We start from the raw sequence: 67,514 nt of genomic DNA, 5'->3' as shown, positions 1-67,514 counted from the left end.
ATGCTAAAGTATTTATCAAGGTTCATACCGAATTTAGCAAAAATCACTGCACCCCTCAGACATTTGACAAGAAAGGATGTGGACTTCTTATGGACCGTAGAGCCCTGAAGATTATCAAGACATTATAGTCCAGGCTATGCCTAATCCAATTGGCTTGCTGAAAGGGCAGTTGGAATGGCCAAAGAGTTGATTAGGAAAGTACAGTATGACAATAAGAATTTGAAAATGGTTTTTTTGGAGCTTAGGAACATACCCGTTAAGCATCTGGGATATTCTCCAGCTCAGCTGATGTTTTAACGCAGGTGTAAGACAATGAAAATGGAATTGAAGTACTTTTTATAGATTACGGAAACTCTTCTATTTCAACTGAATTCCGAACCCTACCTCCTGAGCTAGCGGAGAAAAAAGCCTTAGCTAAACATTGTGCCTTGAAACTGCCTGAAGGTTTAGAAGAGTGGATAGAATCGGCACTTGAAAAATTTATGGAAATATCTGCAGAAGGCTGTACTCAGTTTGATTTAAAACTAATAACTGAAGGGGATCCAGCAATTGTTGTCTTACACAGCAATGACAAATGTGTAAATGAAGAGTTAAAACCTTTCTGTGATTCAAATGCTCCTGTGACCGCTAAGACTGAAAGTGCCTCTCCAGACCTGACTGGGTATGACAAAGTTGTGTATATTAGTCATATTAATGGTCCTAATGATTTCTACATTCAAGTAGACAGTGCTGAAAGTAGTCCGGTCAAAAATGATGAAAACAACAAAATCCTGGAAGATCAGTTTGTTAGTGAGGTAGTAGAAGGAAGCAAACATGAAGCTGAAATTCAAGACATGATCATGGAAAGTGTTGATGCGAAAATAGAAAACATGCAACTACAAGAAGACATGCAGCAGATTGTGGAGGATTCGCTTGAAAATGCACTCAGTTCAAATCTTGATGAATCCTCTGTAGTAACAGAACAAGAAGTAGACAGTGCTGAAAGTTGTCCGGTCAAAAATGATGAAAACAAAATCCTGGAAGACCATTCTGTTAGTGAGGTAGTTGAAGAAAGCGAACTTGTAACGTTAGATACGAGTTCTTCAAATGGTGTTGGTAACGTCCAAGAAGATGAGGACAGATCGATGAAGAATCCCGAAACTTCTGATTCCGTGAATGAGGCTGAATCAAAAGGTAAACATTGCTTTTTTCACCACTTTTGCCTACATTTTATCGTATTATTCTACACATATAAAATATTTATGTGGAAATATATGCTCTTATGGCGTCTAATAAAACCCAAACATAGAAACCTTGCCTAAAATGGTACCCATCTTGACAAATTATTTGCACCTGCCTATATAACGAACTTTGGCGCACCGGGTTGGTAACATTATTGAAAATAACATGACACTTTGGCTGTAAAATATGGTAGGCTACAAAGAGAAAATACTATTTAAGCAGCTACTGTCATGACAGAAATGTCATATTCGTTTTTAAACTAGATCACATAATCCTTTATAAGATACGTTGATTAACAATATGTAAACGTCAATATAGACGTAACAGCCAATTTACAGTATTTTTTGCTTTTTAGAAATGCCACATTGCTATGTTATTTACATTATGTGCTGCCAATGAAGCCGCACGACCATATAAACGAGGAGGCCCCAGTTCAAGAATAAAAGCTAACTTCACTTCAAGTATATTCCACTACACCTAACATTCCGTAGAGAGATTATATTGACAACTTTATGTTATTGATAAGGCTGAGACAACTAACTGACATCCCCCATGTCAATGAATTCCAGCTTTAACAGTAACCCCACAATCAATATCAATTTCTGAAAACTCTGCTACTTTGTATGGTCACCATTTAATAAGAAAGTATTAAAGTATTAGATGGTTCATTCATTGGCACAGAAGTACGATATGAACTGACTTGAAACTGACTGGAAAAATCAAACTTACACTGTAACGGGTATAACTCCCTTTGAAGTTAGATTATGTCTTCCCAAAAAAGCATTTTCTTTCAAAATAAATCATATTACACTGATGAAATCACGGAAGTGTTTAGCTACTAAAGGTCTACCAATACGATTTTAATACTATTTAATGTTTCTTTCAAAGGAAGAGATACCATATAACATACTAATAATAACTCCGACGACGTACGGTATGGGGAATATTTTATTCATTGAATGATCAACCAAATTTGGCAACTATAATGCAATTAATATCATTATTGTTTTTACACTTATTACTCTTTAAACAATGCTAAATGCTCAAAATATGTATATTTCACTCAATTTATCGCAGTTAGATGAATTAACGTAAGCCTTAAAAGTAACCGTCGATTTCAACGGGTTTCACCTAGTTGAGCGGAGCGAGCGAAGCGAGCGAAGCTCTTATACTACACTCCTGCTTTTTTATTACAAATACTCCTCCTGAACGGCTGAAGCGATCTTCACGAAATTTAACACAGTCATAGTACCCAACCATGGGAAGGTATAAATCTGAAATGGTACAAATCGGACCATAGGAATATTCCCTACATGAATGCAAACTTTTAGAAATTTAACATGGGCCTTATGGGTTAATTGGTTGCCATGACATTATTTGCGAGTAAACAATAAAAAGTAAACAAGAGCCTCGACATATGTTAGTCAACAAATCTACCACATTATAAATACAGTACAAAAGAAAAAATCTGATGAATACTAAAGAGCATATTAGTTAATTGCATGTAATACGAAGTGATTAACAATCAGTCATATATTGAGTGATTAAAATCATGACGTTTATATTTAATTGTATAATCGTTCTGTTCTTTTTAACAACAATGAATAGTCAACTAATTAGGCCTAGGCCTATGTAGCGTGGAGAAGGAGAAGTTAAAACGAGGGCATTAAAAAACACTATAACATAATTATACCGACAAAAATCACACTGCCCTTGATTTGCAAGTAAATTTGTAAAAAAATGTACCTGTAGCTAAAAATACAAAATAATTTTACGAAATGAAATCACAACCACTTGGTTTAAAGATAAGGTTTACAACTAAATGGTGTAACTTAGACAATAAAATCCCAAAGGATTAACACTAATATTGCTGGTGTGCACTTCGAAAAGAATTAATCATTAATTAAATTAGGACTATATGCTCCTCTGTCAAATTCATGAGAAGATGTAACAACGTCGTTTTAAACCAAATATGCCTATTGTCTACCACCTCGCTTTACTCTGCGATACTAACTTACAAAATAGTTTTAAACATTGCCATGTAGTAGTCTAAAGTTAGGTTGGAAAAAATATATAGGTTCCAGCTACTAGGAATAATAAGGTTTCAAGTTAAGCAAACTGCTTATTTTGATGTCATTATAAATGTTATGTAACGTACCGGTAAACCAATTCCTAAAGTTTTCACTTATTCTTTGTAGTCTACATTATAGTCGTATTGATAAATTGTATTGCACCAAAGGGAAATTTTGAAAGTGGTTGACAATATATTTCTTACTTTTAACTGCTGAAATAAAACTAGACCTAATTATATTATCGATTAGCCTATCTCAATTATTCGCTGTTAGGAAATTATTACAAACAAAAAGTTAATGTATTTATATAAAAAATGCATTCTTATCACAAAATTAAATTATAAATGTCTCAGATAAAAAAACTGATTAGTGAAGTTAAGAGAAAATCATATTTTAACAAAATCAGAAGCAAAACTTTAAGGCCGCCGAGGAGATTCGAACCTGGGATCTCAAATAATGCACGTTATTGCCTTTTAATAATTCAGGTATCGCATAGGTTTACCATAATCCTGTTATTTGTAGTAAACATTAAATAAATCTTATGTTTGTGTAGCAATATTATTCACTTGAAGTAGATGACTTTTTTGATTTGTAGATCAGCTGTTTTGTTTAAAATTATTTAATAATGTCAAAGATTTGTGATTTTAAATACATAAATTATTATATAATAGTAAAGTTGTCTAAAATCATGGTAACATATTCTCAACTAAATTCTACTATTCCCAACATTAAAATAAAGTAGTAAGATCCATTATGGGTAAACTTTAAGGTACACAATCCTTGATTGAAATGTAATATACATTAACAGTCATAATACACAGAAATTATTATGTAGTAGACTTTGACTATTTTCAAGTAACAAACATATGTTTCTGTAAATAAAAATCATCTCCCATGTTATCCTTATGGAGAAATATGAAAATTTAAAGGGCCCCAGAGCCTCACTCTCTAATTATTTCCCTAAAAAGAAAGTTTCCTGCACAACTTCACGTTAAGCTCTTTCCAATGACACCAAAAACATGTCAATCGGTTCAGTAGTTTCGGAGGAGTAATTGTCACAAAAAACCTGCTTGCGTATTAAATAAGTACTAGTGGTCGTCCTGTGGTCGAAACTCGACCAAAAATAATTAATGTACAGACTTCTCTATTTTCTCCCCACACTGTAAATAAAACATGTGATTTGAATTTCTTCCCTTTGTTTTGATTTTCTGTTTACATTTTGTTGTTATTTCGTCACCATCATGGCAACCCATATGGTCCATGTTAATATTTTGAAGTTTTCAAATTCATTTTTTGTGCTTATTTGTTAGCCTATTTTAATTTTTAAAGGCATTCTGCACATCTACAGGAAAATATCTCTCCAACAGTATGCGTAGATTTTCCCTGCGATGCACACGAGCTGAGAAAAAAGGTTTTAAAGAAACATGCTTGCCTATTAATATATAGATAGATAGATAGATATACAGGTGCAGAGATCAGTATTTTACCTGCTAGTTATGTATGGAAAATGAACATTACACACGTAAAACGTAGTTCTTTCTTATGTACTATCAGCCTGGGGAGATGAAAAATTCAAAATCAAACCACTAGGTCTTGTACAATGTAAAATTACAGGTGTAACTGCGGATGTGAATTTTTCTGTAGTGAATGTCGAACATGAACTGCCAATTTTAGGACTGAACGATTGTGTCAATTTAGGACTCATTAAGAGAGTGTCGTCGATATGTTAGAATTTTGAAGATAGTGACGATGTTTTAACCAACTACAACACAGCTTTTGAAGGATTGGGACAGTTTCCAGGCACTCATCATATTCAGCTTAAGGAGGGTGCTGTACCTTACAGTTTGCAGGAAAAACTAAAGGAAAAGTTGGACCAACTTGAGGAGACTGGGGTGATTCGGAAGGTTAACAAACCTACAGCATGAGTCAATCCTCAGGTGATCGTGGAAAAACCCAATAAGTCTTTGAGAATCTGCATAGATCCGATGCCATTGAACAAGGTGGTAATGAGAGAGCACTTTTTTAATGCCACACCCTGATTATATTCTGGTAACATTGAGTGGTTACAAATATTTTACTGTTTTGGATCTTAAGGATGGGTTTTTTCAAATTTTTTTAGACGAGGAGAGCCGTGAACTGTGCACAGTCAGTACCCCATTTGGGAGGTACCAATTTTGTAGATTTCCTTTTGGAATCCGTTCGGGTCCGAAATTTTACGAGAAAATAACTACAAATGCTTTGGAAACCTGAAGGGAGTTAACATAGTACATGATGATATTATTGTAGGAGGAACGACATCGGAAGAGCATGACGAAAATTTAAAGAGAGTTTTGGACACAGCCAAAAAGAGGGCATTAAACCTGATCCAACTCATTAACTCATTTATTATTTTTCTGTGACAGTTTGGATTAAACTTGGAATCAAATTTAATCCAAACAAGATGCAATTTAAGAAGAGCGAAGTTAAGTATCTGGGACACATAGTATCGGCTGCAGGAATCCAACCCGACCCAGATTATGTAAATAGATTATGTAGAAAGGGGTGATGCGGTTATTGGGCATGCTAAAGTATTTATCAAGGTTCATACCGAATTTAGCAAAAATCACTGCACCCCTCAGACATTTGACAAGAAAGGATGTGGACTTCTTATGGACCGTAGAGCCCTGAAGATTATCAAGACATTATAGTCCAGGCTATGCCTAATCCAATTGGCTTGCTGAAAGGGCAGTTGGAATGGCCAAAGAGTTGATTAGGAAAGTACAGTATGACAATAAGAATTTGAAAATGGTTTTTTTGGAGCTTAGGAACATACCCGTTAAGCATCTGGGATATTCTCCAGCTCAGCTGATGTTTTAACGCAGGTGTAAGACAATGAAAATGGAATTGAAGTACTTTTTATAGATTACGGAAACTCTTCTATTTCAACTGAATTCCGAACCCTACCTCCTGAGCTAGCGGAGAAAAAAGCCTTAGCTAAACATTGTGCCTTGAAACTGCCTGAAGGTTTAGAAGAGTGGATAGAATCGGCACTTGAAAAATTTATGGAAATATCTGCAGAAGGCTGTACTCAGTTTGATTTAAAACTAATAACTGAAGGGGATCCAGCAATTGTTGTCTTACACAGCAATGACAAATGTGTAAATGAAGAGTTAAAACCTTTCTGTGATTCAAATGCTCCTGTGACCGCTAAGACTGAAAGTGCCTCTCCAGACCTGACTGGGTATGACAAAGTTGTGTATATTAGTCATATTAATGGTCCTAATGATTTCTACATTCAAGTAGACAGTGCTGAAAGTAGTCCGGTCAAAAATGATGAAAACAACAAAATCCTGGAAGATCAGTTTGTTAGTGAGGTAGTAGAAGGAAGCAAACATGAAGCTGAAATTCAAGACATGATCATGGAAAGTGTTGATGCGAAAATAGAAAACATGCAACTACAAGAAGACATGCAGCAGATTGTGGAGGATTCGCTTGAAAATGCACTCAGTTCAAATCTTGATGAATCCTCTGTAGTAACAGAACAAGAAGTAGACAGTGCTGAAAGTTGTCCGGTCAAAAATGATGAAAACAAAATCCTGGAAGACCATTCTGTTAGTGAGGTAGTTGAAGAAAGCGAACTTGTAACGTTAGATACGAGTTCTTCAAATGGTGTTGGTAACGTCCAAGAAGATGAGGACAGATCGATGAAGAATCCCGAAACTTCTGATTCCGTGAATGAGGCTGAATCAAAAGGTAAACATTGCTTTTTTCACCACTTTTGCCTACATTTTATCGTATTATTCTACACATATAAAATATTTATGTGGAAATATATGCTCTTATGGCGTCTAATAAAACCCAAACATAGAAACCTTGCCTAAAATGGTACCCATCTTGACAAATTATTTGCACCTGCCTATATAACGAACTTTGGCGCACCGGGTTGGTAACATTATTGAAAATAACATGACACTTTGGCTGTAAAATATGGTAGGCTACAAAGAGAAAATACTATTTAAGCAGCTACTGTCATGACAGAAATGTCATATTCGTTTTTAAACTAGATCACATAATCCTTTATAAGATACGTTGATTAACAATATGTAAACGTCAATATAGACGTAACAGCCAATTTACAGTATTTTTTGCTTTTTAGAAATGCCACATTGCTATGTTATTTACATTATGTGCTGCCAATGAAGCCGCACGACCATATAAACGAGGAGGCCCCAGTTCAAGAATAAAAGCTAACTTCACTTCAAGTATATTCCACTACACCTAACATTCCGTAGAGAGATTATATTGACAACTTTATGTTATTGATAAGGCTGAGACAACTAACTGACATCCCCCATGTCAATGAATTCCAGCTTTAACAGTAACCCCACAATCAATATCAATTTCTGAAAACTCTGCTACTTTGTATGGTCACCATTTAATAAGAAAGTATTAAAGTATTAGATGGTTCATTCATTGGCACAGAAGTACGATATGAACTGACTTGAAACTGACTGGAAAAATCAAACTTACACTGTAACGGGTATAACTCCCTTTGAAGTTAGATTATGTCTTCCCAAAAAAGCATTTTCTTTCAAAATAAATCATATTACACTGATGAAATCACGGAAGTGTTTAGCTACTAAAGGTCTACCAATACGATTTTAATACTATTTAATGTTTCTTTCAAAGGAAGAGATACCATATAACATACTAATAATAACTCCGACGACGTACGGTATGGGGAATATTTTATTCATTGAATGATCAACCAAATTTGGCAACTATAATGCAATTAATATCATTATTGTTTTTACACTTATTACTCTTTAAACAATGCTAAATGCTCAAAATATGTATATTTCACTCAATTTATCGCAGTTAGATGAATTAACGTAAGCCTTAAAAGTAACCGTCGATTTCAACGGGTTTCACCTAGTTGAGCGGAGCGAGCGAAGCGAGCGAAGCTCTTATACTACACTCCTGCTTTTTTATTACAAATACTCCTCCTGAACGGCTGAAGCGATCTTCACGAAATTTAACACAGTCATAGTACCCAACCATGGGAAGGTATAAATCTGAAATGGTACAAATCGGACCATAGGAATATTCCCTACATGAATGCAAACTTTTAGAAATTTAACATGGGCCTTATGGGTTAATTGGTTGCCATGACATTATTTGCGAGTAAACAATAAAAAGTAAACAAGAGCCTCGACATATGTTAGTCAACAAATCTACCACATTATAAATACAGTACAAAAGAAAAAATCTGATGAATACTAAAGAGCATATTAGTTAATTGCATGTAATACGAAGTGATTAACAATCAGTCATATATTGAGTGATTAAAATCATGACGTTTATATTTAATTGTATAATCGTTCTGTTCTTTTTAACAACAATGAATAGTCAACTAATTAGGCCTAGGCCTATGTAGCGTGGAGAAGGAGAAGTTAAAACGAGGGCATTAAAAAACACTATAACATAATTATACCGACAAAAATCACACTGCCCTTGATTTGCAAGTAAATTTGTAAAAAAATGTACCTGTAGCTAAAAATACAAAATAATTTTACGAAATGAAATCACAACCACTTGGTTTAAAGATAAGGTTTACAACTAAATGGTGTAACTTAGACAATAAAATCCCAAAGGATTAACACTAATATTGCTGTGTGCACTTCGAAAAGAATTAATCATTAATTAAATTAGGACTATATGCTCCTCTGTCAAATTCATGAGAAGATGTAACAACGTCGTTTTAAACCAAATATGCCTATTGTCTACCACCTCGCTTTACTCTGCGATACTAACTTACAAAATAGTTTTAAACATTGCCATGTAGTAGTCTAAAGTTAGGTTGGAAAAAATATATAGGTTCCAGCTACTAGGAATAATAAGGTTTCAAGTTAAGCAAACTGCTTATTTTGATGTCATTATAAATGTTATGTAACGTACCGGTAAACCAATTCCTAAAGTTTTCACTTATTCTTTGTAGTCTACATTATAGTCGTATTGATAAATTGTATTGCACCAAAGGGAAATTTTGAAAGTGGTTGACAATATATTTCTTACTTTTAACTGCTGAAATAAAACTAGACCTAATTATATTATCGATTAGCCTATCTCAATTATTCGCTGTTAGGAAATTATTACAAACAAAAAGTTAATGTATTTATATAAAAAATGCATTCTTATCACAAAATTAAATTATAAATGTCTCAGATAAAAAAACTGATTAGTGAAGTTAAGAGAAAATCATATTTTAACAAAATCAGAAGCAAAACTTTAAGGCCGCCGAGGAGATTCGAACCTGGGATCTCAAATAATGCACGTTATTGCCTTTTAATAATTCAGGTATCGCATAGGTTTACCATAATCCTGTTATTTGTAGTAAACATTAAATAAATCTTATGTTTGTGTAGCAATATTATTCACTTGAAGTAGATGACTTTTTTGATTTGTAGATCAGCTGTTTTGTTTAAAATTATTTAATAATGTCAAAGATTTGTGATTTTAAATACATAAATTATTATATAATAGTAAAGTTGTCTAAAATCATGGTAACATATTCTCAACTAAATTCTACTATTCCCAACATTAAAATAAAGTAGTAAGATCCATTATGGGTAAACTTTAAGGTACACAATCCTTGATTGAAATGTAATATACATTAACAGTCATAATACACAGAAATTATTATGTAGTAGACTTTGACTATTTTCAAGTAACAAACATATGTTTCTGTAAATAAAAATCATCTCCCATGTTATCCTTATGGAGAAATATGAAAATTTAAAGGGCCCCAGAGCCTCACTCTCTAATTATTTCCCTAAAAAGAAAGTTTCCTGCACAACTTCACGTTAAGCTCTTTCCAATGACACCAAAAACATGTCAATCGGTTCAGTAGTTTCGGAGGAGTAATTGTCACAAAAAACCTGCTTGCGTATTAAATAAGTACTAGTGGTCGTCCTGTGGTCGAAACTCGACCAAAAATAATTAATGTACAGACTTCTCTATTTTCTCCCCACACTGTAAATAAAACATGTGATTTGAATTTCTTCCCTTTGTTTTGATTTTCTGTTTACATTTTGTTGTTATTTCGTCACCATCATGGCAACCCATATGGTCCATGTTAATATTTTGAAGTTTTCAAATTCATTTTTTGTGCTTATTTGTTAGCCTATTTTAATTTTTAAAGGCATTCTGCACATCTACAGGAAAATATCTCTCCAACAGTATGCGTAGATTTTCCCTGCGATGCACACGAGCTGAGAAAAAAGGTTTTAAAGAAACATGCTTGCCTATTAATATATAGATAGATAGATAGATATACAGGTGCAGAGATCAGTATTTTACCTGCTAGTTATGTATGGAAAATGAACATTACACACGTAAAACGTAGTTCTTTCTTATGTACTATCAGCCTGGGGAGATGAAAAATTCAAAATCAAACCACTAGGTCTTGTACAATGTAAAATTACAGGTGTAACTGCGGATGTGAATTTTTCTGTAGTGAATGTCGAACATGAACTGCCAATTTTAGGACTGAACGATTGTGTCAATTTAGGACTCATTAAGAGAGTGTCGTCGATATGTTAGAATTTTGAAGATAGTGACGATGTTTTAACCAACTACAACACAGCTTTTGAAGGATTGGGACAGTTTCCAGGCACTCATCATATTCAGCTTAAGGAGGGTGCTGTACCTTACAGTTTGCAGGAAAAACTAAAGGAAAAGTTGGACCAACTTGAGGAGACTGGGGTGATTCGGAAGGTTAACAAACCTACAGCATGAGTCAATCCTCAGGTGATCGTGGAAAAACCCAATAAGTCTTTGAGAATCTGCATAGATCCGATGCCATTGAACAAGGTGGTAATGAGAGAGCACTTTTTTAATGCCACACCCTGATTATATTCTGGTAACATTGAGTGGTTACAAATATTTTACTGTTTTGGATCTTAAGGATGGGTTTTTTCAAATTTTTTTAGACGAGGAGAGCCGTGAACTGTGCACAGTCAGTACCCCATTTGGGAGGTACCAATTTTGTAGATTTCCTTTTGGAATCCGTTCGGGTCCGAAATTTTACGAGAAAATAACTACAAATGCTTTGGAAACCTGAAGGGAGTTAACATAGTACATGATGATATTATTGTAGGAGGAACGACATCGGAAGAGCATGACGAAAATTTAAAGAGAGTTTTGGACACAGCCAAAAAGAGGGCATTAAACCTGATCCAACTCATTAACTCATTTATTATTTTTCTGTGACAGTTTGGATTAAACTTGGAATCAAATTTAATCCAAACAAGATGCAATTTAAGAAGAGCGAAGTTAAGTATCTGGGACACATAGTATCGGCTGCAGGAATCCAACCCGACCCAGATTATGTAAATAGATTATGTAGAAAGGGGTGATGCGGTTATTGGGCATGCTAAAGTATTTATCAAGGTTCATACCGAATTTAGCAAAAATCACTGCACCCCTCAGACATTTGACAAGAAAGGATGTGGACTTCTTATGGACCGTAGAGCCCTGAAGATTATCAAGACATTATAGTCCAGGCTATGCCTAATCCAATTGGCTTGCTGAAAGGGCAGTTGGAATGGCCAAAGAGTTGATTAGGAAAGTACAGTATGACAATAAGAATTTGAAAATGGTTTTTTTGGAGCTTAGGAACATACCCGTTAAGCATCTGGGATATTCTCCAGCTCAGCTGATGTTTTAACGCAGGTGTAAGACAATGAAAATGGAATTGAAGTACTTTTTATAGATTACGGAAACTCTTCTATTTCAACTGAATTCCGAACCCTACCTCCTGAGCTAGCGGAGAAAAAAGCCTTAGCTAAACATTGTGCCTTGAAACTGCCTGAAGGTTTAGAAGAGTGGATAGAATCGGCACTTGAAAAATTTATGGAAATATCTGCAGAAGGCTGTACTCAGTTTGATTTAAAACTAATAACTGAAGGGGATCCAGCAATTGTTGTCTTACACAGCAATGACAAATGTGTAAATGAAGAGTTAAAACCTTTCTGTGATTCAAATGCTCCTGTGACCGCTAAGACTGAAAGTGCCTCTCCAGACCTGACTGGGTATGACAAAGTTGTGTATATTAGTCATATTAATGGTCCTAATGATTTCTACATTCAAGTAGACAGTGCTGAAAGTAGTCCGGTCAAAAATGATGAAAACAACAAAATCCTGGAAGATCAGTTTGTTAGTGAGGTAGTAGAAGGAAGCAAACATGAAGCTGAAATTCAAGACATGATCATGGAAAGTGTTGATGCGAAAATAGAAAACATGCAACTACAAGAAGACATGCAGCAGATTGTGGAGGATTCGCTTGAAAATGCACTCAGTTCAAATCTTGATGAATCCTCTGTAGTAACAGAACAAGAAGTAGACAGTGCTGAAAGTTGTCCGGTCAAAAATGATGAAAACAAAATCCTGGAAGACCATTCTGTTAGTGAGGTAGTTGAAGAAAGCGAACTTGTAACGTTAGATACGAGTTCTTCAAATGGTGTTGGTAACGTCCAAGAAGATGAGGACAGATCGATGAAGAATCCCGAAACTTCTGATTCCGTGAATGAGGCTGAATCAAAAGGTAAACATTGCTTTTTTCACCACTTTTGCCTACATTTTATCGTATTATTCTACACATATAAAATATTTATGTGGAAATATATGCTCTTATGGCGTCTAATAAAACCCAAACATAGAAACCTTGCCTAAAATGGTACCCATCTTGACAAATTATTTGCACCTGCCTATATAACGAACTTTGGCGCACCGGGTTGGTAACATTATTGAAAATAACATGACACTTTGGCTGTAAAATATGGTAGGCTACAAAGAGAAAATACTATTTAAGCAGCTACTGTCATGACAGAAATGTCATATTCGTTTTTAAACTAGATCACATAATCCTTTATAAGATACGTTGATTAACAATATGTAAACGTCAATATAGACGTAACAGCCAATTTACAGTATTTTTTGCTTTTTAGAAATGCCACATTGCTATGTTATTTACATTATGTGCTGCCAATGAAGCCGCACGACCATATAAACGAGGAGGCCCCAGTTCAAGAATAAAAGCTAACTTCACTTCAAGTATATTCCACTACACCTAACATTCCGTAGAGAGATTATATTGACAACTTTATGTTATTGATAAGGCTGAGACAACTAACTGACATCCCCCATGTCAATGAATTCCAGCTTTAACAGTAACCCCACAATCAATATCAATTTCTGAAAACTCTGCTACTTTGTATGGTCACCATTTAATAAGAAAGTATTAAAGTATTAGATGGTTCATTCATTGGCACAGAAGTACGATATGAACTGACTTGAAACTGACTGGAAAAATCAAACTTACACTGTAACGGGTATAACTCCCTTTGAAGTTAGATTATGTCTTCCCAAAAAAGCATTTTCTTTCAAAATAAATCATATTACACTGATGAAATCACGGAAGTGTTTAGCTACTAAAGGTCTACCAATACGATTTTAATACTATTTAATGTTTCTTTCAAAGGAAGAGATACCATATAACATACTAATAATAACTCCGACGACGTACGGTATGGGGAATATTTTATTCATTGAATGATCAACCAAATTTGGCAACTATAATGCAATTAATATCATTATTGTTTTTACACTTATTACTCTTTAAACAATGCTAAATGCTCAAAATATGTATATTTCACTCAATTTATCGCAGTTAGATGAATTAACGTAAGCCTTAAAAGTAACCGTCGATTTCAACGGGTTTCACCTAGTTGAGCGGAGCGAGCGAAGCGAGCGAAGCTCTTATACTACACTCCTGCTTTTTTATTACAAATACTCCTCCTGAACGGCTGAAGCGATCTTCACGAAATTTAACACAGTCATAGTACCCAACCATGGGAAGGTATAAATCTGAAATGGTACAAATCGGACCATAGGAATATTCCCTACATGAATGCAAACTTTTAGAAATTTAACATGGGCCTTATGGGTTAATTGGTTGCCATGACATTATTTGCGAGTAAACAATAAAAAGTAAACAAGAGCCTCGACATATGTTAGTCAACAAATCTACCACATTATAAATACAGTACAAAAGAAAAAATCTGATGAATACTAAAGAGCATATTAGTTAATTGCATGTAATACGAAGTGATTAACAATCAGTCATATATTGAGTGATTAAAATCATGACGTTTATATTTAATTGTATAATCGTTCTGTTCTTTTTAACAACAATGAATAGTCAACTAATTAGGCCTAGGCCTATGTAGCGTGGAGAAGGAGAAGTTAAAACGAGGGCATTAAAAAACACTATAACATAATTATACCGACAAAAATCACACTGCCCTTGATTTGCAAGTAAATTTGTAAAAAAATGTACCTGTAGCTAAAAATACAAAATAATTTTACGAAATGAAATCACAACCACTTGGTTTAAAGATAAGGTTTACAACTAAATGGTGTAACTTAGACAATAAAATCCCAAAGGATTAACACTAATATTGCTGTGTGCACTTCGAAAAGAATTAATCATTAATTAAATTAGGACTATATGCTCCTCTGTCAAATTCATGAGAAGATGTAACAACGTCGTTTTAAACCAAATATGCCTATTGTCTACCACCTCGCTTTACTCTGCGATACTAACTTACAAAATAGTTTTAAACATTGCCATGTAGTAGTCTAAAGTTAGGTTGGAAAAAATATATAGGTTCCAGCTACTAGGAATAATAAGGTTTCAAGTTAAGCAAACTGCTTATTTTGATGTCATTATAAATGTTATGTAACGTACCGGTAAACCAATTCCTAAAGTTTTCACTTATTCTTTGTAGTCTACATTATAGTCGTATTGATAAATTGTATTGCACCAAAGGGAAATTTTGAAAGTGGTTGACAATATATTTCTTACTTTTAACTGCTGAAATAAAACTAGACCTAATTATATTATCGATTAGCCTATCTCAATTATTCGCTGTTAGGAAATTATTACAAACAAAAAGTTAATGTATTTATATAAAAAATGCATTCTTATCACAAAATTAAATTATAAATGTCTCAGATAAAAAAACTGATTAGTGAAGTTAAGAGAAAATCATATTTTAACAAAATCAGAAGCAAAACTTTAAGGCCGCCGAGGAGATTCGAACCTGGGATCTCAAATAATGCACGTTATTGCCTTTTAATAATTCAGGTATCGCATAGGTTTACCACAATCCTGTTATTTGTAGTAAACATTAAATAAATCTTATGTTTGTGTAGCAATATTATTCACTTGAAGTAGATGACTTTTTTGATTTGTAGATCAGCTGTTTTGTTTAAAATTATTTAATAATGTCAAAGATTTGTGATTTTAAATACATAAATTATTATATAATAGTAAAGTTGTCTAAAATCATGGTAACATATTCTCAACTAAATTCTACTATTCCCAACATTAAAATAAAGTAGTAAGATCCATTATGGGTAAACTTTAAGGTACACAATCCTTGATTGAAATGTAATATACATTAACAGTCATAATACACAGAAATTATTATGTAGTAGACTTTGACTATTTTCAAGTAACAAACATATGTTTCTGTAAATAAAAATCATCTCCCATGTTATCCTTATGGAGAAATATGAAAATTTAAAGGGCCCCAGAGCCTCACTCTCTAATTATTTCCCTAAAAAGAAAGTTTCCTGCACAACTTCACGTTAAGCTCTTTCCAATGACACCAAAAACATGTCAATCGGTTCAGTAGTTTCGGAGGAGTAATTGTCACAAAAAACCTGCTTGCGTATTAAATAAGTACTAGTGGTCGTCCTGTGGTCGAAACTCGACCAAAAATAATTAATGTACAGACTTCTCTATTTTCTCCCCACACTGTAAATAAAACATGTGATTTGAATTTCTTCCCTTTGTTTTGATTTTCTGTTTACATTTTGTTGTTATTTCGTCACCATCATGGCAACCCATATGGTCCATGTTAATATTTTGAAGTTTTCAAATTCATTTTTTGTGCTTATTTGTTAGCCTATTTTAATTTTTAAAGGCATTCTGCACATCTACAGGAAAATATCTCTCCAACAGTATGCGTAGATTTTCCCTGCGATGCACACGAGCTGAGAAAAAAGGTTTTAAAGAAACATGCTTGCCTATTAATATATAGATAGATAGATAGATATACAGGTGCAGAGATCAGTATTTTACCTGCTAGTTATGTATGGAAAATGAACATTACACACGTAAAACGTAGTTCTTTCTTATGTACTATCAGCCTGGGGAGATGAAAAATTCAAAATCAAACCACTAGGTCTTGTACAATGTAAAATTACAGGTGTAACTGCGGATGTGAATTTTTCTGTAGTGAATGTCGAACATGAACTGCCAATTTTAGGACTGAACGATTGTGTCAATTTAGGACTCATTAAGAGAGTGTCGTCGATATGTTAGAATTTTGAAGATAGTGACGATGTTTTAACCAACTACAACACAGCTTTTGAAGGATTGGGACAGTTTCCAGGCACTCATCATATTCAGCTTAAGGAGGGTGCTGTACCTTACAGTTTGCAGGAAAAACTAAAGGAAAAGTTGGACCAACTTGAGGAGACTGGGGTGATTCGGAAGGTTAACAAACCTACAGCATGAGTCAATCCTCAGGTGATCGTGGAAAAACCCAATAAGTCTTTGAGAATCTGCATAGATCCGATGCCATTGAACAAGGTGGTAATGAGAGAGCACTTTTTTAATGCCACACCCTGATTATATTCTGGTAACATTGAGTGGTTACAAATATTTTACTGTTTTGGATCTTAAGGATGGGTTTTTTCAAATTTTTTTAGACGAGGAGAGCCGTGAACTGTGCACAGTCAGTACCCCATTTGGGAGGTACCAATTTTGTAGATTTCCTTTTGGAATCCGTTCGGGTCCGAAATTTTACGAGAAAATAACTACAAATGCTTTGGAAACCTGAAGGGAGTTAACATAGTACATGATGATATTATTGTAGGAGGAACGACATCGGAAGAGCATGACGAAAATTTAAAGAGAGTTTTGGACACAGCCAAAAAGAGGGCATTAAACCTGATCCAACTCATTAACTCATTTATTATTTTTCTGTGACAGTTTGGATTAAACTTGGAATCAAATTTAATCCAAACAAGATGCAATTTAAGAAGAGCGAAGTTAAGTATCTGGGACACATAGTATCGGCTGCAGGAATCCAACCCGACCCAGATTATGTAAATAGATTATGTAGAAAGGGGTGATGCGGTTATTGGGCATGCTAAAGTATTTATCAAGGTTCATACCGAATTTAGCAAAAATCACTGCACCCCTCAGACATTTGACAAGAAAGGATGTGGACTTCTTATGGACCGTAGAGCCCTGAAGATTATCAAGACATTATAGTCCAGGCTATGCCTAATCCAATTGGCTTGCTGAAAGGGCAGTTGGAATGGCCAAAGAGTTGATTAGGAAAGTACAGTATGACAATAAGAATTTGAAAATGGTTTTTTTGGAGCTTAGGAACATACCCGTTAAGCATCTGGGATATTCTCCAGCTCAGCTGATGTTTTAACGCAGGTGTAAGACAATGAAAATGGAATTGAAGTACTTTTTATAGATTACGGAAACTCTTCTATTTCAACTGAATTCCGAACCCTACCTCCTGAGCTAGCGGAGAAAAAAGCCTTAGCTAAACATTGTGCCTTGAAACTGCCTGAAGGTTTAGAAGAGTGGATAGAATCGGCACTTGAAAAATTTATGGAAATATCTGCAGAAGGCTGTACTCAGTTTGATTTAAAACTAATAACTGAAGGGGATCCAGCAATTGTTGTCTTACACAGCAATGACAAATGTGTAAATGAAGAGTTAAAACCTTTCTGTGATTCAAATGCTCCTGTGACCGCTAAGACTGAAAGTGCCTCTCCAGACCTGACTGGGTATGACAAAGTTGTGTATATTAGTCATATTAATGGTCCTAATGATTTCTACATTCAAGTAGACAGTGCTGAAAGTAGTCCGGTCAAAAATGATGAAAACAACAAAATCCTGGAAGATCAGTTTGTTAGTGAGGTAGTAGAAGGAAGCAAACATGAAGCTGAAATTCAAGACATGATCATGGAAAGTGTTGATGCGAAAATAGAAAACATGCAACTACAAGAAGACATGCAGCAGATTGTGGAGGATTCGCTTGAAAATGCACTCAGTTCAAATCTTGATGAATCCTCTGTAGTAACAGAACAAGAAGTAGACAGTGCTGAAAGTTGTCCGGTCAAAAATGATGAAAACAAAATCCTGGAAGACCATTCTGTTAGTGAGGTAGTTGAAGAAAGCGAACTTGTAACGTTAGATACGAGTTCTTCAAATGGTGTTGGTAACGTCCAAGAAGATGAGGACAGATCGATGAAGAATCCCGAAACTTCTGATTCCGTGAATGAGGCTGAATCAAAAGGTAAACATTGCTTTTTTCACCACTTTTGCCTACATTTTATCGTATTATTCTACACATATAAAATATTTATGTGGAAATATATGCTCTTATGGCGTCTAATAAAACCCAAACATAGAAACCTTGCCTAAAATGGTACCCATCTTGACAAATTATTTGCACCTGCCTATATAACGAACTTTGGCGCACCGGGTTGGTAACATTATTGAAAATAACATGACACTTTGGCTGTAAAATATGGTAGGCTACAAAGAGAAAATACTATTTAAGCAGCTACTGTCATGACAGAAATGTCATATTCGTTTTTAAACTAGATCACATAATCCTTTATAAGATACGTTGATTAACAATATGTAAACGTCAATATAGACGTAACAGCCAATTTACAGTATTTTTTGCTTTTTAGAAATGCCACATTGCTATGTTATTTACATTATGTGCTGCCAATGAAGCCGCACGACCATATAAACGAGGAGGCCCCAGTTCAAGAATAAAAGCTAACTTCACTTCAAGTATATTCCACTACACCTAACATTCCGTAGAGAGATTATATTGACAACTTTATGTTATTGATAAGGCTGAGACAACTAACTGACATCCCCCATGTCAATGAATTCCAGCTTTAACAGTAACCCCACAATCAATATCAATTTCTGAAAACTCTGCTACTTTGTATGGTCACCATTTAATAAGAAAGTATTAAAGTATTAGATGGTTCATTCATTGGCACAGAAGTACGATATGAACTGACTTGAAACTGACTGGAAAAATCAAACTTACACTGTAACGGGTATAACTCCCTTTGAAGTTAGATTATGTCTTCCCAAAAAAGCATTTTCTTTCAAAATAAATCATATTACACTGATGAAATCACGGAAGTGTTTAGCTACTAAAGGTCTACCAATACGATTTTAATACTATTTAATGTTTCTTTCAAAGGAAGAGATACCATATAACATACTAATAATAACTCCGACGACGTACGGTATGGGGAATATTTTATTCATTGAATGATCAACCAAATTTGGCAACTATAATGCAATTAATATCATTATTGTTTTTACACTTATTACTCTTTAAACAATGCTAAATGCTCAAAATATGTATATTTCACTCAATTTATCGCAGTTAGATGAATTAACGTAAGCCTTAAAAGTAACCGTCGATTTCAACGGGTTTCACCTAGTTGAGCGGAGCGAGCGAAGCGAGCGAAGCTCTTATACTACACTCCTGCTTTTTTATTACAAATACTCCTCCTGAACGGCTGAAGCGATCTTCACGAAATTTAACACAGTCATAGTACCCAACCATGGGAAGGTATAAATCTGAAATGGTACAAATCGGACCATAGGAATATTCCCTACATGAATGCAAACTTTTAGAAATTTAACATGGGCCTTATGGGTTAATTGGTTGCCATGACATTATTTGCGAGTAAACAATAAAAAGTAAACAAGAGCCTCGACATATGTTAGTCAACAAATCTACCACATTATAAATACAGTACAAAAGAAAAAATCTGATGAATACTAAAGAGCATATTAGTTAATTGCATGTAATACGAAGTGATTAACAATCAGTCATATATTGAGTGATTAAAATCATGACGTTTATATTTAATTGTATAATCGTTCTGTTCTTTTTAACAACAATGAATAGTCAACTAATTAGGCCTAGGCCTATGTAGCGTGGAGAAGGAGAAGTTAAAACGAGGGCATTAAAAAACACTATAACATAATTATACCGACAAAAATCACACTGCCCTTGATTTGCAAGTAAATTTGTAAAAAAATGTACCTGTAGCTAAAAATACAAAATAATTTTACGAAATGAAATCACAACCACTTGGTTTAAAGATAAGGTTTACAACTAAATGGTGTAACTTAGACAATAAAATCCCAAAGGATTAACACTAATATTGCTGTGTGCACTTCGAAAAGAATTAATCATTAATTAAATTAGGACTATATGCTCCTCTGTCAAATTCATGAGAAGATGTAACAACGTCGTTTTAAACCAAATATGCCTACTGGTAGGCCTATTGTCTACCACCTCGCTTTACTCTGCGATACTAACTTACAAAATAGTTTTAAACATTGCCATGTAGTAGTCTAAAGTTAGGTTGGAAAAAATATATAGGTTCCAGCTACTAGGAATAATAAGGTTTCAAGTTAAGCAAACTGCTTATTTTGATGTCATTATAAATGTTATGTAACGTACCGGTAAACCAATTCCTAAAGTTTTCACTTATTCTTTGTAGTCTACATTATAGTCGTATTGATAAATTGTATTGCACCAAAGGGAAATTTTGAAAGTGGTTGACAATATATTTCTTACTTTTAACTGCTGAAATAAAACTAGACCTAATTATATTATCGATTAGCCTATCTCAATTATTCGCTGTTAGGAAATTATTACAAACAAAAAGTTAATGTATTTATATAAAAAATGCATTCTTATCACAAAATTAAATTATAAATGTCTCAGATAAAAAAACTGATTAGTGAAGTTAAGAGAAAATCATATTTTAACAAAATCAGAAGCAAAACTTTAAGGCCGCCGAGGAGATTCGAACCTGGGATCTCAAATAATGCACGTTATTGCCTTTTAATAATTCAGGTATCGCATAGGTTTACCATAATCCTGTTATTTGTAGTAAACATTAAATAAATCTTAGTTTTTGTTGTAATTTTCCTGGATTTCCTCTAAATTTTTATGTTCTGAAAGCATTGTTTGAAACCGAAATCTCATAAAATCAAAAGACATATAGTTTACAATGTAATATTGAATTTCAATTTGATTTAGATGGACGAAGTTATCATAATATAGCCATTTTAGGAACAAAATAAATATGTTTTGCATCAAAATCTCAGGAACACAATATTATGCTCACTGTTGTGTTTCAACTGAAAAATATAATCTAAATAATCTGTGACTAACTAGTGCTGCTACCTAGTAACACATTGAACAACCATCTGTAGCGCTATCTGTTCGCAATCGGTGGCGTCAGCTTAAATACCGGTGTTTGACTCCTCAGTCTTCAAGCACAGATAGCCGAGAAAGCTAGGGCGTGTGTCACTTGGCCAGTGGCATTCGTCTGCTCGGGTTCGATCCCCGTCCTGTGTGGCAAATAATTGGTGACCTGTGTGTTTGTAGCGATATACTACAACCACTGGGGCATAGTGAGGTGTTCATAATCCTTGGTTTAGACATACACCTCGAAATCATCGGATTGGGCGAATCTTTTAGCTAAGTGGTTGATAGTGTATCCTATGAACATGCAGGTCACCAATGGCCGTTTTGCTTCTTTTTGTTAAAATAACCTTCTTCTCTATATCCCTTAGAGATTTTGTAAATAGATTTGAATCACCTCAACAATATACAACTAATAACTAAACTAGACCATGACGACCTGGTAAAATCCTCTCAAGATCTCCAATCTTTCTCCCGAAATGTTTCTCTCATCCTCTCGTCTGTTCATTCTACCTTGGACTCTTTCAAAAACACCCTACGTTCAGAATCTACCAACCAGGAAGCCCTCTATAATAACATCCTATCAATAGTAACCCAATTATACACCCATCTCAACCGCTCTACCTACAACTTAAACCTTTCCGACATGTCTTCCTCTTGCAGACAAAACCTACTGCCTTCTACTGTTGTTCCCCATCTACCCTTCTTAAAGACCTTTCCGAACTTAGTATGAAACTCATTCCCTTACACTATACCATTGCTATTCCTATCTCTGAAATTCACACCTATTACAATATCCCGATAGTTAGCTGTATATCCTCTCCGTCTAAAAACGTCATCACCATTAAAATCCCCCTTATGTCTATTAACATATCCTGGAGCCTTTACAAATACCTCCCCACACCCCTATCCTGGAAAATCAAACCTGCCACCTCCAACATGAAAACCTCCTTTTGGCTAAATCAAATAAGAACTGAAAACAATCTGACGCCATTGTATTTCTTAAAGAAATCACAAATAAAGAAAATTGTCTATTGTCTATTGTCTATTGTCTAGAACCATTTCCTTTCCCTCCCCCAGTCTGACTCCTGCAATCCGTCTGGCTTATGCTTCCTTCCACGGCAGCGAGGCGCCTCATCTTTGACCCAGACCTGTGCTGAACTGCTATTCCAGGCTGCTCACCTTGAGATCCTTATGGCCCACTGTGATTTCACCTGTACTCCAAAACCTTCCCATACGATAATCACCACAATTGCTCCTACTTCGTTTATCCTAACGCATCCAACCACCTTTCTAGTTCTGTCCTGCACCAATGTCACTCCCTCAGATATCCCAACCATTCCCACCAATGTCCCTGGTGCCCTACAACTAACAATACCTTGCCACTGTCAGTTGAAAGAAAATTCCTCCCTTCTCATTTCTCGCAGTTTTCCATGTGATTCTCAGTCCCTTCCTACCCTAAATCACCTCATTCCGTCTACATGGACAAACCTTCACACTCTGCACATCAGCCCTTCTTCAACCAACCACATTGAATTCATAACCTAGACACCATCCTCAATCCAAATTGGACCCTCCACAAAACCCCTCCTACACAGTTCACACCACAATTGCAGACGCTTTAGAACCTGTTTCCTTACCAGAGTCATGGATAGACATATCACACCAATCAATCCAAAAATATTTTCTCATAACAATAGCAGTTTGGAATGTAATTTTAACATTGTTTCTTACCTATCTCTACTGGAAAAGATACATAGCTAACACGATTCTAAAAAGCCAGGTAGATTCAATACAGTTAGAACTGCGTTAAACATTGTGATACAATATTTCATTTTATTGCAGCATGAACTCTCACTTAATCGACTATTACTTCTAAAAATATTGTATATTTTATTTATTCTTTACCGATGTAAAACCATCATTTGCAGTTTTTACTTATAATATGAAAATTGTCTTATACGCAGGTTCCTTTTAATGGACATGGGGACCATGTCTAACTAGGCGGGGGTAATGTGACGGGTAGTCACCAAAAATTATTTTCTAAATTTTGGGATTATATTTCAAAAGTAAAAGACCTGGTAAATGGATTTCACAATTCATATACCAGTGTCAGAACATTGGCATTTAGTAGACAGAATTCTTGATGACACGTACCTTGCTCAATCGACCGACCCAAAAAAACCGTAGACTTAGCAATTGTACTTTGGAGAGACTGAGGTTGGAGTTGACCGAAAGGAAGACACTTGGCCCCAGTCATGTCACGGGGACACTTCGCCGGTCTCCGGGTTTTTGGTAAGGCGATTACTTTATTAATATTTCATCTTTATAATTTTTGTGATTGTCCAGGCTAACTTAACCTTTTAAAGTCAGTGATTGATTGATGTTAATCGTAATCATTTTTATAATAATTGATTTCATTTATAATTTGTGTGAATAAATATAGTGACTATTAAATTCCTGTTTGAATATAATAACGTGTCAAAAAGAATTATAATTATTAGAGTTTTATATAAATTTCATTTGCTTAGGCCTACTTAAATAAAAGCAAAAGGAGCCTGTAATTATTTTATCATCCATTTTTAGCGAATTTCCCATATAGGGAATAAGCTATTACCGTAGTACTCATGGTAAGACCTGGACCCCTGACCGATTTGTTTTTTCGTTTTGAGGTCCCTAGAGGCCAAAAACACCATCCGTTCAAATTCATATATATATATATATTTATATATATATATATTTATATATATATATATTTATATATGTGTCCGTTAGCGCGATAACTCGAGCAAAAACGATCCGATTTTGATGAAATTCGGTACAAACGTGTAAACCTACGTTTATTCGAACGAGTTCGCGAACCAGCATGATCGGACCGTGGGATCGGGGGTTTATGGGGGGTTTTATGGGGTAAAAATGGGTTTTTCCCATTTTTGACTCAAAATACATAAAATTTTGCAATTTCTTTCTAAACTATTTTGTAGAGCTTAAAAAAACAAATAATTTAGTATATTGAAGCGTTATAATGCACCTAATCGTTACGGAGAAAATTCCAAAAAATTGTAAATTTAAAATTCCCATGTTATTCTTATGGAGAATAAGTAAACTGTTGTAGTTTGCTTGTTTATTAACATATTTTGCCCAAATTTGGAAAATGTTTTTATTTCTTACTAACTATTAACATTTTACATAAAAAAACACTTTTACCCTCCCTGTTGCAGCAAACCTAAGTATGTGTTAAACTGATTCTATTTAAATAAGGAATGTGATATTTTTAAGGAGACGTTTTAGTGTAAATCCAATCAGGCAAATGGAAATTCGCTTAGTCTGCAGGTTTGCTGCGGCGGGGGTATTTATTATTGTCTTTATTATTATTTTTATTATATTGTCCATCCACTTTATTTGAATAATGATTTAACATTCTTTTACCTCTCACTAAAGAATTCTTATTATTTAAATCGATCCCGGTTACGCCCCCGGTCACAATTCTAATCGTGGCAATACATTTACACTTTTGTTGTATGTTTAGTACATTTGTCGTAACTTTGCAAAAACCTATATTTTAAAACATTTTTGTGTTATTTTTGTTGATAACGTTTTATTGATACAATATATCAGAAATAACTTAAAGAGAAGATTGTAGCACGTTAAAAGGGCTTTACAAAAATATAAAATTCGATATGCTTTACTAAAAGGACCACGACAAGAAACTAGAAAAACCGTACAAAACAACCTAATTTGGCGCAAAAACACATATAAATCCGACACCGATAGCTGTGTACGAGTCATATATAGACAGTTTGACCATTCAATGTTGATGTATGTGTCTAAAGAAGTGTTTTTAACTCGGGTGTCACGACTGGACCCACTGTAGTTTCCGGTTATGATGTCTTTAAAATTGCTACATGTTACTATTTCACCAACTATGTTACTTAAAATAAGACCACTACCCCCTTTTATGCAAATAAAAGCACAACAAATCAATGTAATTAGTCCATAGGAATGTTCCCACTATATAAATACCCCCGGTGCAGCAATCTATTTCTATTTGCCTGGATTGATTTTCAACGGGTCGGTTTGTCCCGTATTCAATGTGGCCGGCCTATCGTAAATGTATTTGTAACTTTTATTTTTGTAAAACGTGTAAATTTTATGTGTCGTCAACCTGCATGTATACATTGATGAAGACTTACGTCAGATATTTGACCACATTCAATATGATGTTTTAAATAAGGATTTGATAATGGGACTTTGTTCCCGAAACTAGTCATCCATTGACTAAGTTAAGACTGAAGACGGAACAAGGTACGTAACCTATTATATACACAATTGTTGTTTTGTTATAGCTCTCAATAAATACTTTAAAATATCAATATGTCATAACCATAAACAAAGTGAAAAAAGCATGAATGTTGATAATACTAATGAATTTGTCTTATTAGTGTTAAACAATTTTATTTAGGTGTTTAACTCAGATTTTTTTAAACAATAATCCCTTTGTGATTAGAGAAAATAATAATATAAGCTGTAATAATAATAATAATAATATAAATACATATTTAACGTAAAAGCAATTTCCCACCGTTCACTTTCCATTCATATTTCAGCCCAATTTTTTCCATAAAAAATATTAAGGTCATATTATAAATCTCAAGTGATAAAAAATCTGTTAAATTTATATATTAATAAATGATCTGTTGGGTCCAGAAAACAAGGCATTCACGTTTCAAGATAATTTATTACTATGTAAATAAATTACAAATAATTTCCATAAAATAAATAAATACTATTTCCATTATTGTAGGCCTACTTCCTCTTCTTCATCTTCTTCTTCAACTTCACCTCCTCCGCCTGCTTCAGAAGATCTATAACAAATTGTACAATCACATTAGAAACTGTGAAAATTAATAGTATTAAAAGGGAACGTATCATATAAAGAATACACCCCTCATAACCTCGTTAAGAGGAGGCTTAAGGAATAAAGTGTCAGCCTGGTGATAGGACGAGAAATTAACCCTGCTTTTTAATAACAGTTTAAAACTGATAAATAATTTCATTTTTGAGTTGTTGCCTTGAGATTAAGGAAAGTAAATAAAAGAAACGTCTTTTAATACTTACGGTAGGGGATATACAAAAAACATGGTAAGTGGTGATCGATTTTGATTGGACACTCCAATCATCCTCAGACCCAATAGGCAAATGACCCTTATACCCTATTGGCTACGGGGAGCACCGGCCAATACATTTTAATTGACAAAGAAATTTAATTTAGGCTTTCAAGCTACATATTACTGACCTCATCTAGGCATAAGATCAATTACATTCAACCAAAATATTTTCTTTGGCACCTAAAATGGTGAACATTCTTGGAATGCATATAAATCAAGATGACAGTGGTGAATGATAATTTTTCCCTGTAAACTAAATTCCCTTGACTCGAAAAGGAAGTTTTGGAATCAACGTCACTGTAGTTCGTCATGTAACAAGTGTTCCTTACTGTTTAAACACATTTAATAAGTATGGTTGGCCCTATTGAAAAAGTTATTTACGTACTCGGAAAATAAAGTCTGAAAACATGTTAACGTACAACACACTTTATGATATACAGACAACTTCAATTTATTGGAGTGTACTCAATGTCAATCATATGCTGATTTCAATAAAGGTGAAAGTTGTTCGAGAATTCGTTTGAATACATCAAAACTAAAAATATATTAACGTCATCCACAATGTTATAAGGTAGAGAATTAACTTACTTTCGATCTAGTCTGGATTTAGCTTGTTGCAGCCACTTTCCCATCCAGGTCTTCACCACTTCCTCAGTTGCCACTGGATTTACTTTTTTTACAGCTTCTGTAATCAAACATCCTTTTAAATAAGTATTAACATAGTTTATAAAACTTCCATCATTAATTGCAAGATTTATAATAACACAGTCCAAACTCTGATTGAAGGCATTACTATAATCAAGGCCTACATCTATAAACACCGGTCTGAGCTTGTTTAACTCGGAGAAAATTAACCTTTCATCGGGCGCATCACTGAAGTTACCTCCGGGTCACAACATTTTTCATTATAAAAACCATAGTTTGTGTTTGGCAGGGCTGTTGCCTGCCGTACCTCAAACACCTCTTTTGCAGGATTGGTGTCGGCTACTCTTACGCCTTTCCCAGTTGTCAAACAACATTGGGAAGTGGTTTGCGTCACTCAAGGTAGCTTCCGTGTGCGCCCTTTTGTTTGACGTTATTTATCGATATTATAAAATGGATGAAGCAGAACAAATAGCGAGATTGTTGGCTAGTGTTAAAAGGGAGGACAGGGAAGAAGATTTAGTAGAAAGGCCCACTGGTGCCACTGGCGAGTTTGTTCGGGTATTATTTTTTTAAAGAAAGAGATCTTTGACAAAATGAGTATAGTCCTTCTAACAAATGATTTTTTTCATCTGACAATAGGTGGTTTATTTCATTTGAAATTTTTTTAAGAGCTTTGAAAAAATAAGTTGTCTTTATAAAAAGGATTTTTCATAAGGACCATACAAATGTTTTTTTTTGTCATACACTGATGCAATTTTTATCTAAGAGCTTTGATTAAATGAGTTGTCCTTGTAACAAATCAATATTTTCATTATACCATACGTGTTTTTATGTAATACAATATTGAAAATTGTATATAATAGTACTGTATATGTACAAAAAGTAAGTTTTTTTTTATCCACAACACTTAAGTATTTGTATTGTTTAATAAACACTTACTATTTTATAAAGAACTTAATCGTGTAAAAACTCATTAAAATTTGTTTCTTACAGTTTTATTGCTATTAGACGGGTTTTACTCAACATATGTATAGTTTTCGTATTCCCAGAGGTAACTTCCGTGAGCGCCCTTTGGTTTTTGAAAATCAATGCGCCCGACAGAAGGTTAAATACAAGCTCAATGTATAGGATTGTCAATTAACACTAAAGAAATTGTGATAAAAAATAAAAAGCTTCTTACCGAGTGCGATTTTGCAAGCATTCGTTTTCGAAAATGCAATTTTCTTCGTCTTTTGTTTGTTTTTTGCAGCGTGACCGCTGTAAGAGAATGATACCGCGACCTCGTAGGACATCAACCGTCGTAGACAGTTGTATGTCATTGATCTTACATCCTTCCCCCCGACAGAGGTTAGAACCTTAAACTGAAAAAAAATATATATTATTTGATTGTTTAATTAAGTGGACATAATATGAAGATAACTGTTAAAAATAGTTAATGAAAGTATAAGTGCTGTGTTAATTTGTACAATTCACACATTTAATGACAACCTGCAAACCTGCAGACTTAGCGAATTTCCATCTGCCTGATTGGATTTAAACTAAAATGTCTCATTAAAAATATCAAATTTTTCCCTATTTAAACAGAATTAGTTTAATGAGTACTTAGGTTTGCTGCAACAGGGAGGGTAAAAAAGTTTTTTTTATGTAAAATATTAAAAGGTACTGTGGTTTAGTAAGAAATTAATGTATTTTCCAAATTAGATTAAAATATGTTCATAAACAAGCTAACTACAACAGTTGACTTATTCTCCATAAGAATAACATGGGAATTTTAAAATTACAATTTTTTGAATTTTCTCCTTAACAATTAGGCGCATAATAACGCTTCAATATACTAAATTATTTGTTTTTTTAAGCTCTACAAAATGGTTTAAAAAGAAATTGTGAAATTTTGTGTTTTTAGGGTAAAATATGAGAAAAACCTATTTTTACCCCATAAAACCCCCCATAAACCCCCGTTCCCATAGTCCGATCATGCTGGTTCGCGAACTCATTCAAGTTTATCCCGCCTTACACCTTCAAACCAAATTTTATCAAAATCGGACAAAAATTACTCAAGTTATCGTGCGGATGGACACACACACACACACATATATATATATATATATATATATATATATATCTCTATATATAGATATATAAAAATTTGAACGAATGGTGTTTTTGGCCTCTGGGGACATCAAAATGAAAAAGTAAATCGGTCCCGGGCTTAGGTCTTACCATGAGACCTACGGTAACAGGTTTGCTACTTCCGTATAGGGAAATTCGCTAATAGTTAATGAAAGTATAAGTGCTGTGTTAATTTGTACAATTCACACATTTAATGACAGTCAAATTTTTTACGAACATAACTTAATGTGTTTTCTTTATACACAATTTAAAACAAGAAAACCCCAAAGTCTGTTAGGCCCCGGCCACACGAGGCGGTTTAACCGCGCGAAGTTAAGGGGCTCGACAACACATTGAATCAAATGAGAGTGGCCACACGAGGCGACGTTTAGCCGCATGTGCGGTTGAGCCGCGACATGTCGTCCCCCGACCGCGCGAAGTTAAGCCGCGTTGGGGGGATGACACACGTAGTCTTATGAGAGTGGCCACACGATACGGTTCGACCGCGCGGCAGCCGCGCTTATTGGAGATATTCTTCGGACACTTCCAGTGCTTTTTTAGTTTGTTTTGTGTAATTGTTAACGGTTGTGTGGTGTTCAAAAAATGTTTGATGTTATTGTCAGACGTTCCTCAGCACTAATTGAACTTCTCATGAGTGTATCTTCTTTAGCTACATGTGGTTGGCGCAATTCAAGTAACTTGTCGAACGATGCAGTAACACTAAACACATATATACGGTAATAACCAAAATAACTCCGAACTATGGTTTCGCATGTGCTCGTAAAAAGTTTGGAACACAATGTTAATTATATATAAATACTAGCAGAGTACCCGTCCTTCGTACGGGGTTGGAATATAAGTATAAAATGCTTATTGCAGTTATACTTAAGCTTTGCAATTGCAATGGGTGGAGGACACAGTTTGATAAAATTTGCTTTTTTAAATTTACAGTATTCTATAGTATTACACATCTACCATAGCCATAATGTTCTACCATTTCACCAAACAATAGAGAAAAATAAATTATCAATTCGCAAAATATCACAATTTATTCATGAAATGAAAAACATAAACATAACTGTAAACAATCCTACTTTGACAGTTCTCATTGCGAATCACAGTTTTTTGTTGCTGCTTAGTTCAAATTAGCTGTTTTCGTAAATGCAAAAAAAATATAGTGCTGCACCCTGTTGGTAAATCTTATAACTTTTTAATGCTTTTCCATATCATAGAACCAACTTTTTTAGTTGAAACAGCTGACTAAATTCTTTAATTCCCTTTAAATATGAATACTTATAAGGTTAACATGGGGAATTACAGAGCCACTGGGGCGGAGCCCGAAAGGATTTTTGAGATAAGAATATGCCTATATGTTAATCGGGAATGTAAGCTATCATCATGCCAAATTTCAGCCCAATCCGTCCAGTGGTTTATGCGTGATTGAACTTCAAACAAACAAACAAACAAACAAACAAACAAACAAACACACAAACTTTCACATTTATAATATTAGTAAGATATCATTTGAACAGATGGTGTTTTTGGCCTCTGGGGGCCACAAAACGAAAAAGTAAATCAGTCCAGGGTCTAAGGTGTCACCATGAGACATACGGTAATAGTTTCTTCCCTATGGGAAATTCTCTAAAAGGGTACTTGGAGCTGTTTTTACTATTTATATATATTTATTCGTAAATAAATGGATTGTTTAAAGACAAAATAAAGTATAATTTAAACATAGCTTTAAGCTTGGGTTTTGACTTGTTAAGGTTTGTAATTACACATCGGGCATGTGACCTAGACAGTTTTCTGCACAGAAACGTCAAAGTCAGACAGTGAAAATCCTGACCAAGAAGTGTGTCAGACCTTGTTACGATCCCTTTTAAGCATCAATATGTTTTATGGTCAGCCTATAATTTCAGATTTTAAGGGTTTGTACAATATTGATATAAAAACATCCTGAAAAAGTCCCAAAAAGGCTACAGCTTTGAGTTTACTTTGTGATACCTATGGTTTCCACATTCATTACTTTTTCAACGTTCCTGCACCACAATATTAATGACCACATAACTTATTAATACAAAATTGCGTACTTTGCTGTGGTTGGAAAACTACTGACGGCTATGAATCTCAGAGCATAGATCGATCAGTGTTCAAAATACTGAATAGGATAAGTTACTAGGTAAGAATTTTTTTTTGCAATGAAAAATAGACAAACTTACCAACTGCCTATTAAATTCAGAGGTTTCTAATTTCTTCTCTAAGTCTTCCATCTCATTTAAATTCTTAACTGGTATTATCCTTCCTATTATTTCGTTTTCAAATTTTACATTTTCCTGTTCTTTGTTGTACATAGCAAGGTTATCAACTTTTTTGCTTAATTTTTTAACAGTGTCTGCGAGGACAATTACTTCTTCCTGAAGCTTATGAACCATGACAAAAAGTCTATTACTATCTGAAAATATAATTTAACACCAATCACAAATCAACATTAAACATAAAATACAATGTAACTAGTGGCTTGTAGGGGCAATAGCCCCTATATATATTCTAATAATTATTTTGTACAAATTATTAGCCTCATGGGCTACATTGAATTATTGTTTAACGTTTTTGTGTATTATAATATGTATAATAGTTATTACATACCTGCATAATGCATTTTGATGTATGTTCTGTTTAAAATAAACATTCCAAAGGACATGTGGTGTGTTTATAACATAAACTTTCTAATCATAATACAACCAAAGAACATTTTCTAATAGTAATAATCTTCATTACTACTGGGCTTTAATTACATTTATTTAGATTTCTTTAATTATAGACAAATTTACTTAGAAAAACACATAGAGATAATGGCATCATCCAAATTGTAAAATGGTAATTCTATAACAAAATCTCCCTGAAAACAACATTTGTTGTATAGTATCCATTTTGGTCGATTCCTTGGTCTTTATTTGGTTCTAGTACTATTTTAACATCATCTGGCCGCTTTACCTGGCTGAACGCAACATAAAGTTGACCATGATGACACTGGGGAGTGGGAAAGTCATTGGATTTTTCAAATACAGTAAATGCCAACATTAGTGTGTGCGCAATGCACCACAATGAATGCACCCACCGTTCATTGTTCCTACGCTGTGTAATGCAATCTCATTTAAAAGTGGTAATCTATACACAGGAATAACTTCATGTTCATCTGATGCCTATTTATTCTTCTTCCATTAATATTGTGCCAAATCTGGCGCTTTGTTGTTCTCATTTTGAGGAACAATACCTCTGCGTGGCTGCCTACCTCTGCTTGGTAGTCTTCCGACATTATACATTATTACTGTGCAAAAGAACAATCCATTGAAAAAAGTATCAAATTGTTCGTTCAAAAGAGTTTATCTAGTTTTCACTTTGTGTTGTTGTTTACTACTCCACTAACAATTTTACAATAACAAAATAATGCACATTCAGGTGTGGTTATAATTTTTCAATCATTGGCTAACAAAATTTTACTGTATATAAAGTTATGATCAAACCAATTTGGACATACGGAATTCAACTTTGGGGGACCTCGAGCAAATCCAACATCGAAATTCTTGAACGATTTCAGGCTAAGGCACTGAGAAGAATTATTGGCGCACCCGGGTTCGTATCCAACACTACAATTAGGAATGACTTCAAAATTAAATCAGTGAAAGAAGAAATTACAGACCTTAGCAAAAGTTATCAAGAAAAATTAGAATATCATCCGAACAGTCTTGCTGTTAATCTGCTGGACAATAGTCAGTGCATTACCAGGTTAAAAAGTGTTGTGCATGTGCTGGACCTAAGCTACAGATTTCTGTAAATGTTTAAATGACTGATCCAATTTTTGGCAAGACTTGTTGATGAACAGGTGCTTGCTTCCTGACATTGCTTTGATATATGTTTTACTTATTGTTCTCATATTTGAAGTTTGAACAGATTGTAAAATAAATTCTGATAAAAAAAAATTATATAATCACAGCTGTGTTAACACTAAATAAAAATACATAAAATTAGATTCCCGTGCTATTTAAATGTGAATTATTTTATTCTGTAACAACCTTTTGGTGCATAATTCAGAAAAATGAATAATTTTCCCCAAAATTTCATGCCCACACCTTTATAATGAGACCTCTCCCAGCTTTCTACGGCCTCACGTTCGCTCACAATTCCATTGTAAAATTTTGGGCTTACGGAATTAGATATATAGATGCAACAATAGAAGATAGAACAATAAAACAACAACAATAGAACAATAGACCAATAGTCTAGAAAGATATACAGGGTGAGTTTTAAATGAGTTCCCCCCCTACTTTTTTCTACATTTCTTAAGATATCAACTCCGAACCACGTCAGATCAAGGTAGAGTAGTAAGTATTTCATTTTGACTGGGTTTAAATTTTTGGCCGCCATCTTGGATCCGCCATATTGGATACAAAGTAGTTTTTTTTTCAAATGTAAAGGTAGGGTTGTGACCCACCATTTCAAACTAGATTTTTACGCTGATTACGATGCTGCAATCTGTTTTTAAAAATATTGATCCATTCTAAAGTTATGAGAACTTTTTATAACTTTATTTTTACCCCATTATAACATTGTGCATTTACAAACTAAGGCCATAATCTCAAAATAGTGATAGATAAAGATAAGTGGACACCACCATTCATTGTTGACATATTTTCACTTGGTTATGATGGATGTATTTTTTTCAGCCGCCCTCTTGGATCAGCCATTTTGAAACGTATTAAATTATTTTAAATATGAAGGTGGTGTTGTGACCCATAATTTTAAACTACTTTTTTATGCTGAACTTAATGCCGCAATCCGTTTTTTGTTATCAAGCTCATTTAAAACTCACCCTGTATAATACGGTAAGGGCAGTAAATAGACCTATGGGATATACAGTTATTACTAAAAATAATGAAATGTGCTTAATCAGAAAAATGTTATAGGCAATGTTAAACGTGGGGTAAATGTATGCCCGGAACAAATTAACTCCCGGCTAAGTACAAATTTGAAAATTAACCAAAAGGTTTAAACACAGCCAAATGTATTTCAAACTATGCTCTTTTAAATAATCAATAAATAATTATCTTGTTACTATTTCTATAAGTTTAAACGTGTTTAAAATCTCTCCCGTTTATACTCAAAACCGCTTGGAAAATTTAAAAAAATACTAAAATCTGAAATGTAAATATATTTATACTTGTGCACGTATATTTATATGTATAGGCCTACCCATAGATAAAACATTCCAACTGCCAAAGAATGAGCACATTAAATTTGACACATGACAAAAAATCAACCAACTAGTTTATGCAATTATAGTTTTAGGGTGATAAACCGGTGACGACCTATGTTTATGGGTCATATTAATTAATTAAAACAAGTGTGTAATTAGTAACACAAGTTTATTAATAAAACCACATTGTAATCACAACAGATACACAGGGTCACATGTTGAGGAGTTGACGGAAGAGTGTGTGAAGTTGGAATGAAACTGGAGGGTGGAACGGAAGGGGAATGGAGATACATAGAGGAATGGAAACATAGAATATATAATTATACAATACTGTATCAACATCTCCCTTATCAACAAATAACAAAATTTTAACTTTTACTGTTAAGAGTATGTGAAAGAACTAAACAAACATTTTCAGCCTACTCATATCTAGTTAGGTTACAATGAAGTACTAGTTAGCATCAAATGTAAGTCTCCTAGGATTTCTGATTGTTCTACCTCTTTTAGTCACATAACCCTCCATGTTTTGGATAACATTATTTTCATCATGACCACTGGGAGTGGGAGGAATCAAAGGACTGGGCTGAATTAGACATTTTTGTTGGTTGGGAGTGGGACTTTGGTTTTTATGATTAGGATCCTTAGAATTGGTGCTAGGATGAGATGGATTTACATTTTCATCGGGATTGTCAGTTGGAGATAAAATAAAAAACTTTCTGTTGCGATTATAAAATCTACCATTATCATCCTTTACCACATAAGAACGGGGTGCATTTCCTAAAGCTGTTATCTTACCAGGGGACCAAGGACCATCTAGGTTCTTTTTAAAAAGAACTTTGTCATTTACATTCAACTCTGATAAAGGTTTAACATGTTTGTCATAATATTTTTGTACAGACTGTTTTCTTTTATTTACAAGATTGGGGTTTGGTTTTGTGACCTTTGGCTCTAGGAACTTTGCTGAACATGGTAATAATGAATTTAAGTTTCTCGAAAACAATAATTGTGCGGGTGAAGGTAAATTACCTTTAGGAGTGTTCCTGTAATTGAGTAAACCGATGTAGGGGTCTGTGTTTGAATGTTCACATTTTTTCAGTATACCTTTGGCTATTTTTACTCCTGACTCAATCTGTCCGTTGGACTGGGAGTGCTTTGGTGACGATAAGACATGACTAAATTCATAGCTATTTACAAATATTTGAAACTCATGACTAGTGAACTGAGTACCTGGATCAGTTACTAGTATTTGGGGAATTCCATGTCTTGCAAACATTGACTTTAATTTGTTAATAACACCTTTTGAGCTAATATCATTTAGAGACACTAATTCAATGTATTTAGAGTAATAATCCATTACAACTAAGTAGTGCACAGATTTTAATTCAAAGAGGTCTGCTGAAACTTTAGACCATGGCAGGGATGGTATTTCATGAAACAGGATTGGTTCTTTACAGTTATTGGGGGAATGTAAAGCACATGTCATACAATTATTTACAAACTCCTGTATGTCTGACTTTATACTAGGCCAATACAAAATATTTTTTGCTCTCTTTTCACATGTACTTACACCAACATGACCTTCGTGCAGTTTTGTTAACATATCTTTTTGCAAACTGCGAGGAACTATTAATCTATCATTTTTAAACACAAGTTTGTCAATTACATGGAGACTATCCCTCAAGTTCCAAAACGGTTTTACAGAATTGTCAAGATTATTTTTGTTTTCAGGCCACCCAGATTTAACAAATTCTCTTACTTGAACTAAAGTACTGTCCTCATCTGTCTTAGAAACAAACAAGCTAAATTTTTCTCGAGAAATAGGTAAACTATTTTTGAACAAATTAACTTGGCATATTATATCATCATCTGTATGATCAATTTCCTCTTTAGTTTGAAAGGGTAAGGATGACCTTGATAAGGTGTCTGCAATATACAGAAGTTTACCAGGCTTATAGATCACGTCAAGATCATATCTTTGCACTTTTAACAACATAGTTTGCAGTCTCAAAGGGGCTTGTGACAAAGGCTTTTTGAATAAGCTAACTAGGGGCTTATGGTCTGTCTCTACAGTTATTTTCTTAGAAAATATGTACTGATGAAATCTAGTACAACCAAATGCTATGGCTAGCATTTCTTTCTCAATTTGACTATAATTTACCTGGCTCGGAGTCAATGACCTTGAAGCATAGGCCACTGGGTTACTATCACACAATAACACCGCTCCTAGACCTGTTGAGCTACTATCAACAGACAATGTCACAGCTTTTTTAGGATCAAAATAACACAAGACTGGGGGGCTGACCAAAATCTCTTTTAATTTCCGGAACGCGATATCTTGTGGCTGATCCCAACGAAAAACAACATCCTTTCGTAACAACTCTCTTAAAGGTGTTGTTATTGTTGAATAGTTAGGGATGAATTTAGATAGATAATTAGTCACGCAAGAAACCTTTCCAGCTCTTTGCGATCAGCTGGGACCTGCATATGCTGTATCGCAAGAACCTTCGAGGAGTCTGGAGAAACGCTACACTCTGAGTACTCAAACCCGACAAATTTAACTTTAGGCACACGGAACTTGCATTTGGACATGTTAAACTTGATGCCGTTAGCCTTTGCGATTTCTAAGACTTTACGAAGTCGCTCGTCGTGAGATTTTTGATCAGCCGCACTAATACAAATATCATCAAAATAGCACACTACGCCCTCAATATTACCAAATAACTCTGTCATTTTAGATTGAAAATAGTCAGGGGCACAACTGATTCCATAGGGCATACGTAGAAATCTGTATCTTGCAAATGGTGTATTAAAGGTACATAACCTACTTGAATTTTCATCAAGCTTAAACATCCAAAAGGCAGAACTAGCGTCAAGAACAGAATATATTTTAGAATTTGTTAGCTTACTACTAATCTCTTCTGCATTGGGAATTTGACAATGGGGACGCTTTAAATACTTATTTAGATTTCTGGGGTCTAGTACAACTCTAAGACCAGAGCCTTTTTTATTAATTAAAACCATACCATGTACCCATTCAGTAGGTTCGTCTATTTTAACTATTATGCCCAATTTCTCCATTCTGTTTAGCTCATTTTTTAAAGGCTCCAACAAAGCAAAAGGGACTCTTCTTGGAGGCTCAACTTTAGCCTCATAATTACTACACAATTCTAATTTAATCTCACCAGGGATTGTACCTAAGTTACCATCAAACATGGTTTGATAATCTTTGAATACAAAGTCATCAGCGTTTTCAACTGTTACAGAATTCACTGTTCTACTTATGAGACCTAAGCTACAGCAGGTTTCTAGGCCTAACAATGGTGTACATTTTATATCTACTATTACAAAAGAGATTAAGTGTGTTTTGTTCTTAACCTTGCAAATTATATCAACTTTACCAATGACATTTACTTGTTGACCCGTGAAAGATGAAACAGTAACGTTACATTTGTAGATTATGTTCTGATCTAGACCTAACTCTTTGAAAAGTGAAAACGAAATTAGGTTAGTTTGAGCTCCACTGTCAAGTTTAAATTTGACAACTTTACTGTTAATTCCTACGTTTTCAAACCAATCAGCAGAAGTTTGAGTATGATTCACACATTCAATAGTGAAATTCTCAAGGTGTAGGTTATTTTCATCTAGGTTTTCACTAGGTTGAGTCTCATTTAGTTCATCAAAATTTACTTCATTTACTTTTTTGAAGGACTTTGTAGGCCTATTTTGGCTTTTGATTTGATTATTAGTTGGTTTTGACTTAGATTGACAGTAATTTGCAAAATGGTTCTTATGCTTACAAGAAAAACATTCAATACCATACGCGGGACATTGATTCACTAAATGATTTCTACCACAATTTCTACAACTATTAATGAATTTCTTATGATTAGGCCTAAACTTAGACTGGCTATTTGACTGATGAGCGCTGGGTGTCACTTTAGGCTTGGCGAATTTGCTTGAGGCACTAACTTGGGCAATTTGGGCTCCTTCTATTTCTTTAATTTGAATTGACGACAGTTCAGCAGCTTTGCATATGGCAACAGCTTTGTTTAGGGTGAGGTCCGATTCCCGTAAAAGTCTTTCCTTCATATGCTGATTTTCGAGGCCACATATCATTACATCACGCACTAGGTCTTCGCGAAGTTCTTTGAATTCACAGTTTAAGCTTTTATTAACCAAATCTGTGAAGAACGAGTCAAAACTTTCACCGGGATTTTGCTTTCTGGTGAGGAATTTGTGTCTTTCTACAGTCAAGTTCTTCTTTGGGGAAAAGTAGGCCTGGAACTTATCTACCACAGTGTTGTAGTTGGTTAATGAATTAGAGTCTAGATTAAAGGAATTGAAAATTTCGAAACACTTTGCACCTAAATTATGCAAAAGGATTGCAATTTTCCGTTCATCTTCCTCTTTATCAAGGTTTGAGGCAGTTAGGAATATCTTGAAACGTTGATACCAAAACGTCCAATTCTGGGCTAGGTTTCCTTCTAAACTTATGGGGCCTATATTTGAATCGATACTGGCATTTGTATTTGGGCTAGATGATGAGGAAGCCATTTTACTACGGTAATTTGACAGTTCTTACTGAAATTTATTCTTCAATGAAGATTATCCACACTGAGTAATAGGTTATGCTAGGTACTTACGGCAATTCTCGCGTAACCTAACCTAAAACTAATCCACTTTAATCTGCTGACTAGCACTGAATTTAGGTATTTACTCAGGGGAGGTATAGAAGAGGCTACGATGACTGCTGAGGGCTTCTTATTAGCTGAGGGAACGCCATTACCGTAACAAAACGATCGCTAGCCATCGGCCTCGGTGGTCTAATGGTTACGTGCCGGGCTGATATACTGTAGTTCCCGGGTTCGAATCCCGCCGGTGGCATTAACTTTTTGTCCAAGATTTTTTTTATTTTCTGCAAGTTTGGTTGGTTTGGTTTGGTTATTACGGTTTAATTTTATTATTAAGTCATTATAAAATTTTAATTGATCAATTTATAGTTTTATTTTATAAAGAGAATTATTTTTCCGCTTACTATAAACTTTTGTTATATTATTTCTTTATCAGCAAGTTTGGTTAATTCGGTTAGGTTATGATAGTTTAATTTTATAATTAAAAATTAATAAAATTGAATTTTAGGCATTTATAATTTTATATTATGAACAGAACTATTTTTGCGATTAGTAAACCTTCATTGCCAAAGTGCTTTTTACTACAGCGCTGTTCACGGAGGAATTTTGAACTAAATGCCTCTTTGTACGTCCCCTAAGTCAGACCCCTGAATTTACTGTTCACACAAGTGAAAACTAACAACATAACCTGACGCCATGTTTATGGGTCATATTAATTAATTAAAACAAGTGTGTAATTAGTAACACAAGTTTATTAATAAAACCACATTGTAATCACAACAGATACACAGGGTCACATGTTGAGGAGTTGACGGAAGAGTGTGTGTGTGAAGTTGGAATGAAACTGGAGGGTGGAACGGAAGGGGAATGGAGATACATAGAGGAATGGAAACATAGAATATATAATTATACAATACTGTATCAACAACCTATTGCTGAACAGTGTGATGCAGAAAAGACATTGGTTTATTTTGCCGCACACTGTATTTAAAATAGACCATCAAAGCACTAATCAGGATTACCCCTACTTTAAATGTAATAAAATTATACCCACTCTCATTATTGCATCCACTTTTTGTTGGTAACAACTGTCGATGAGGAGTGTGCTGCTGCATAGGTGGCTTAGAAGGAAGTTCTGGTTCTGAAAAATGAACTGAGGTAGAGGGATTTTATCAATACTTTGCATCTCAAGTTCATCTGACAAGTCTTATGCTAACTCATGACTAATTGAACTTAAGCTCAACTTATGCTAAATAGAAGGATTAAGACCAAAATCCCTTGTGTAGACAGCCAACTTAAGCCTAAGAATTTTGATGTAATGTTAAGGCAAAACTAACAGCTAAGCGTAGTAACTGTAAGTCATGGTACGATAAAACTTCTAAAACCATTGCCTAACTTAGAGCCAAATGAATCAGTTTTAGTTCAGAATGGTAAAGCATGGGAACCGGGACGGATAGTAAAATCATATATTACACCCAGGTCATTCATAGTAAAACAGAATGATGGGAGAGAAGTCAGGAGAAACAGGATACATTTAAGGAAGTCCCTAAATCAAAACCCAATGTTTGTTAATCCAGAACTCCTACATAATCCAATCAAACAACCAGAGACTCAAACCCTACATAGACCTACTCCTGAAACTCAAGTTCACACCTAAAACCAATCTGACTTCAGCCCCAACCATGCTCCATCCTTTGGTACCATCCTACCTACACCTATCTCACTCCCAACCTCTAGGTATGGTAGACTGATCAAAAAACCTCAAAGATTAGACTTGTAAACAGGCTATAAGAAACAACTGTTAGATCTTGAGTTAACATAATAAAAGCCATTCTCGTAAAAAAAAGAAAGGAGATGTTTGATATCATATAAGTATTTAATATTATATAGGCTAAGTATTTCTTGCAATTAGTTTTAGTACTCTTTGTATCCATGCTTTAGAGGCCTATGAGGACGATTCCGTTGAGACTCCAGAACTGAATATAGCAACCCATGTTGTATTAAGATGTTAATCCAATTAAATATGATTATTAAACTGACTTAGTGTTTTATTTATGTCGCCTGCACACTAAACAAAAACAGAATGATCTATGTACACAAGTTAAATTTATACTAGTGAACCTGTGCGGCTCAATGCCCCGCAAAATAACATATGAATTTAGAAAACAAATTCAAAAACAAAACAAATATTTTTTTTATTATTTTTAATGATATATTATATATTTATATATTTTAATAAATATATACATATATATATGAATTTGAACGGATGGTGTTTTTGACCTCTGGGGACCTCACAACGAAAAAGTAAATCGGTCCCGGGTCCAGGTCTTACCATGAGACCTACGGTAATAGCTTATTCGCTTATTCGGTATATGGGAAATTCGCTAAAAGAATCAAGTTATATGTAAAAAAAACTATGTTTGTGTAGCAATATTATTCACTTGAAGTAGATGACTTTTTTGATTTGTAGATCAGCTGTTTTGTTTAAAATTATTTAATAATGTCAAAGATTTGTGATTTTAAATACATAAATTATTATATAATAGTAAAGTTGTCTAAAATCATGGTAACATATTCTCAACTAAATTCTACTATTCCCAACATTAAAATAAAGTAGTAAGATCCATTATGGGTAAACTTTAAGGTACACAATCCTTGATTGAAATGTAATATACATTAACAGTCATAATACACAGAAATTATTATGTAGTAGACTTTGACTATTTTCAAGTAACAAACATATGTTTCTGTAAATAAAAATCATCTCCCATGTTATCCTTATGGAGAAATATGAAAATTTAAAGGGCCCCAGAGCCTCACTCTCTAATTATTTCCCTAAAAAGAAAGTTTCCTGCACAACTTCACGTTAAGCTCTTTCCAATGACACCAAAAACATGTCAATCGGTTCAGTAGTTTCGGAGGAGTAATTGTCACAAAAAACCTGCTTGCGTATTAAATAAGTACTAGTGGTCGTCCTGTGGTCGAAACTCGACCAAAAATAATTAATGTACAGACTTCTCTATTTTCTCCCCACACTGTAAATAAAACATGTGATTTGAATTTCTTCCCTTTGTTTTGATTTTCTGTTTACATTTTGTTGTTATTTCGTCACCATCATGGCAACCCATATGGTCCATGTTAATATTTTGAAGTTTTCAAATTCATTTTTTGTGCTTATTTGTTAGCCTATTTTAATTTTTAAAGGCATTCTGCACATCTACAGGAAAATATCTCTCCAACAGTATGCGTAGATTTTCCCTGCGATGCACACGAGCTGAGAAAAAAGGTTTTAAAGAAACATGCTTGCCTATTAATATATAGATAGATAGATAGATATACAGGTGCAGAGATCAGTATTTTACCTGCTAGTTATGTATGGAAAATGAACATTACACACGTAAAACGTAGTTCTTTCTTATGTACTATCAGCCTGGGGAGATGAAAAATTCAAAATCAAACCACTAGGTCTTGTACAATGTAAAATTACAGGTGTAACTGCGGATGTGAATTTTTCTGTAGTGAATGTCGAACATGAACTGCCAATTTTAGGACTGAACGATTGTGTCAATTTAGGACTCATTAAGAGAGTGTCGTCGATATGTTAGAATTTTGAAGATAGTGACGATGTTTTAACCAACTACAACACAGCTTTTGAAGGATTGGGACAGTTTCCAGGCACTCATCATATTCAGCTTAAGGAGGGTGCTGTACCTTACAGTTTGCAGGAAAAACTAAAGGAAAAGTTGGACCAACTTGAGGAGACTGGGGTGATTCGGAAGGTTAACAAACCTACAGCATGAGTCAATCCTCAGGTGATCGTGGAAAAACCCAATAAGTCTTTGAGAATCTGCATAGATCCGATGCCATTGAACAAGGTGGTAATGAGAGAGCACTTTTTTAATGCCACACCCTGATTATATTCTGGTAACATTGAGTGGTTACAAATATTTTACTGTTTTGGATCTTAAGGATGGGTTTTTTCAAATTTTTTTAGACGAGGAGAGCCGTGAACTGTGCACAGTCAGTACCCCATTTGGGAGGTACCAATTTTGTAGATTTCCTTTTGGAATCCGTTCGGGTCCGAAATTTTACGAGAAAATAACTACAAATGCTTTGGAAACCTGAAGGGAGTTAACATAGTACATGATGATATTATTGTAGGAGGAACGACATCGGAAGAGCATGACGAAAATTTAAAGAGAGTTTTGGACACAGCCAAAAAGAGGGCATTAAACCTGATCCAACTCATTAACTCATTTATTATTTTTCTGTGACAGTTTGGATTAAACTTGGAATCAAATTTAATCCAAACAAGATGCAATTTAAGAAGAGCGAAGTTAAGTATCTGGGACACATAGTATCGGCTGCAGGAATCCAACCCGACCCAGATTATGTAAATAGATTATGTAGAAAGGGGTGATGCGGTTATTGGGCATGCTAAAGTATTTATCAAGGTTCATACCGAATTTAGCAAAAATCACTGCACCCCTCAGACATTTGACAAGAAAGGATGTGGACTTCTTATGGACCGTAGAGCCCTGAAGATTATCAAGACATTATAGTCCAGGCTATGCCTAATCCAATTGGCTTGCTGAAAGGGCAGTTGGAATGGCCAAAGAGTTGATTAGGAAAGTACAGTATGACAATAAGAATTTGAAAATGGTTTTTTTGGAGCTTAGGAACATACCCGTTAAGCATCTGGGATATTCTCCAGCTCAGCTGATGTTTTAACGCAGGTGTAAGACAATGAAAATGGAATTGAAGTACTTTTTATAGATTACGGAAACTCTTCTATTTCAACTGAATTCCGAACCCTACCTCCTGAGCTAGCGGAGAAAAAAGCCTTAGCTAAACATTGTGCCTTGAAACTGCCTGAAGGTTTAGAAGAGTGGATAGAATCGGCACTTGAAAAATTTATGGAAATATCTGCAGAAGGCTGTACTCAGTTTGATTTAAAACTAATAACTGAAGGGGATCCAGCAATTGTTGTCTTACACAGCAATGACAAATGTGTAAATGAAGAGTTAAAACCTTTCTGTGATTCAAATGCTCCTGTGACCGCTAAGACTGAAAGTGCCTCTCCAGACCTGACTGGGTATGACAAAGTTGTGTATATTAGTCATATTAATGGTCCTAATGATTTCTACATTCAAGTAGACAGTGCTGAAAGTAGTCCGGTCAAAAATGATGAAAACAACAAAATCCTGGAAGATCAGTTTGTTAGTGAGGTAGTAGAAGGAAGCAAACATGAAGCTGAAATTCAAGACATGATCATGGAAAGTGTTGATGCGAAAATAGAAAACATGCAACTACAAGAAGACATGCAGCAGATTGTGGAGGATTCGCTTGAAAATGCACTCAGTTCAAATCTTGATGAATCCTCTGTAGTAACAGAACAAGAAGTAGACAGTGCTGAAAGTTGTCCGGTCAAAAATGATGAAAACAAAATCCTGGAAGACCATTCTGTTAGTGAGGTAGTTGAAGAAAGCGAACTTGTAACGTTAGATACGAGTTCTTCAAATGGTGTTGGTAACGTCCAAGAAGATGAGGACAGATCGATGAAGAATCCCGAAACTTCTGATTCCGTGAATGAGGCTGAATCAAAAGGTAAACATTGCTTTTTTCACCACTTTTGCCTACATTTTATCGTATTATTCTACACATATAAAATATTTATGTGGAAATATATGCTCTTATGGCGTCTAATAAAACCCAAACATAGAAACCTTGCCTAAAATGGTACCCATCTTGACAAATTATTTGCACCTGCCTATATAACGAACTTTGGCGCACCGGGTTGGTAACATTATTGAAAATAACATGACACTTTGGCTGTAAAATATGGTAGGCTACAAAGAGAAAATACTATTTAAGCAGCTACTGTCATGACAGAAATGTCATATTCGTTTTTAAACTAGATCACATAATCCTTTATAAGATACGTTGATTAACAATATGTAAACGTCAATATAGACGTAACAGCCAATTTACAGTATTTTTTGCTTTTTAGAAATGCCACATTGCTATGTTATTTACATTATGTGCTGCCAATGAAGCCGCACGACCATATAAACGAGGAGGCCCCAGTTCAAGAATAAAAGCTAACTTCACTTCAAGTATATTCCACTACACCTAACATTCCGTAGAGAGATTATATTGACAACTTTATGTTATTGATAAGGCTGAGACAACTAACTGACATCCCCCATGTCAATGAATTCCAGCTTTAACAGTAACCCCACAATCAATATCAATTTCTGAAAACTCTGCTACTTTGTATGGTCACCATTTAATAAGAAAGTATTAAAGTATTAGATGGTTCATTCATTGGCACAGAAGTACGATATGAACTGACTTGAAACTGACTGGAAAAATCAAACTTACACTGTAACGGGTATAACTCCCTTTGAAGTTAGATTATGTCTTCCCAAAAAAGCATTTTCTTTCAAAATAAATCATATTACACTGATGAAATCACGGAAGTGTTTAGCTACTAAAGGTCTACCAATACGATTTTAATACTATTTAATGTTTCTTTCAAAGGAAGAGATACCATATAACATACTAATAATAACTCCGACGACGTACGGTATGGGGAATATTTTATTCATTGAATGATCAACCAAATTTGGCAACTATAATGCAATTAATATCATTATTGTTTTTACACTTATTACTCTTTAAACAATGCTAAATGCTCAAAATATGTATATTTCACTCAATTTATCGCAGTTAGATGAATTAACGTAAGCCTTAAAAGTAACCGTCGATTTCAACGGGTTTCACCTAGTTGAGCGGAGCGAGCGAAGCGAGCGAAGCTCTTATACTACACTCCTGCTTTTTTATTACAAATACTCCTCCTGAACGGCTGAAGCGATCTTCACGAAATTTAACACAGTCATAGTACCCAACCATGGGAAGGTATAAATCTGAAATGGTACAAATCGGACCATAGGAATATTCCCTACATGAATGCAAACTTTTAGAAATTTAACATGGGCCTTATGGGTTAATTGGTTGCCATGACATTATTTGCGAGTAAACAATAAAAAGTAAACAAGAGCCTCGACATATGTTAGTCAACAAATCTACCACATTATAAATACAGTACAAAAGAAAAAATCTGATGAATACTAAAGAGCATATTAGTTAATTGCATGTAATACGAAGTGATTAACAATCAGTCATATATTGAGTGATTAAAATCATGACGTTTATATTTAATTGTATAATCGTTCTGTTCTTTTTAACAACAATGAATAGTCAACTAATTAGGCCTAGGCCTATGTAGCGTGGAGAAGGAGAAGTTAAAACGAGGGCATTAAAAAACACTATAACATAATTATACCGACAAAAATCACACTGCCCTTGATTTGCAAGTAAATTTGTAAAAAAATGTACCTGTAGCTAAAAATACAAAATAATTTTACGAAATGAAATCACAACCACTTGGTTTAAAGATAAGGTTTACAACTAAATGGTGTAACTTAGACAATAAAATCCCAAAGGATTAACACTAATATTGCTGTGTGCACTTCGAAAAGAATTAATCATTAATTAAATTAGGACTATATGCTCCTCTGTCAAATTCATGAGAAGATGTAACAACGTCGTTTTAAACCAAATATGCCTACTGGTAGGCCTATTGTCTACCACCTCGCTTTACTCTGCGATACTAACTTACAAAATAGTTTTAAACATTGCCATGTAGTAGTCTAAAGTTAGGTTGGAAAAAATATATAGGTTCCAGCTACTAGGAATAATAAGGTTTCAAGTTAAGCAAACTGCTTATTTTGATGTCATTATAAATGTTATGTAACGTACCGGTAAACCAATTCCTAAAGTTTTCACTTATTCTTTGTAGTCTACATTATAGTCGTATTGATAAATTGTATTGCACCAAAGGGAAATTTTGAAAGTGGTTGACAATATATTTCTTACTTTTAACTGCTGAAATAAAACTAGACCTAATTATATTATCGATTAGCCTATCTCAATTATTCGCTGTTAGGAAATTATTACAAACAAAAAGTTAATGTATTTATATAAAAAATGCATTCTTATCACAAAATTAAATTATAAATGTCTCAGATAAAAAAACTGATTAGTGAAGTTAAGAGAAAATCATATTTTAACAAAATCAGAAGCAAAACTTTAAGGCCGCCGAGGAGATTCGAACCTGGGATCTCAAATAATGCACGTTATTGCCTTTTAATAATTCAGGTATCGCATAGGTTTACCATAATCCTGTTATTTGTAGTAAACATTAAATAAATCTTAGTTTTTGTTGTAATTTTCCTGGATTTCCTCTAAATTTTTATGTTCTGAAAGCATTGTTTGAAACCGAAATCTCATAAAATCAAAAGACATATAGTTTACAATGTAATATTGAATTTCAATTTGATTTAGATGGACGAAGTTATCATAATATAGCCATTTTAGGAACAAATATGTTTTGCATCAAAATCTCAGGAACACAATATTATGCTCACTGTTGTGTTTCAACTGAAAAATATAATCTAAATAATCTGTGACTAACTAGTGCTGCTACCTAGTAACACATTGAACAACCATCTGTAGCGCTATCTGTTCGCAATCGGTGGCGTCAGCTTAAATACCGGTGTTTGACTCCTCAGTCTTCAAGCACAGATAGCCGAGAAAGCTAGGGCGTGTGTCACTTGGCCAGTGGCATTCGTCTGCTCGGGTTCGATCCCCGTCCTGTGTGGCAAATAATTGGTGACCTGTGTGTTTGTAGCGATATACTACAACCACTGGGGCATAGTGAGGTGTTCATAATCCTTGGTTTAGACATACACCTCGAAATCATCGGATTGGGCGAATCTTTTAGCTAAGTGGTTGATAGTGTATCCTATGAACATGCAGGTCACCAATGGCCGTTTTGCTTCTTTTTGTTAAAATAACCTTCTTCTCTATATCCCTTAGAGATTTTGTAAATAGATTTGCAATTAAGTTGAATTGAAAAACCACTGGGGCATAGTGAGGTGTTCATAATCCTTGGTTTAGACATACACCTCGAAATCATCGGATTGGGCGAATCTTTTAGCTATAGTGAGGTGTTCATAATCCTTGGTTTAGACATACACCTCGAAATCATCGGATTGGGCGAATCTTTTAGCTAAGTGGTTGATAGTGTATCCTATGAACATGCAGGTCACCAATGGCCGTTTTGCTTCTTTTTGTTAAAATAACCTTCTTCTCTATATCCCTTAGAGATTTTGTAAATAGATTTGCAATTGAGTTGAATTGAATTGAATTGAATTGAATTGATTTGCAATTGAATATCACATAATCCTTGTGTGTTCATAATCCTTGGTTTAGACATACACCTCGAAATCATCGGATTGGGCGAATCTTTTAGCTAATATAAAAACTACAATATAAACAACCAACCCATATCCCAGATAGCACATTAGGCTTACCGTAAGGTTAACTCAACCTTGTCGCTGAAAGGGTACAAGGTTGTCGTAAAGGTTGTTTTGACAATGGCGTAAGGTTTTGCCAAGGTTACGAAAAGGTTTTGCTAAGGGTAAAAGTTTACGCACAAAAGGGTGTGTTTAAGCTTACATTATAAGGTTAGCGTAACCTTTAGATAAGGTTGCTGTAAATGGTTGTCGTAAGGTTTTATATTTTAAGGTTGTCGTCAATGGTTCGCTGACAATGCTGTAAGCATTTGCTAAGGTTACGAATAGGTTTTGCCAATGGTAAAAGTTTACGCACAAAAGAATGTTTTTAACCTTACATTTACAAGGTTTGCGTAACCTTTTGCTAAGGTTTACTGTTAAGGTTGTCGTCAATAATTCGCTAATGCAGATTAGACATATCATTTGGGTCAACTAGAAATAAATTGATGTTTGAGTCAACTAGATTTAGCAAACTTTGTATTTTAATCGGCTGGAGAAAATGTTTCAGTCTAGTTGATTTAACCCCTTCAGTGCTAGGCCAATAATTCGTATTTCATAAGACTTTTTTGTTTGCCTTTCAATTCTATTACCTGTTGTTGAATTTTAACTGTAATGTTGTCCCTATTTTATTAATTAGGCTAATGTTAAATAATAAGACAATACGAAAATGTATAGCAAAGATAAATCCTGTTATTTGTAGTAAACATTAAATAAATCTTAGTTTTTGTTGTAATTTTCCTGGATTTCCTCTAAATTTTTATGTTCTGAAAGCATTGTTTGAAACCGAAATCTCATAAAATCAAAAGACATATAGTTTACAATGTAATATTGAATTTCAATTTGATTTAGATGGACGAAGTTATCATAATATAGCCATTTTAGGAACAAATATGTTTTGCATCAAAATCTCAGGAACACAATATTATGCTCACTGTTGTGTTTCAACTGAAAAATATAATCTAAATAATCTGTGACTAACTAGTGCTGCTACCTAGTAACACATTGAACAACCATCTGTAGCGCTATCTGTTCGCAATCGGTGGCGTCAGCTTAAATACCGGTGTTTGACTCCTCAGTCTTCAAGCACAGATAGCCGAGAAAGCTAGGGCGTGTGTCACTTGGCCAGTGGCATTCGTCTGCTCGGGTTCGATCCCCGTCCTGTGTGGCAAATAATTGGTGACCTGTGTGTTTGTAGCGATATACTACAACCACTGGGGCATAGTGAGGTGTTCATAATCCTTGGTTTAGACATACACCTCGAAATCATCGGATTGGGCGAATCTTTTAGCTAAGTGGTTGATAGTGTATCCTATGAACATGCAGGTCACCAATGGCCGTTTTGCTTCTTTTTGTTAAAATAACCTTCTTCTCTATATCCCTTAGAGATTTTGTAAATAGATTTGCAATTAAGTTGAATAACATAAACAACCAACCCATATCCCAGATAGCACATTAGGCTAACCGTAAGGTTAACTCAACCTTGTCGCTGAAAGGGTACAAGGTTGAGTTAACATGCTGTAAGCATTTAATAAGGTTACGAAAAGGTTTTGCCAATGGTAAAAGTTTACGCACAAAAGGGTGTTTTTAAGCTTAAATTTACTGTTAAGCTTAAGGTTTACTGTTAAGGTTGTCGTCAATGTTTCGCTGACAATGCTGTAAGGATTTGCCAAGGTTATATTATAATTACCTCGTCCAACTAAATCAAATTTAAATTCAAAATTACATTGTAAACTATATGTCTTTTGATTTTATGAGATTTTGGTTTCAAACTAATATAATATACTATATTAGTACTAATATAATATAATATACTAATATAAAAACTACCTGTATATTAAGACATACACCTCGAAATCATCGGATTGGGCGAATCTTTTAGCTAAGTGGTTGATAGTGTATCCTATGAACATGCAGGTCACCAATGGCCGTTTTGCTTCTTTTTGTTAAAATAGCCTTCTTCTCTATATCCCTTAGAGATTTTGTAAATAGATTTGCAATTGAGTTGAATTGAATTGAATTGAATTGATTTGCAATTGAATATCACATAATCCTTGTGTGTTCATAATCCTTGGTTTAGACATACACCTCGAAATCATCGGATTGGGCGAATCTTTTAGCTAATATAAAAACTACAATATAAACAACCAACCCATATCCCAGATAACACATTAGGCTTACCGTAAGGTTAACTCAACCTTGTCGCTGAAAGGGTACAAGGTTGTCGTAAAGGTTGTTTTGACAATGGCGTAAGGTTTTGCCAAGGTTACGAAAAGGTTTTGCTAAGGGTAAAAGTTTACGCACAAAAGGGTGTGTTTAAGCTTACATTATAAGGTTAGCGTAACCTTTAGATAAGGTTGCTGTAAATGGTTGTCGTAAGGTTTTATATTTTAAGGTTGTCGTCAATGTTTCGCTGACAATGCTGTAAGCATTTGCTAAGGTTACGAATAGGTTTTGCCAATGGTAAAAGTTTACGCACAAAAGGGTGTTTTTAACCTTACATTTACAAGGTTTGCGTAACCTTTTGCTAAGGTTTACTGAAAAGGTTGTCGTCAATGTTTCGCTGACAATGCTGTAAGGATTTGCCAAGGTTATATTATAATAACCTCGTCCAACTAAATCAAATTTAAATTCAATATTACATTGTAAACTATATGTCTTTTGATTTTATGAGATTTTGGTTTCAAACAATGCTATCAGAACATAAAAATTTAAAGGAAATCCAGGAAAATTACAACAAAAACTAAGTGTTATTTAATGTTTACTACAAATACCAGGATTTATCTTTGCTATACATTTTCGTATTGTCTTATTATTTAACATTAGCCTAATTAATAAAATAGTGACAACATTACAGTTAAAATTCAACAACAGGTAATAGAATTGAATGGCAAACAAAAAAGTCTTATAAAATACAAATTATTGGCCTAGCACTGAAAGGGTTAAATCAACTAGACTAAAACATTTTCTTCAGCCGATTAAAATACAAAGTTGATTGAACTAAATCAAATTTAAATTCAATATTACATTGTAAACTATATGTCTTTTGATTTTATGAGATTTTGGTTTCAAACAATGCTATCAGAACATAAAAATTTAAAGGAAATCCAGGAAAATTACAACAAAAACTAAGTTTTATTTAATGTTTACTACAAATACCAGGATTTATCTTTGCTATACATTTTCGTATTGTCTTATTATTTAACATTAGCCTAATTAATAAAATAGTGACAACATTACAGTTAAAATTCAACAACAGGTAATAGAATTGAATGGCAAACAAAAAAGTCTTATAAAATACGAATTATTGGCCTAGCACTGAAAGGGTTAAATCAACTAGACTGAAACATTTTCTTCAGCCGATTAAAATACAAAGTTTGCTAAATCTAGTTGACTCAAACATCAATTTATTCCTAGTTGACTCAAATGATATGTCTAATCTGCATTATTTACTGTATTATCAATGAGATACATATTTTGCAGTATTCAAAGTCAATACTCAATCTCGTTCACATAGATGTATTTACTTGCAGTATCTAAAGTCAATGGTCCATCTGGTTCAAGTAAATGGGGATCACTGGAATTTTACCCCTCAGAGCAGAGCTAACGTCACTACATTATATAGTAACCTGATGAGTGCTCTCAAGCTCAAGTTAGTCCACGGGCGGAATTTTAGCCCCGCGAATTGTGGAGATACAAATACTCCTGCCACAGCAAACCTTCAGACTTAGCAGATTTGATCAAAATATAAACAACCAACCCATATCCCAGATAGCACATTAGGCTAACCGTAAGGTTAACTCAACCTTGTCGCTGAAAGGGTACAAGGTTGAGTTAACATGCTGTAAGCATTTAATAAGGTTACGAAAAGGTTTTGCCAATGGTAAAAGTTTACGCACAAAAGGGTGTTTTTAAGCTTAAATTTACAAGGTTTGCGTAACCTTTTGCTAAGGTTTACTGTTAAGGTTGTCGTCAATAATTCGCTAATGCAGATTAGACATATCATTTGGGTCAACTAGAAATAAATTGATGTTTGAGTCAACTAGATTTAGCAAACTTTGTATTTTAATCGGCTGGAGAAAATGTTTCAGTCTAGTTGATTTAACCCCTTCAGTGCTAGGCCAATAATTCGTATTTCATAAGACTTTTTTGTTTGCCTTTCAATTCTATTACCTGTTGTTGAATTTTAACTGTAATGTTGTCCCTATTTTATTAATTAGGCTAATGTTAAATAATAAGACAATACGAAAATGTATAGCAAAGATAAATCCTGTTATTTGTAGTAAACATTAAATAAATCTTAGTTTTTGTTGTAATTTTCCTGGATTTCCTCTAAATTTTTATGTTCTGAAAGCATTGTTTGAAACCGAAATCTCATAAAATCAAAAGACATATAGTTTACAATGTAATATTGAATTTCAATTTGATTTAGATGGACGAAGTTATCATAATATAGCCATTTTAGGAACAAATATGTTTTGTATCAAAATCTCAGGAACACAATATTATGCTCACTGTTGTGTTTCAACTGAAAAATATAATCTAAATAATCTGTGACTAACTAGTGCTGCTACCTAGTAACCTTGTACCCTTTCAGCGACAAGGTTGAGTTAACCTTACGGTTAGCCTAATGTGCTATCTGGGATATGAGTTGGTTGTTTATATTTTGATCAAATCTGCTAAGTCTGAAGGTTTGCTGTGGCAGGAGTATTTGTATCTCCACAATTCGCGGGGCTAAAAGTCCGCCCGTGGACTAACTTGAGCTTGAGAGCACTCATCAGGTTACTATATAATGTAGTGACGTTAGCTCTGCTCTGAGGGGTAAAATTCCAGTGATCCCCATTTACTTGAACCAGATGGACCATTGACTTTAGATACTGCAAGTAAATACATCTATGTGAACGAGATTGAGTATTGACTTTGAATACTGCAAAATATGTATCTCATTGATAATACAGTAAATAATGCAGATTAGACATATCATTTGAGTCAACTAGGAATAAATTGATGTTTGAGTCAACTAGATTTAGCAAACTTTGTATTTTAATCGGCTGAAGAAAATGTTTCAGTCTAGTTGATTTAACCCTTTCAGTGCTAGGCCAATAATTCGTATTTTATAAGACTTTTTTGGGTACTTTCCTGTTAAAGGGAACATTCATTATTATCGATGATTTTTTCTCGATATATCGATATTTTTGTTTTCACATCCATTACAAATTGACAACAAGAAATGAAACTGTTCTAAGCTAACCTAAAATAACCAACCATACTTGCTGTACCATTTAAAAAATTCCCTTTGGGTTTGAATATAAAAGGCAAGTTTTAACGCGGAATTTTTAAATGTTACAGCAAGTTTGGTTAGTTATGTTAGGTTATTTATTTTAGAACAATTTCATTTCATTAATGTTTGTTGATACTGAACAATATTTTTCGTCATTGTCAGCTGATATGTTTCAATTTGTTAATATCGATATATCGAGAAAAAATCATCGATAATAATGAATGTTCCCTTTAACAGGAAAGTACCCTTTTTTGTTTGCCATTCAATTCTATTACCTGTTGTTGAATTTTAACTGTAATGTTGTCACTATTTTATTAATTAGGCTAATGTTAAATAATAAGACAATACGAAAATGTATAGCAAAGATAAATCCTGGTATTTGTAGTAAACATTAAATAAAACTTAGTTTTTGTTGTAATTTTCCTGGATTTCCTTTAAATTTTTATGTTCTGATAGCATTGTTTGAAACCAAAATCTCATAAAATCAAAAGACATATAGTTTACAATGTAATATTGAATTTAAATTTGATTTAGTTGGACGAGGTTATTATAATATAACCTTGGCAAATCCTTACAGCATTGTCAGCGAAACATTGACGACAACCTTTTCAGTAAACCTTAGCAAAAGGTTACGCAAACCTTGTAAATGTAAGGTTAAAAACACCCTTTTGTGCGTAAACTTTTACCATTGGCAAAACCTATTCGTAACCTTAGCAAATGCTTACAGCATTGTCAGCGAAACATTGACGACAACCTTAAAATATAAAACCTTACGACAACCATTTACAGCAACCTTATCTAAAGGTTACGCTAACCTTATAATGTAAGCTTAAACACACCCTTTTGTGCGTAAACTTTTACCCTTAGCAAAACCTTTTCGTAACCTTGGCAAAACCTTACGCCATTGTCAAAACAACCTTTACGACAACCTTGTACCCTTTCAGCGACAAGGTTGAGTTAACCTTACGGTAAGCCTAATGTGCTATCTGGGATATGGGTTGGTTGTTTATATTGTAGTTTTTATATTAGCTAAAAGATTCGCCCAATCCGATGATTTCGAGGTGTATGTCTAAACCAAGGATTATGAACACACAAGGATTATGTGATATTCAATTGCAAATCAATTCAATTCAATTCAATTCAACTCAATTGCAAATCTATTTACAAAATCTCTAAGGGATATAGAGAAGAAGGCTATTTTAACAAAAAGAAGCAAAACCATTTACAGCAACCTTATCTAAAGGTTACGCTAACCTTATAATGTAAGCTTAAACACACCCTTTTGTGCGTAAACTTTTACCCTTAGCAAAACCTTTTCGTAACCTTGGCAAAACCTTACGCCATTGTCAAAACAACCTTTACGACAACCTTGTACCCTTTCAGCGACAAGGTTGAGTTAACCTTACGGTAAGCCTAATGTGCTATCTGGGATATGGGTTGGTTGTTTATATTGTAGTTTTTATATTAGCTAAAAGATTCGCCCAATCCGATGATTTCGAGGTGTATGTCTAAACCAAGGATTATGAACACACAAGGATTATGTGATATTCAATTGCAAATCAATTCAATTCAATTCAATTCAATTCAACTCAATTGCAAATCTATTTACAAAATCTCTAAGGGATATAGAGAAGAAGGTTATTTTAACAAAAAGAAGCAAAACGGCCATTGGTGACCTGCATGTTCATAGGATACACTATCAACCACTTAGCTAAAAGATTCGCCCAATCCGATGATTTCGAGGTGTATGTCTAAACCAAGGATTATGAACACCTCACTATAGCTAAAAGATTCGCCCAATCCGATGATTTCGAGGTGTATGTCTAAACCAAGGATTATGAACACCTCACTATGCCCCAGTGGTTTTTCAATTCAACTTAATTGCAAATCTATTTACAAAATCTCTAAGGGATATAGAGAAGAAGGTTATTTTAACAAAAAGAAGCAAAACGGCCATTGGTGACCTGCATGTTCATAGGATACACTATCAACCACTTAGCTAAAAGATTCGCCCAATCCGATGATTTCGAGGTGTATGTCTAAACCAAGGATTATGAACACCTCACTATGCCCCAGTGGTTGTAGTATATCGCTACAAACACACAGGTCACCAATTATTTGCCACACAGGACGGGGATCGAACCCGAGCAGACGAATGCCACTGGCCAAGTGACACACGCCCTAGCTTTCTCGGCTATCTGTGCTTGAAGACTGAGGAGTCAAACACCGGTATTTAAGCTGACGCCACCGATTGCGAACAGATAGCGCTACAGATGGTTGTTCAATGTGTTACTAGGTAGCAGCACTAGTTAGTCACAGATTATTTAGATTATATTTTTCAGTTGAAACACAACAGTGAGCATAATATTGTGTTCCTGAGATTTTGATGCAAAACATATTTGTTCCTAAAATGGCTATATTATGATAACTTCGTCCATCTAAATCAAATTGAAATTCAATATTACATTGTAAACTATATGTCTTTTGATTTTATGAGATTTCGGTTTCAAACAATGCTTTCAGAACATAAAAATTTAGAGGAAATCCAGGAAAATTACAACAAAAACTAAGATTTATTTAATGTTTACTACAAATAACAGGATTTATCTTTGCTATACATTTTCGTATTGTCTTATTATTTAACATTAGCCTAATTAATAAAATAGGGACAACATTACAGTTAAAATTCAACAACAGGTAATAGAATTGAAAGGCAAACAAAAAAGAGTAGTGGTGACCTGGTGGAAACGCGCGTAACAGCTGTCGGGCAGATGTTAGCAGATGTTACAAAGTTAATTAGTTTAAAGGGCATAAGGCGGAAATGACGTAAAAATCCGGAAATGGCGTTCGATTTGAGCTGACGTCACGATGGATGATCATATGATGTTCAAGGTCATTTGTTTGTGTTTTAAAAAAGGAAGCTACCCTACAACACTTATAGTGTAGGATAGCTTCCTTGTTTTGTTTATTGTTTATTTGTATAAAACATGAGGAATGACAATAACTTACATACTATTACAATTAATAAGGAAAACATGTGCGAACGTACGTATCTAGAGTGAGCGTCTGCTAAAGTGTAAAACGAATGAGTTTATTGGTGGCCTTTATAAAGGCCGTTTTGTGTAGCTCGGCGACGCTTGTGTATTTGGATGTTTACTTCTTCAACTCCTCTATTGTATTATGGAGCTCTTTCCATCTTGCCATGTCTGCATTGTGCTCGGCCCATTCGATGTCGTCTCGAGGCTGAGCGCACCAAACACGATCAAATTTGCGTCGAATCTCTTTCTCCTCCTCTAGCAGTTGAAGTAGTTTTTCTTCCTTTCGTTTTCGCTCCTGCTCTTCTGCCTCGATGCATGCTTGGTGTAGGTCAGAGTCTTCAATATCGCTTTTCCACTGTTGTTGTTGTCGTTGTTGTTGGTTGGCCATCTTGTGCAAAGTAAACGAGAGAGGTTGAGTTGACTGGTGAAGAGCTGGATGCGAAGTGACTGTTGCGAGTAAAGAAGTGCAGGTCCCTGACGAAGTGGGCGGAGCTAAAGCAGTAGGGGTGGGGGAAAGTAGTAGAGGTGGGGGAGAGCAACATGAGGGCATCATTCCATCCGTTTTAAAAGTATTTTGATTCTACGTCCCTTGTCTTGTGAGTGATGTTTCAGTTTTTCTTGATACGTTTTACAATTACATTGACAATAGGAGAAAGATTCACATTTTTTACAAGCCATTCCATCTACTTGACATTCAGGTGTTTTGAAACACTTAAGATTACAACAATAGTATTTTAAATCGTATTCCGATTTGTGATCAAAAGATGAATTGGAATTACACTGTGACATGTTGCTCGACTGAATTCTAAAACAAGAATGAGAAGCAATGTGTTGTGAGCTTCTATTTATAGTGCAAGAGTCAGCAGCTCTCACAAGTTAGTCTACATTTTTCCATAGTAGGTTAACCATTTGTGTTAGATCGTGTATGTAATTTTGATGCTTGTCTTGATATGTTTTACACCTACATTTGCAATAGCCAACAGACTCACATTTTTTACAAGCTTTTCCATCAACTTTACTTTCAGGCTTTCTAAAACATTTTAAATTACAACAATAGTTATCCAAATCGTATTTGGATTTGTAAACAAAAGGTAAATTGTATTTACGCTGTGACATGATGCTCGGTGAATTGTTAAAACAAGACTGAGAGCAACTGCGTGTAAGACCTGTTATTTATAGTAAAAAAGTTCAAGGTCATTTGTTTGAATTTTAAAAAAAGAAACAACATATCAGCATATAGAATTAATTATATGCTGATATGTTGTTTCCTCTTTTAATTTTTTTATTTATTTTTTTTAATGACAAAAACATTTAACAAACATATGTACATAGATGGTTATTTACAGAAAAAAACTTAAAACTAACATTGATGGGTGATGTGTAGAGATAGTTCAGTGGAATTGTTTCCGCAAACTCCGTGTGATACCAAATAGAGGGATCCTGGTTGAATACCTCGCAGGTCTTCGTTTTGTAGTTGCTGTACAAATCGTCTTGGAAGATAAACTTGAAATTTCGGTTCATCACCTGGTGAAAACGGTGCCTCGCTCAGTGATGCTAAAATTGCGTCTCCATGTGAAGTTTCTGTCTTCTTCAGCTCGTGAACGATGTAGTGTTTGTGTTCCTTCAATTCGTGACATTTCTTAGTACTTAGAATGCTGGATTTGGACTGGGTGTTGAACTGATCCACCAAAGACTGGAGAAACTGTTGTGAAGCCATTTTCTTGATTAGGACTACCCTGTGAGATGTTGCCTCTGCGATGTCTGGAGTAATACTGATGAGGATCCTGAGACTGTCCACTGTATTTATAGCACACGTTCCCCCCTCCACTGCTATTTCCTTCGTAATACTTCCACTGTTGCTGTTTGAATTTATTTTTGTCCCAATAGTGAAGAACTAGAAAATTAGCTAATCGGTATGCGTTTTGTAGTGCACATTGTGTTACTGTGCGATAAGAGTGATCTGTTAAAGTACAAATAGGTCCATAATTAATTTGATGATCCTTGTCCATTCTTATGTCGAAAACATCGTGATATGTATATTGTTGTATCCATTGTCTTTTTTCCGATCCTCTTGTATAAATATGGGAAAACTTGTTAGAAAAATGATACATGATATTGTTCAAGTGCTTATAGCTTATCAATCCTTCGTTCCACTGAATATGGTGAAAATGTTTGGTTATCCATTTGTTTGTTCTTCTTGCTTTGTCATTCAATTGGTTTACTGAAAATGGAGCTTCAAATATAAACGGGTATACGACATGTGTAATCAAATCTAAAATCACTAATTCTTTTATCACAAATTCATCTTTGTTATCACGAAATGCTTGAAATTCTATTACACAGGGTTTTATATCCATAATGTTTAACCCTATCTACACACCACCACGTATAGTGTTCAACTGAATTCACACCGCGCCTTGGTCACTCTTTTATACTGTTTTTCTTTAATTACACTTCTTGGGTTGCTGGTTCTTCTTGGTTTATAGTTTCATATTCTTCAACAGCTTCTATCGCTTCTATCGCTTCTTCATCAATTGATTCGAAGTTCCTTAACTGTCTCCACATACCAACTTCATGAGGCAATCTATTAAAAATAGATGTATCCACGTGTCCGTATAATATGGTGCTTTCCGGTTGTTTTTCCAGTGTATCAATTAAATACTCTTTGATGATTGAACTTGAGAATACAAGTTGTTTCATATATCTAGAGATAGGAGACGTTGCATGCATTAAAATGTAGAATTCTTCACGTGAGAGTAAAATTTTACTTTCATGTTGAGTTAAATCTCTAAATCGTACTTGTAGTGTTCCACGATTCTTTACTATGTCAATTTCATTGTCAGAATCCAAAAGTCGAATATTAGTTTTCCTTCCGCAAACATTAGTATTTAAGTAACATTCAATTAGATTTAAATGTTTTAGAAAAGATTCCCATGCCGTTTCAGAAAATATAACCATTTTTGTACCATGCTGCAAGATTACCGTAGGTGTATATTCCGAAGATTTCATTAGTCCAGCTGTTACACTTTTACCCAAACATAGTGAGATAGGATAGTAAATGCGTAGGAAAACTTCTTTCAAAATATTAATTGGGATTGTATCTTCATCTTTCCGCTTCCTTTTAGTGCCATTTTTTTTAGTTTTTTCTTCTTTTTCTTCCTTGTCCTCCTTGTCTTCTTGTTTTCGAAACTTTAAAAACTCTTCTATTTCATTGACGATTTCTTGATGGTTTTCTTGATCCAATAATGCTGCTTCCTCTGCATCCTTTTGTACGACTGATGGAGAACTCATTTTACTCATGATGTAGTGTAGGATGTTACCCATTCAACGAACGAGCAAAGACTGATTGGTGGTGTGCGAAGCTCCTCCTTTTATAGCCGACTGGTGGTTGTGGTGAAACTCATTTACAACACTGTTTTGACTAATCCCGTCAATGGTGTGTACGTTACAATTTTATCATGCAAAATTAAACAATATGCAGATGTTGCATCAGGAACGTTCTCTTCAAACTCCATTTCTATTTTTATATCCACACTTGATGACTTTACAGATTCGTTTTGTTTTGAACAATCTATTACAATTATTGGAGCTTTTGATTCGTACTGCTCGGGAGACAGTATCGGGGTGTTTGTTTTCCCGTAGTATGAACTTTGGAATCTAGCGTACATATCATACAAAACAGTGTACCTCTTCTTAGTGAAAGAAATATTAAAGTTGTCGTAAGGGAAAAATTGTGAATTAAGAAACACTTTACAATTTGTTAGTTTGCAATGATCGAAATGACCGGCATTAGCTAGTATATTATTCCTTTTTTTTGTTTGTAGTGCAAATATTACATATCTTGCTTTTTCCAAATGAGTAGATGTTTTTACAGTCCATGTATGTCTTTGTGTTTTAGGTAAAACTGGATATTCATGAAATTCCCAACTTCTGAATGGTATTACAATATCTCTATCTGATTTCAGTTGTCTCAACAGTGTTATTCTATGTTCGTCATTTAATCGCACATGTGGTACTCTCCAAACGATTTTGTCCAAAGTTAAATTCCAGTCTAAATTTGCATCAGTGGTTCCAGTTGCTGCGCAAATAGTATCCTTATCATTTGATGATCTTAATAACACTAATTCCTGTTTCACATTTATTATTACTCTTCTGTAATCTTCAGCAAAGCCTAGAAATAATTTCAATGGTATGTAGAAATCAAAGTTCCCTGCAGAATCAGGGGTGATTGTGTCGTTATCGGGTGCAACCCATCCTCCAATTCTTAACAAATTCTTCTCGTTTTGTGTCAAAGATGCTAATCCTTTTAATGTGCTTGTTAAACCTACTTTCTTTGTAGAATCCACAGTTACTCCAGATATTTCATATCTAATTTCATCAAATAAAAATGCCATTGGATTATTGATAAAAGGAACGGTGGTTCCAGCTGTTCCATCTTTTTTTGTTACTCTTCCTTCAATATATAGATAACTTTCGCACGGAAGAGTGTAAATATCCTGTTGTTGTATAGGAATTCTAATTTCATCATTATTATTCAATTTTGACGAAGCGTAGGGGTTGTGCGTGTGATACTCCTTTTCCCATAAAGTCTCGTCGAATGTCGGTCCTTGTGCTATATCCAGTATTTCCATTTTCAATGAGTTTTAATCCAATATCCTGTAAAAACCGAATGTTTTCAGTAGTTAATCCTTTTGCAGATGATGAGCTAGTTAGGTGTTTACCCGACAACTCTCTCTTCTTGAATGACAATCCCATGGTTTAGGTTGATGCTTTTATGTGAATCCTGATCGTAATACGTTCTTCTCTGAAGTCTATGAGGTTTCCGTCTTGATCTAGTATGTTCAACACGATGTCTGAAACCACACTGGTGTTTAAGGGAAGGTACACCAAGTTTTGTGGCTTTTCCACAATCTTAAAACCTGGGGCGACTGTCGGATAGAATGTGTGCAATATATGACTATTCTCTCCATCTCTGTATGATCCTTGTATAATGTTACATGTAATGTCTATCGTATTAACTTTCAGTATTGTTACAGTTTTATCACCAGAATAGGTCTTTTTAGGTTCTAGTATTGGAGTTGTTTCAGAAAATCCCAATAATCCTCCAATTGAATGTTTTTGAGTAAAATCAATATAATAGGAAGAAGTTATTTCAGCTTTCATGGTATTGTTATTTCCTCTTATTGTTATATATTCTTTTTCTGATTCCTTTTGAACAAGTTCGTTAAGTTCTTCGTTTTTCATTTGTTTTTGTATAAATTCGTTAATATGGTCTATTTCGTAAGATCCTGTCGGTAAACTAATTTCTTTCATTGGTGTTAATTCTCCCAAATTATTTTTGCTTTTGTAATAGTGTAATTTGTTATTGACTCCTTCAGAAATATTTGGAATAGAATTGTATGTTGTTAAATCCAATAATGCAGCTTCCCATAATCTTCCTTTTTGCAATCGTAGAGCTGGAAATAGAATACTGCGCAGAGTTGATGAAGTGCCGGTCAATGAGACCGTATAGGAAGACATCTTAAAGTTGACTAACGCTTCTAGCTAAAAAATCTAAACATAAGTGTCCGCAAATTGTTGTATCGTCAGGTTGTTCTCTGTTATAGTTGTAAAATACTTCTTTTGCTGTGCGAAAGTAACGTTGAAGCTCTTTAGGTGGTGGCATATTACCGTAACTATCGAAATAATAAATAATTTGATCAAGTTTTTTATAACATATCCAATGAGTGCCAGGACCTTCACTGTTTTCTAAATTAACTATTCCAGTCTCATTTTTCCATATTTTACCGGGCAATGCATCTTTCATAAACACTCCTCTAAAAAATGGTATTTTCATACAAGAAGCGTATATAATTAATTCTTTATTTGTCAACTCTTTGTTTGGAATTAGTATTTGTTTTTTCTTGTTTAATACACACGGTATGGTCTTAAGTATAATCCTCCTCCTTTTTTTATCATTGACCATATTGTTGGTTTCTTGTTTTTTTTATTTTGATTATTCCTTCTTTTCTTTTTAATACTACCTCCTTGCTTTTTAACCGTTCGTTTTCGGCCTTTCCTCCTCTTTCCTCCTCCAAACGTAGTTTTTGTCTTCATTGCTGCTGTTACTGCCAAAGCTGCTGCTTTTTCACCAAAACTTGCGTCACTAGATTTTACTCTTTGCCAAGCCTTTTCAGCAAGCGCTCTATCCGCTATGGATCTATTTTTTGTATCTGCAAACTTTGAATATGCTATATCGTGCTGTTTGCAAGCTTGATCTAGTTTATTTATTCCAGAATCTCCTCTTTCCAGACGTTTTTTCAATTTTGTTCCAGGTCCACAGTATTGATATCCTCCAGGCAAATGCAGTTCTACTGGTAGTAAATCTATTGTTTTGTTAACAATTGCTCCAATTGGTTTAGATAATAGAGAAACTGCTGATGATGTCAATCCTCTTCCTCTCTTCAAGCTCTCTATATCACGACTGATGTGCTTAACCTTTGACATCTCTATTTATAGGGGAATGTACCCACATCGGCTTCACTCCTCAAGTGTTTGACAATGAATGTTTCATTTACGAATTGATTTCTTATTATGTACCTTTATCCATCCATATTATATTTTTTGTATTTTCATCTTCTTTGTTATATTTTGAATATGTTGTATCATTACATGTGTGTACTTCTTCATTTTGTTCATCTTTTATTAACACTTGCTTTTTTATATTATCTTTCATCTAATCCAAAGTCACCGCTTCGTGAGGTAAAACTGCATTGTAAACATTTTTCTAATGGTGAAATCTTTCTACAGGTTTAGTTCTAAGCATCTTTGTTTTGCTAGACATAAAATATTGCTTCATAATGACCCTATCAATCCATTGATCTCTATTATCTGGATGCACTTTGTTATGTCCTGGATGTGCTGGTATCATATTGTGAAAATCAAACATTACAGTACCCAAAAGTCTAGCAAGATAGTTTACATTGACAGCATTATCCATTTGTTGCGGATCTTCAAGATTTGTAATTCTTTTATTATTACATGTGTATATTTCTTCATTTTGTTCATCTTTTATTATACACTGGCTTTTTATATGATCTTTCATCTGATCCAAAGTTACCGCTTCGTGAGGTAAAACTGCATTATGAACATTTGCTAATGGTAAGTTTTTACAATCAAAAGTGGTAGTCTTTATATTATTATGTTTATATTCATCGGTTATTACAGGAACTTGTTTAAAAACTACCACATCTTCAGGATTTACTCCACCTTTTACATTAGTTATCTTTTTGTTCTCAGCATGCCAATTTCCATTCTTTTGTAACATGATTTGACTTACAGTGGCAGCATCTGTTGGTTTTAATCCTTCTTTAACCTTATGTAATATTTTACCTTTGCAATCAATTTGTTCATTATCGTGAATAATACAATTATCTTTAACATATTTGAGGTTAACTGCATCCGAATCTTCTTTAGGGTATCCTATATCATTTATAACAAAGTTATAAAAAGAGAATCTATCTTCTTTTCTTTCAGGGATTATAGAATGTAAATATCCTTTATTGACTGAATCTTGACTATCGACAGGATCAGCTAAGTTTGTAACTCTTCTGTTTTTAACATCGTAAACTTCATTATTAACTTGTAAAGTATTTGACAGTTTTGAAAGTAAATAATCTTTGGTGACGGAATCGGTGTTTTCTATTGGTTCACCAACATTTGTTATTCTATGAGATCATAAGAGTCGTTTTGAAGTTGTAGGTTCAACAATTTTTCACTTTTTAAAGTTTTCAAATTTATTGCATCATTATCATCTTCTGGATCTTTTACAAACTTCAATCGTTTGCTGCTTATGTTATAATCTCCTTCAGCTGTTAATGGTAAACTATATCTTTTACCATTGGATTTTGGTTTTTCTCCAAAATTGGAATACCTTCCAAACTTGTCCACGCTCATGATTCAACTGAGTTCCCTCGATTCTTGTCCTCCTTTTATATGCGATGATTAAGCAATAATCCTTCGATTTCGTAGTTCATCGATTAAAGCTACCCATTCATTGTCCAATCCGGTATGACCGGCTTCCATGGCTTCATGTAATAATCTCATTCGATCAACCAGCTTATTGACATCATTATAATATATTATGTTGGTATTGTATAGACTTTTTAATAATCCTTTCCCTGAAGATGTAGGTTCGTTGGTTCTTGGTCTTTTGTGTAACACATTTAATTCAGCTGTAGATATAGCTCTTCTTTTAAGTTGAGATTTTTTCACTTGTGTTGGAAAAAGATCAGCTATGACACTTGTGTATTTTATTGATCGATTTCGATAAATGGGCAAATCTTTGGAATACTGCTTTTTATGTGCATTTGTATCATTTAGTATATTTTTAAACACTGATAGGTCTTTTTTGGTATATTTACCAGGTTTGTTTTTAAAAATAAGTTCAAACAGTCCTGTTGTACCTTATATTTTTGGTTACCAATAAGGATGTTATCGTTTTCATCAATATCCAAATTACTGTCTCCAATCATAATACCATTGTCTTCTAGTCTAGCTCCATAAATGTGATATCTTCGATTAGCCTGTGTTGAATGTAACATGTTTAATAAATATTTTCTGCCCAAATTCCCTTTGAATGCTATGTTTGTGCTTAATGTACTTAAATTTGTAGGATTAGTAGATCCTTCTTCTTGACCTGCGGAAAATCCTTCCTTTTCTCTTGAATCTTCAGTTTCTTCTGTTTCTCCTGTTTCTTCTGTTTCTTCACTTTCTTCGCTTTCACCACTTTCTTCAGTTGATTGAAATTGTTTGTATTGTTCATAATCTCTTGATTCTTTTTCATACTTAGAAATCGGTAGAATAGCATCTCCTTCGAAAGGTTTTTCAATATTCTTAACTAATCTGTTTAAAGGATCAGTAACGGGTTTAAACGTTGATTCTATAAACTTTTCTCTTTCGCTTATACCTAACTTCAGAGCTCTGTTTTTATGTCTAATAGAATCACTAAGTGATTTTATTTCTTTTAAGAGCTTTTCTTGACTTGCCATGTTTACAGTACGAAGTGTTGATTTGAAATAGTGATATTTAGTGAAGCAGAACGTATTTATCAAACCCTATTCTATATCGTCCGTCTTTATGGCTTGTTCTTTCATAATGACCAAAAATCCATACTTTTCTGCCCATGCTTTTCCACAAATTTGTTTAAACTTATCAAATGACATATCAGCATTTACATGATCGTTATATACGTGTTTCAGGTTGGTTTCATCTTGTTTGAACAAAATTATAACATTTGCATTATCTCTGATAAGCTGCTTTGGAATTTTACTGTATGTTTGTCCTATATATATGCTGTCGATATTATTATGTCTTCCCATGGCGAAATAGTTCCTAATAGTATCATGATTTTCACATGAAACGTCATCAAATAGAAATACTGAATATGGTTTAGCTTGGTTTGGTTGCAAAACTTTATCACTGGCGTTAAATTTATAAAAGTTAACACCTGACACCTTCGATATGATTTTCTCCAACAATTGATACTTTGGTTGATGTAGTGACTTTGAAAATATGTATAAGTTATTAAACCTCAATCCTTTAGGATTTGTAATCAAATTAAATACGACATTAGTTTTTCCACAGTTTGAAGGACCACTTATAATACATCTGACTGTGTTTGGAAGTAAACTACCATGTTTGCCAGTGTTGATTGTGTCGTTATCAACAGTGTAATCATCAATATTACTAATGTTGAATTGATCTTTATGATGAACAATCTCCATCTTATTCGAAATCTAATGGTACAATGAGCTGTTCCCGTTAAATTAGGTCTTTTATAGGTATCCAAGAATCTTCTGTTTTGTTAAAACCTAGCCATCGTACTTTAACTTGGTCTTTTTTTCTTTGTAACACTTTTTCAACAAGATATACATCACCTACTGTAGATTTCAATAATTCATGTCCGTAGAACGCACCTTGTAACAAATTGCCTTTATTATCCTTTAATATGTATGTTTCTGGTATAGTTGGTTGCACTTTGTATATGGTAAATACTTCATTTGTCCAATTAGGTAGATATTTTTTAGTAAATATCGTTTTATACTTACTTATTCGAACTTTATCATTTACATTGAATTTTCTAGGCTTCTTTATTTCAACTTTAGGTTTTGTATTGTGCTTTATTCTTTTTAATACAAGTTTAGCATTTTTCTTGTTTACTTCATTTGGCGTCATCCCAATAGTTCTGTGAAACCTGTTGTTGTAATCACTTATTAACATTGGTAAATA

At 34.2% G+C, this 67,514-nt stretch overlaps 2 protein-coding genes across 2 annotated transcripts; one reads left to right on the top strand and one right to left on the bottom strand.

Moving 5' to 3' along the window:
* Positions 1–26,415: 26,415 nt before the first annotated feature.
* LOC128982522 (uncharacterized) lies at positions 26,416–40,640 on the bottom strand. The gene is made up of 5 exons (XM_054401481.1): positions 40,559–40,640; positions 31,839–32,071; positions 28,691–28,871; positions 27,454–27,550; positions 26,416–26,562 (listed from the first exon to the last, which is right to left on the bottom strand). The coding sequence occupies exons 1-5, from the start codon at positions 40,617–40,619 to the stop codon at positions 26,493–26,495; spliced, it is 642 nt and encodes a 213-aa protein (XP_054257456.1). The 5' UTR covers positions 40,620–40,640; the 3' UTR covers positions 26,416–26,492.
* A 2,663-nt stretch (positions 40,641–43,303) lies between these two features.
* Positions 43,304–45,114, top strand: LOC128982521 (uncharacterized; the record flags this gene model as incomplete). The annotated part of the gene is made up of 2 exons (XM_054401480.1): positions 43,304–43,319; positions 44,284–45,114. Coding segments are annotated over exons 1-2 (847 nt in total), but the record flags the coding sequence as incomplete, so codon positions are not given.
* Between the last annotated feature and the right edge of the window lie 22,400 nt (positions 45,115–67,514).

The sequence above is a fragment of the Macrosteles quadrilineatus genome, unplaced genomic scaffold (assembly GCF_028750875.1).
Source record: "Macrosteles quadrilineatus isolate MER2022 unplaced genomic scaffold, UCM_ALF_1.0 Scaffold_442__1_contigs__length_67513, whole genome shotgun sequence".
In the NCBI taxonomy this organism is placed as follows: domain Eukaryota; kingdom Metazoa; phylum Arthropoda; class Insecta; order Hemiptera; family Cicadellidae; genus Macrosteles; species Macrosteles quadrilineatus.
Note: the sequence above shows the minus strand (reverse complement) of the source record. Positions and strands in the feature narration are given on the sequence as shown.

What these genes read in the sequence shown, in the direction of transcription:
- LOC128982522 (XM_054401481.1), bottom strand. Translation starts at nt 40,619, where the DNA reads ATGCAGCAGCACACTCCTCATCGACAGTTGTTACCAACAAAAAGTGGA. An exon ending in AAGTGGATGCAATAATGAGA is followed by an intron (nt 32,072 to 40,558) that starts GTGGGTATAATT and finishes TTATATTTTCAG; the next exon opens with ATAGTAATAGACTTTTTGTC. An exon ending in CTGAATTTAATAGGCAGTTG is followed by an intron (nt 28,872 to 31,838) that starts GTAAGTTTGTCT and finishes ATTTTTTTTCAG; the next exon opens with TTTAAGGTTCTAACCTCTGT.